Source organism: Hydra vulgaris, chromosome 05, assembly GCF_038396675.1.
Source record: "Hydra vulgaris chromosome 05, alternate assembly HydraT2T_AEP".
NCBI lineage: Eukaryota > Metazoa > Cnidaria > Hydrozoa > Anthoathecata > Hydridae > Hydra > Hydra vulgaris.
The window spans coordinates 12958333-13030421 of NC_088924.1; the positions used below are offsets into that span (position 1 = coordinate 12958333).

General features: G+C 27.6%; 2 protein-coding genes and 1 long non-coding RNA gene across 4 annotated transcripts in view; all 3 read right to left on the reverse strand.

The window, feature by feature from the left end:
• Positions 1-7219: 7219 nt before the first annotated feature.
• Positions 7220-35614, reverse strand: LOC136071869 (zinc metalloproteinase nas-13-like). Its single transcript, XM_065797413.1, has 11 exons — positions 35472-35614; positions 32124-32252; positions 17869-17986; positions 16442-16548; positions 11487-11777; positions 11225-11374; positions 10560-10718; positions 10374-10487; positions 10159-10272; positions 9722-9835; positions 7220-7381 (listed from the first exon to the last, which is right to left on the reverse strand). Exons 1-11 carry the CDS (start codon positions 35545-35547, stop codon positions 7269-7271), a joined length of 1485 nt encoding a protein of 494 aa, XP_065653485.1. The 5' UTR covers positions 35548-35614; the 3' UTR covers positions 7220-7268.
• A 7247-nt stretch (positions 35615-42861) lies between these two features.
• Positions 42862-44638, reverse strand: LOC136080587 (uncharacterized). Its single transcript, XR_010638546.1, has 2 exons — positions 44244-44638; positions 42862-43981 (listed from the first exon to the last, which is right to left on the reverse strand). It is a non-coding gene; the product is annotated as an uncharacterized LOC136080587 (long non-coding RNA).
• A 2823-nt stretch (positions 44639-47461) lies between these two features.
• The window catches only part of LOC136071870 (unconventional myosin-IXa-like), a 77379-nt gene continuing 52751 nt past the window's right edge, over positions 47462-72089 (reverse strand). For both annotated transcript variants that reach the window (XM_065797415.1, XM_065797414.1), the window contains 12 exons: positions 71853-71903; positions 71335-71434; positions 71097-71185; positions 70924-71014; positions 70358-70438; positions 69323-69451; positions 66461-66566; positions 66217-66348; positions 60794-60914; positions 60614-60708; positions 60375-60493; positions 47462-48581 (listed from right to left, as the gene is read on the reverse strand). In XM_065797415.1, the coding sequence (XP_065653487.1) occupies positions 48283-48581; positions 60375-60493; positions 60614-60708; positions 60794-60914; positions 66217-66348; positions 66461-66566; positions 69323-69451; positions 70358-70438; positions 70924-71014; positions 71097-71185; positions 71335-71434; positions 71853-71903 (1413 nt within the window). In that variant the 3' untranslated portion in view covers positions 47462-48282. The remainder of the gene's footprint in view (positions 48582-60374; positions 60494-60613; positions 60709-60793; positions 60915-66216; positions 66349-66460; positions 66567-69322; positions 69452-70357; positions 70439-70923; positions 71015-71096; positions 71186-71334; positions 71435-71852; positions 71904-72089) is intronic.

A 72089-nucleotide genomic window follows, 5' to 3' on the forward strand; every position in this document is an offset into this window, starting at 1 on the left:
AGTGACTCCTCATGCATTAAAGTTTACAACTTTAGCATTCCTCAATCTCTAACATAAATAGTCAACTTTCTAACTTGCTTTCCAGACAATCCGAATCATTTATCTTTTCTACACAACTTGTGTCTTGTTTCTGAGGCTAGTCCTTGCTTAGTTTCTCCAAATTCACCCTTATGTGCTTCTGATTACAATTTAATCTCTCTAAAACTATTATTTCATTCTTCTTAATCATTAGAATCACCTTATCATTGTACCTCTTACAACTACCTTTGATTTGACTTAGACTCTTTCCGTGATTTTCTTCGTGATGGCCTTGGGTAGAAATTTTTTGTCTTCCTGCTGAAAAAGTTGTTTCTTGCGTAACGTCTTGGATTTAGACTGGCATGAAACCTTCTTTTCCCGCTCGACAATTCTAAGTCAAGCCTTACTCTTCTTCATTGTTTTCCTCTCATTGTGCTGCTGCAATTTCCACTCGTAGCCATTACTTTTATATCTATTAGCAAAATAATTCTCCTGAAAACAGATGTCTGTTTACTACTGCTAAAAACCATTGTAAAAAAAAGTTTTGTAGGACGTCAAAGCCCGCTATTTTCTTGTCACGAAACTTCATATTTTATCTCAAAAATTAGGCTCTCATGACTTCTAGAGAATCTTTAACAGTGTTTATAATAAGGGCAAATCTGTTATTCCACCTCTCTTGTATCGTTTTGATTTTTTAACCTCATATAAATTCAAAGCTGAGTTGTCTGCTAAAAAATTCTCACCAATATTATCTTTTGATTCCATTAGTTGCGTTATACCTGGTAAAGCCGATATATCCATTACCTGACATTCGTATCACTTGAGCCTCTGTATCTAAAGTGATTTTCTGCTTAGACTCTTCTACAGCTTGTGATCTGGACAAAATACCTGTTTTAGTCTTGCAGAAGTGTTCTCCGGAGCTGTCGCCAATACTTTGAAAACTAATTTACAAGTGCTTATCAGATTCTTGTTTTCTAGCCTGTTTGAAAGCAGCATCTGTTATCTTTATTTACAAAAATTCTGGAAAAGGATCTCACTTGTCCGACTATTGTCCTATTAGTCTTCTTACTATCAAAAGCAAGATTTTTAAGTATTTAATCTTTTATCTTGAATCTAATAACTTACTTTCTGATTATCAATATGGATTTCGACCTTCTCATTCTACTGCTGATTTGTTAATGGTAATAACTGATATGTTTTATTGTGCATTAGATAGATCTAGTGAGGTTAAGGTTATCGCTCTTCACATTTCTAAAGCCTTTGATAAAGTATGGCATGCTGATCTTCTCCATTAGCTTTTTTCTCACAGTTTATCTGGTAACATCTTTAAGATTATTGAATTATTCCTTGCCAATCGTAGTATAAATGTTGTCCTTGATGGACAGCACTCTTCTTTATATCCTGTAACTTCAAGGGTTTCTCAAGGTTCTATCCTTGGTCCTATACTCTTTTTAATTTACATTAACGATCTCCCAGAAGTTCTCACATCTAAGGTCACATTGTTCGCTAATAATACTATCATTTATTCTTGTCTTGATAAGAAGCCAACACTCTCTGATTGCTTGGAGGGGGCAATTTAGCATTAAAAGGATCTCAATTCTGCTACAGCATGTGGCTCACAGTGGCTGATGTTTTTTAACTCAGATAAGACTCAATTTTTTTCAGCTAATCGTTATTGCAATAATCTAGATTTCTATATTTATGAACGGTAATGTACTCGATGATTCATCTACCCTTAATCTTCTAGGATTAACTGTTACTTCCAATATTTCTCGGAAATATATCAAATCAATTGCAAAAATAGTATCTGCTAAGGTTGCATCTCTTTATCGTGCTTGCTAATTTCTTACTTAAGATTCTATTCTTCATCTCTATAAATCTTAAATCTGTCGTTGTATGGAATACTGTTGTCATATCTGGGGTGGATCTTCCAATGATGCTTTTTTCTTTAGACAAGGTGCAAAAACGCGTTGTAAACAGAGTTAGACCTGCTCTTGCAGCCAACCTCCAACCATTATCAAATTGTCGTAATGTTGCTTCTCTCTCTATTTTCTATAAAGACTTTAATAGCCACTGCTCTAAAAACCTAGCGTCTTTTGTGCCATCTACTAAAATTCATTCTTGTGTTACTCTTCATTCAATTAAGTCTCATCTTTTTACTGTTACTGTAATTAAACGCTCTAAAAAATTTTATTCGTAAAGTTTTTTGCCTCGAACACCCTTCCTTTGAAATTCGCTTTCTTGATCTTGTTTTCCTGATTCGTATAACTTGTAATCTTTTTGTTTGTCTGCTAATCGTTATCTTGCTCTATAAATTGCATCTTTTCTATACTAGTAGCTTCCTACTCTGATAATGGTTGATTGCAGCCTTCATGGAAGTGAAGGTTTTTTAAAAGAAAAAAGGCTATGGCCTATTGTTTATGATTTATATTTAATAAAATTCAATACATGTATAATCAATAAATGGAGGGCTTACTTTAGGCAACAAGACGAATATAAAATAGAGTGCTAAGCTATAGTTACTTTTACGTTGGTGAACTTCATTATGTATCAGTGAGTTAGATATGCATTAAATATCTAATTTATGAATAGAAAAGTCAAGGTATCATCTCTAAAAAGTATAAACAGGTATAAAAAAGTATTTTAGTAACTATAACTAGTGTATTTAAACTGACTGTTTGAATATACTGTAAAGGGTGAAATGGGACATGGAGTGAGATGACATCGCAGTATCTCAGCAGAAAATTTAATAACGCAAATTTTTTCGTATCTGTGATTTACAATAACTACTTATAATATTTGTGTTTTTTGAGTTTCAGAAGTATCTTTTTTTTTAATAATTTGCGAGTATGAAAAGATCTAACGAGTTTCCTGGATTTTAAAGATATCATTAATATTTAATATTTATGAGTTGCTTGTCTAATTTAATTACTGAAAAAATATGATTCGTATGTGGTTAAGAGAACTTTGTAAAATAAAGGTTTCCTAACACCTACTAGTGACTTGAGACAGCAGACATGGGGTAAAATGGGAGGCTGTTCAATTTCATTAATTTTTTAATTTTTAGAATTAATTTTTTCGTAAAAAAGTAGAACAGAAAAATTCTATGTTTATAATAAGAATTCAATGTTTACTTTTATGTGTTTTTTTTATAGAAAAAAATTGATTATATTGTATTTCTTTATCTTGAAATTTTACCCTACAGACATCTTTCGCTGTAAGTTTTGTTTTATTAACAAATATTTTTTTAGTATATTTTAAATTCAGTTCAAATTATTTTTTTTAGGTCTTCAATATAACCTTTTTTAAATTTACATTCATTATAAGTTTTATTTTATTTTCATTGTAATTTCATTTCATTTTCATTAATTTTAATCATAATCTGGATTTTGATCCGATTAAAAAAAGAATAATTTTTTAATAATGGAGATAATATGTAATATGTAGTAATCTTTTTTAGGAGTAATATGTGTAATCTTTTTTATTTTCATCTTTTTCAGATGCCAAGAAAGTACAAAAGTGTGGCAAATCGGTTAAAGCCTGATGCTCATGCAATAAAAGCCGCTGTGATGGCTGTCGAATCTGGGAGCTTATTGCTACTAGCAGCTGCACAAGAGTATAAAATTTTATAATCAAGTTTACATCGGAAAATAAAGGTTAACAAAGACACTTCTTACTAATATTTTGATGAACAACACAAACATATTTTTAATAAAGCACAAGAAGATGAACTTTCAATATATCTTCGTCAAGCATCTAACATGCATTATGGACTTAATAATAGAGAAACAAACCAACTTGTAATATTAACACGTAATTAAAAATTACACTAAAATGCCAGAAAACTGGAAAAATAGTGAAATAGCTGGAGCTGAACGGTTATACTTATTCGTAAATAGTAAAAAATTTTGTCTTCATATGCCAGAAGCTACTGGCCTCAGTCGAACAGCTACTTTTAATCGCATAAATGTATATTCTTTCTTAAAAACCCATGACAGCGTACAGAAACGCTATAAGTTTTTTGCTAATTGCATTTACAATATTGATAAAACCGCTCTTACAACTGTTAATAAACCAGCGAAAGTTATTGCTGGTAAAGGAGTAACGCAAGTAGAACAGGTTACTTCTGTTGAATAGGGAATCCTAGTTACAATAGTGGGTTTTTTAAATTCCCTTGGAAATTCTATTCCACCATTGTTGATATTTTCTCGTGTTTACTTTCGTATCCACAAGCTTAAAGGTTCACCAACAGGTACTAAATGTGATGTTAATCCAAGTGGATGGATAAATATAGAAATTTTTAAAATGTATTTTGATCTTTTATCAAAATACATTAAAAAAAATTTTGATCATACTCATATAAGTCATATATCGATTGAATTGATGGATAAAGCTAAGAAAAGTAATGTTGTGGTCTTGATATTGCCACCCAATTGCAGCCTCAAACTCCAACCGCTTGATAGATCAGTATTTGCGCCATAAAAGAAATTTTATATTTCAGCGTTAACTCGTGGTTAAGGGCACATCCAAATACTCCTATGACAATATTTCTGAATTTTTAGAAATAGCTTATGCGAGGATTTTTACTTCCCAAATGGTTTAAAGCAGCTGACATTTACCCGTACAATTTATATATTTTCAGTGATGTAGACTTTTTATGTTCTTATGTATCTGATCGACCAATTTCAGCAAATGTCTCTACTTTTTGAGCCAGTTTGTCCAGCAGTATTTCTCAATCGGCCCAAAAAACGTTTTCTGTCAGTCTTACTAATGTATCCGATCAGCAGGCCTTGCAAATGAGTTTTACAATTTAAGTAATATATCTAATTGGCAAACACAAACAATCCTCACACCACCATTAATTATATCTAAAGTTGTTAATGATAAGAAACAGCAAACCAACACTTCTGCCTACCATTGGACAGCAGAAGAAATAAGGCTATTTCCAAAAGTATGTGAGAGGGTGGCAAAGAGAAAAAGTGCAAAAAGAAAATATTTTAGGTCTCTGGTATTGACTGACACAACAGCAAGAAATGAACTATATTAATGTTTATCAGGATGTAAAAAAAAAAAAAAGGGAAAAATAAAGATGAGAATCTTATCTTATTTTTCTTAAATATAAATATATTTTCTGTATTGATATGTTATATAAGGAGTAGAATGACAGAATAAAATAATTCTTAAAATTATATGCTTCTAACTTGTCCCATTTCACTCCAACCGTTGTTCCATTTCACCCTAAAACGGTGTGACATGGGACAAACAGTGCCACATTAAAAAACCAATGCCATGAACTTAAACCAATGGTTAAGTGTTGGATTTCGCAATAATTTTTTAAGTCAGTTCAGTGGACTGTAATTTTAACCCAATTTGTAAGGTTTATGTGGAAAATAAAAAGCGGTCTGTTTTTTGAAGTTGGTAAACATCTAATACAAGAAATCAGATATGCCTTATATTAGATACAAATATATAGATATCTAATAATCTATATATTTATATAACCTATTACGAGGCATAACCAAATATTATTATAACGTAATACAAAGTATCAAATTATTATATATTATAATATTATAGGTTATAATTGTACCAGATTATTATAGGTTATGATAACCTGATACAAAGTATCAGTATATTATAAACCTTGATGTTTAAGTTAAGATATTGTAAGTAAAGCCATGACATATAAAATACCCAAGCAAGTATTGTGAATTTCCAAATTGGTACTACAGATGTAATAACTTTCAAAATTGGTGCTACAAGTGTTATGACTTACAAAGCTGTTTAGTTGTATGGCTTTTTATAAAAAATTTATCTTGGCTTTATACTAAGAAGAATGTTCAAGCATTTATTTTTTTGATGACGATGATAGTTTTATTTCTGGAAACCCATTTGCATTTTGATTGTATTTCAATTTCAGAAGTTATTTTTATTCATAATAGTTAATATATTTTTTTAAAAACGGGCTTTATTTATACCATTTCAACATATTTTCATGAAACCTTCATGAAAAAGAGCATATTCAAAATATAAAGATAAGACGATTAATATTTATGATAAATATTATTTGCTATAAAAATACCAATAAATACCTTTCTTAAAGTTATGTTTTTTATTTATTTTGAATAATAATAAGGTGTAGATGTACATAGTAGTTCTATTGGCTTAAGGTTAAGTTATTATATTGGTTTAAGATTAAGTTATTCTGTTAAGCTCAAGGTTTGCAACTTAATCCACTACAAAGTATCTAAAGCTCAGCCGTTCAACAAGCGAAATACAGTGATGTAGATTTATGAATTAGAATTTACAACTTTGTAATTAGTGTAAATAATTGTTTTATACATAAACTATTATTGTGTTGCGTCAGAAGGAACGTTGTGGCTGCGCCATATATTATATTGTATATAACGTTTATAATGTTTATTATACCCTTGGGGACATTTGCAAATGTATAAATATATTGGGTAAAGATATTCACGAAGACAGAGAGAAAAACAAATATAGACTTATTATTTCATGGAAATAGAACATGTATGATAAATTGGTAGAACAATAGTAGTTTTTTTATTTTGTTTTTTTAGGTGTTGGGCGGCTGAACTTGACGACTTACATTCCTGCAAGAAGTTTAAAATTACCTCCAACTACAAGCCAATATTGTAGTTGTAGTCAAACTAATTTAAAATAATTTTTAAAGAAGCACGTTCTAAGCAGAATTTTTCCTTTTTATTTTTATTCCTTTTTATATTTTTTAATTAGATTACTAATATTTCATAATTTCTTTATATTATTTTTAGAGGTTGTTTAATGTTGGTTTTTACCAAATTTTTAGTTGTAAAAATATTTCACATGTAGATTTTAAGTTTTTTAATAATTAATTTTTATTCAGGAGTATAATTATAATTAGAGTGTCAATTTTTTGTAATAATTTTTCTGCAAATATGAGTTTGATATTATGTTATCAATGTGAGAGTATAATCTCAAGATATAATTAAAAAATTGTAGAGGATGATGCATATAGACCTACTATGATCCCATACGCTTGTTTTTTTACATATTAAGTTTAGCGCAAAACGTCTGTACCAATAGAAACCAGTCATTTTTTTGATATGGATTAGTCTATTAAAATTTTATAACTATTTTTACATGGTTTCCACTTTGATTTAGTTTCCACAGATTTTTAGACAAAAATTAACGCCGTGACTGTTTTTGGGTATTAAACTTTTTACTACCATGATAATTATCATAATAATCTATCTACAAACATTGCAAGATTTTCGACAATATATCAACATATAATTTGGATTATTCTTGCATTCTCCGGATGCAGCCCAGGTAGTACACTTCAGCTCATTATCGACACAACCTGCCAAAAGACGGAAAAGTATGACATAAATGATAATATAACTTTAATCTTATAAATAATTATTAAATGACGTAAATGATAATGCGTTTAAATAAATCTGCGTGATATACCGTAAAATCGCCAAAGTTCGGGCACTTAAGCTTTAAACATTAATATCTCAATCATAAATTAATGTTTTATCAATTTTTTTCTAAGTTATACAGACTAATATATCATTAATTTATATTGTAAAAATATTTATATTGTAAAAATAAAACATCAATAAAAACTAGCATTCAATATTTTGTTTCAAATGAAGGACAAATAGTTTACTGAACACCACTTCATAAGTTTACCGAACGTTCAACACCACTTCATAGGTTCGGTCACTATATACATTCCAATCAAAACATTGCAATATTACACATTTAACATCATTTAACAATAACACATCACAGTATCGCAAATTTAATATCCGAATAACACATCGCAAAATTTATCGCAATATCACAAACCTAACATAAAAAATTGTGAAAATAGTTTTCTAATGTTATTTTATAATAAAATTATGAAACAAAATCGTTTGATTCAATTTTGAAAAATATTTTTTTTTTTTTATTAATAACAGATTAAAAAAATTTATTAAAAAGCAAAAATAAAAAATTATTTTTGGCAAACAAATTTATTTAGATGGCTCTTAAATATACTAATGTCAAATTTGATCACTCAGAGATACATTGATACATTTATTGATACATTCAGAGTTTGCTTATTTGAGATTTTAAAAATATGCATGATTTTGTAATATAGTGGAAAAAATAGAAATAACCTCACCATTATTTTTCGTTTTAATTTAACCAAAAAGTGAAACAATTTTTAAATTTACTTTATTTATTTTTACCTTCTACTACAATTAGAAAATTTCGAAATTGGAAAGTTTAATTAGTTACAAATGGAAAAAATAAATAAAAGTATTAAACTTGTGGAGAAAGCAGAATTAGCCTCATGTACGTTACATACAAGAAAATACCAAAAATTATTTGTTTTAATTATAATATATCGCTCCTTTAATATGTAGCATTGCTTTTTGTATTCTTAACGACTTCAAATATGCGACTTGGCTTACTTGTCACAAATTTTGGATAGTTTCTGAAGATATTTCATTCTAAGTTTCTCTGATACGAGTTTTCAGCTCCAATGCGGATTCAAATTGCTACCGTTTTTATATACCTTTCTAGAAAGTACTCTACATAGATTTTCAACTGGGTTTAGATCTGGACTTACATGCGGGCAACTCCATTAAGTGAATATTTTTTCTCTAACCCAAGCTTTTGTAAGCTTTAAATTATGGATAGCAGCATTGTATTGTTACAGATATAAATTTCTAGTAAGTCAATGTAGTCCTGTGAATTCATTTTTATTGAAACCCATCCCAGTGGAAGTTTTCCATCAAAAGAAAAAGCCCCCTAAATCATAACAGTTCTACGGCTAAAGTTACGACTCATTCGAGTTTCTCCTCTTTTCGGAGATAGTACCAGTAGTATTGATTTTCTTCAGGACCATCTAAATTTAACTTTTTTTCATCAAAAAGAGAACTTGATGCCACTCCTTCTACCAACACATGTGTTCTTTTACAAATTGTAATCTAGCTTCTTTATGAAGAACAGTAAGTTTTGGTTTACGCCTTTTCCAAACTACGTTTGGATCTTCATGCAAGATTTGTTGCACATGTTTAACAACTACAGGTAATTGTAAATCAGCACGAATTCGAGATGCAGTCATGTGCTGAGCAGCTGCACGACATATAATAGCTCGTTTTGCACGATTATCAATTTTACGTTCGCCACCACTTCCTTTATAAGCTCCATAATTAACGCCCATCTTGAAGCACTTTTGGAAAACTTTTAATTTCCTTTTTAATTTCTCGATTAGATAAGTTTGCTTATATTACAGCAATTTTTTCATTCGTTAAACGTTTATTTCGTTAAACGTTTATTTCGTTAAACAATTCTTAAGCACTAAGTGTCAAAAAATATTATTGGAGAAAAAAAAGTTTGTAAAAATTGAAATAAGCATGCATTTTTTTAAATTGATTGTTAAATGATGAAATTACCTGTCGACCGAACTTAGGCAATTTGAGGGTATTGTTTGTTCAATTTTATTCAAAAAAGGTTAATTAAATAGCAACATTGCCAGGTTTTGCTATAAATAAACAACTATGTGCGCAAATTATCACGTTCTACTAGTTGGCTATAAGGCTTTTCAGCATTTAGTTATAAATATGGGATCAAGTGAAAAAACTAGATAAAAACTTTAAAAATCTACGTAGTTTAGAACCACAAAGAAAAAAGTTCAACATACTTGCACAAACATTGCATGACTTTTTACACGCTCTTAACATATAATCTGGATTGCTTTTGCATTCACCTGACGAAGCCCAAGTAGCACAATTAAGATCGTTATCTTCGCAGCTACCTTTAAAAATTTAATATCAAACATAAAAAAATAAACATTAAAAAAATTGTCGAACAAATTGAAATTTTTGTTTTTTTAATTTCAATTAAAAATGTTGTAAATGTTAGAAAGAATTATAACATAGCAACAAGAAATTTATTTTGTTTTAATATATAAACAAACAGTAATAATAAAAAATAAAACAGTTAGTTAAAAAACAAAAGCGGTAATAAAAATATAATCAAAAATTTGGAAAAAGTGTTTATCAATAAAATAAAATAAATGTTATCAACAATATTAGGTTCATTAAAAATTTTTAAGTCTTCTAACTTAAAATAAAATACCAGGGCAGGAATTGCAAGATTTTCGACAATATTTTGACATCCATTCAGGATTATTTTTGCATTCTCCTTTTGAAGCCCACGTTGCGCAATTAGTATCAAAATCAGTACATGGTTCTGCATAAAAATAAAAAAAAATTATAAATTATTTTTATTTTTTAGTAAAACTGCTTTAAAAATAAAAGTGTTAGTTATGAAATTTCAAATTTAAACAATACCGGCACAAGCTTGACATGACTTTCGACAGTTTTTTAACATCCAAACAGGATTTTTTTTGCATTCTCCGGTAATAGCCCACTCATCGCAATTTACATCCTGGTCTTCGCATTCACCTATATAAAGCCTATATTATAATATACACGTATACAACTTGTAAAACAATTTTCTTCCATAAACAACATTACCGGCACAAGATTTGCAACATGATCGTAACATCCCTTGAGAATAGTTGGGGTCAGTACAATACCCTTTTTTAGCCCAATCAGGACACTCCTTGTCAAGATCAACTCCAACAGTGCATTGTGGTAAAGCTGACGTAGGTATCGGTTTAGCTGTTGTCAAGCCTAAATTTACATTTTTAAAACTGCTTTAACATGTTTTTTTTAGAGATATTAAAATGCTGTAAAACATATGTAATGTGCATAATTGCCATGGCAAAATACATGGTTCACTTTTTTATACACACAATGTAATTTTTTTTTGCATATAACGCTGACTTTTAAACGCATACGTAAATTGTATTTCGCTAGATATGTCAAATTCAACTCGACTAACTTTACTTTATTTTTATAAATATTTAACACTTTATGTTATTAGTGCCTCCATTATATTTCTAAGAGTAAATACTTTTTGAAGTTTCAATGGTTTTTCTGACTTATTTAAATCAAGTGTACAGATACATGCTTTTAAAACCTAATATTTATAACACACATATTCAATGGGGTTTTTATAGCACAAACATAAGGTCAACAGGTAACAGTTAATCTACTTAACTTTAACTTTATTCATTAGTTTCTATATTGCACACTTTTATTTAAACTTTATGTAATATTTATGTAACAATATTTACTTGCACATGATTTGCAGCATAGCCGATTCACATTTTGCCAAAAATTTCCAGCTGTGCAATAGCCTGATTTAGCCCACTGTGCACAATCGCTATGGATATCAGTTCCTGGACTGCAACGTGGTAGTGGTGTGGGACTAGGGGTAGATGTTCCTAAAAACTACTACGTTACATCAGAAATAAAATTTAAAAACCTAACATTTTGTATTAACTATTATATGTACAATTATTGCATAAATATTGTTAAAAAAAGTTTTAATATTACCTGGACAAGGGTACATTTTATTTAACTGAATTATGTCCCCTTCGCTAAAACCGTTTCTTTGACCAATCACTCTTTGCTTGCTTTTATCTTTTGTGACAATTGTCACCTGACCTCCTCCAAATGCAGTTTGATCATAATGCATCATAGAATCAAAGTCATAAGGCGTTCCCAAACTGTCAATTGTATTAAGAGAATGTTTGTTAAAGTTATACTGCATATCGCTTTGAATGTTTCTCCAAATTATAGTGACATATTCATCACGATCAGGTCTACTTTGTTCATGGTAAAAACCTGAAATAACCGCAAAAGAAATGTTCAGTTATTAGAAAACCAAAAAAACCTTTACAATAAGTGTTTGTTAAGGAGATTTCAAACCACCAAGACATGTTGTGTTCATTTTAAAGATAATGATTTTAAAAAAAACTTTTGGGCTACATTTTTCGATTAAAACAAAAGAATAAATGCATACCAAGAAAAATCAACTTTTTTGTTTTAGCCGAAGCTCCTCTTCTTCGTTTTCTTTTAGACCAAATATTCTTCATAATATATGCTGCAGTCTACAGACATGATAATTTATTCAAGGGCGTTTTATTACTTAGAGTTTTGGTACAAGAAGTTATTAATTTTTTTGTTTGTTAACATAATTGACCTTTTAAACAAACAAAAAATCAAGATGCCATGTACTAAAACTCTATTAAAATATGTTTAAATAAATTATCAGGTTTATAGATTCCAGCATATATTACGAAGATTATTTGGCCTACAACAAAACGAAGAAGGCAAGTTTCAACTAAAACAAAAAAGAAAGTTTTTTTTGGTATGCAATTATTTGTTTGTTTTAATCAAAAAAAATAGCCCAAACATTTTTTTTTAATCATTGTCTTTAATATGAACACAACATGTGGTTTGGGAACCGTTTGGGAATGGTGATTTGGGACCGTTTAATTTACTATTTTTAACAATTTTATTTCTAAAAACTAAAGCACACTATTTTTATGAGCTGTAATGTATAATAAAGCTCTAATGCAGTAGTGGTGTAGTAATAGCACGCTCGCTTCATAAGCAAGAGGCTCCAAGTTCGATCCCCATCACATCCCTGGTAGTACCATGATCAACTTGTTTCTCCACGCAGTGGCCTTGTTCATCAAGGTTCATGTTTTGGAGTAATAGATTTGAGAGAGGGTTATAACCACAATTAAGTAGCCTCCTCGTATGTAGAGGCCTTATCAGCCTTGGGGAGGCTTTTTTTTAACATCTTTGCTTCCAAAAAGGCTGCAAGCAAGCACTATTATAGCTGGAAGTTACTGAAAGAAAGAAAATGAAGATTGTAGAGCAAGATAAAAATTGAAAGAAGACTTAAAAGATTGCAAATTATATAAATCAGGCAAGCAAGACTGTGATGTTCAAGGAAAAATAGAGAAATAAGAGTTTTGGGAGCACTTAGGAACAGTCACAGAAAAAGGATGAGACAATTGAATGACAAGTAAAACAAGAATGAACTTTAGTAAAAAGCACAAGAGATGCTAGCTCTTTAGAGCTGTGCCCGTTATAGTATTTGTAGAAAATAGAAAGAGAAGCAACATTCCGACAATGTGAAAGTAATTAGAGGATGGCTGCATGAGCAGGTTCAACTATGTCTCGAATGCGTTTTTGCACCTTGTCTAAAAGAGAAAGGGCATCATTAGAAGCATCATCATTACGGCATCATTAGAATATCTGGGGCAGATATGGCAACAGTATTCCATACAAGACTGGATTTGAAATTTATAGAGATGAAGAATAGAATCCGGAGGAATAAAGTGTTGAGCATAATAAAGAGATGCAACAATATAGAGATGCAATTTTGCAATGGATTTGATATACGGTTTCTAAGAAAGATCGGAAGTAAGAGTTAGTCCTTGAAGATGAAGGATAGATGATTCATCGAGTATATTACCGTTCATAAATATAGGAAGATCTAAATTATTGCGATAACTATTATATTATCATAATTATAACAATTGGCTGAAAAAAAATCGATTTTTATCTGAATTAAAGTTTACCAGCTACTGTGAGCCCCATGCTGTAGAAGAAGTGAAATCCTTTTCAAGCTCAAATGGCCCCTCCAAGCAATCAAAAAGTGTTTGTTTCTTATCATGGCAAGAATAAATAGTAGTGTCATCAGCGATGACACTATCATTTATTCGTGTCATGATAAGAACAATGCCACCTTGGATGTGACAATGTCTGGAAAATCGTTAATATAAATTAAAAAGATTATAGGACCAAAAGTTGAACCTTGAGGAACTCCTGAAGTTACAGGATATGAAGAAAAGTGCTGTCCATTGAGGACAACTTTTATACTACAATTGGATTCAATAATCTTAAAGATGTTACCAGATACACTATGAGAAGAAAGCTTATGAAGAAGATCAGCTTGCCATACTTTATCAAAAGCTTTAGAAATGTCAAGAGCGATAGCCTTAACCTCTCCACCTTTATCTAATGCATGATAAAACCTATTGGTTACTACTGTTAGCATATCAGCTGTAAGATGAGAAGATCGAAAATGATGATCAGAAAGTAAGTTATTAGGTTGAAGATGAGAGATTAAGTGTTTGCTGATTAATGATTTAAAAACCTTGCTTTTGATACGAAGAAGATTAATGGGACAGTAGTTAGACAAATGAGATCACTCTCCAGAATTTTTGAAAATAAGGATAAGAGATCCCGCATTCCAGCATGCTGGAAAACAAGACTATGATAAGCACTCTGATAAAATTATTGAATAGTTTTGAAAGTATAGACGACAGCTCCGGAGAAACTTCTGCAAGACTATAACAGATATGTTGTCCGAACCGCAAGCTGTAGAAGAGTCTAAGCAGGAAATCACTTGAGATACGGAAGCTGGAGTAATACGAATGTCAAGAAACGGATCAACCTGTTTGACGGCTATATCAGGTAGTACGCAACTAGTGGAATTAAGAGATGATATTTATGAAAAGTTCTTAGCAAACAATTCAACTTTGTCTTTAGGTAAGGTGACAAAGTCTGAACCATACAAAAGAGGTGGAATAACAGATATGCTCTTATTATTAATAATGTTAAAGAATCTCCAGAAGTCACAAGAGCCTAATTTTTGTGATGAAACATGAGATTTTATGACCTGAGAATAGCGGACTTTGGCGTTAGACAAAATCTTTTTAAAATGGTTTTTAGCAAAAATCAGCAGACGTTAAATATGGAAGTAACAGTTTCCATTGGAAATTGCAGCAATACAATGTGAGGAAAACCATGAAGAAGAGTTCGGCTTGACCTGGAATTGTCAAGAGGGAATAAAAGATTACGTGCCAGCCTGAGTTCACAAAGTTATGTAAGAAGCACATTTGTCGACAGGAAGACAAAAGATTTCTACCCAAGGGCCATCACGAAGAAAATCACAGAAAGATTCCCAGTCAGCTTTAAGGTAGTTGTAAGAGGTACGATGATAGTGGGATTGAGATGATGAAGAAGAATAAGATAATAGTTTTAGAGAGATCAAACCGTGATCAGAAGCACCTAAGGGTAAATGCGGAGAAACTGATCACTGATTAGGATCAGAAAGAAGACATAAGTCAAGTAAAGAAGGTAAATGATTCAAGTTGTCTGGAAAGCGAGTTGGAAAAGTTGACTATTTTATTTAGGGATTGAGAAAGGCAAAAGTTGTGGGCTTTAACGCCTGCATAGTCACTAACAGTAGAGCCAAGCCATTCAGTGTGATGAGCATTAAAGTCACCAACAACAACAATATTGGTTGATGGATAAAGAGAGAGGGCTTGGTCAATTTAATCAGAAAAAACTTCAAAAAGAGAGAAGTTTTATATAATTAATTATAAGTGATCAGTGGTAATTCAGAGACCTTCATTTGAACCATAATGAAGGTCTCTAAAAAGTTACTGCCCCATTTATTTGTGCCCTTATCTACTGTAAAAGCCAGATCATAGAGAAGGCAACCCACCATATCTTTCTTTTTATTAAGAAATGACTGATAATTAATTGCACCCTTTACATAGGCCAGTTGGCAGATTAGAGGAGCGCTGGTTCCTAGTAACACATTTAACCGTTGATAATTGAAAAATAGGGTTATTTAAAAATGCTGGCATTTATGGTGTGAATTTGACAAGTTTATAATGTTTGCATTTTCAGATAGTTGGGTCTAATGGCCTTACATGCTGTTAATCTTAGATCAAAACGAGATGTAAAAATAGTTTACAAGCATCTCAAAATGGCTGAAAATTGGTCTTTTTATGGTCGTTTTGCTTTTATATATATTTGAGTTCTGAAATGCAACAAGCTGCCGATATTTTGCCCATTTCAGACAGTAGTAGCTAATCATAAAACTTATCTGTAAAGACTTGTGGATGAATATAAAAATGCTACAGTTTGTTTCATTTTGGCATATATTAGCAATTTTTGGATTTTTTCCAAAGTTGAGAAGGTCATAATTTTTCTCCAATCTAATACAAGTTAATAAAAAACCACTTTTTTAAAGAGAGAGCTATCCAGAAAATAGTTCTAGAAAAAATGAGACACTTGTTGAAAGTGATAAAAAAGTTATACAGTTCTAAAGTAGTCTGTTTTGACTATTTGTAAATCGAGGGGGGTCACTGTTTCATGTTTCTAAGGCTATAATTTCTGAACCAGTGTACTTGGAAGTTTGAAATTTTAAACTTGACCTATCTACATAATGCACATAACAATATGTAAAAATCAGAAAAACCAGAGATGATGACCCACAATGCTTTCTTCAAATTGGTTGAAATATAATTAATATCAATAATTGAGAACTATTGGTTGAATGATAGTTTTTTTACCTCCAATAAAAAAATCAGAATCAATATATATAAAAATCTAAAGTTAAACATAAAACCTATAAAATTTATAACAAACAATCTTACCAGCATATTAATATTATTGCACAACATTGATGAACTTACCTAAACTATGACCTATCTCGTGCATAACAGTTCCAATTATAAAACAACCATTAGCTAAAGATATCTGGTTTACTCGGTATCTTCGAAACCCAACATCGGAAGAGCATCTAAATTATTTTTTTAATATTTTTGAAACAAGAAATTGAAAGGAATAAAAAAAAAATTGTTTATTTTTCCATGATAATAAAAAGTATAACCCTTTCTCATGAATGCTTTGTTTCAAAATAAAATGTGATACAATATTTCATTTTTGAAAAATATTGTTAAAAGCGAGTTTTAAACAGAGAGAGTTTGTTAGGCTTTTAGACCATAAAGGAACACCACAATTATCTTTATTTAAGTAGAAATTTTGGATTGTTCTATTATCCAAGATTGGTATATATTACATTTGAGAACTTTAAAATAATTTATAATATCGTAATGAAGACCAAGAACAGTATTATTAATTTTGAAAGTTCTATCAATTAAACATTTTATAAGACTTACTTTATATGAAATATTGTACACTTTTTATACTTTCTCTAAATAAAAACTAAACTACAAATAAAATCTAAAAAAAATAAAAATCGAAAAAACAAAAGTTTTAAATAAGTATTTAAAATAAAAACGGAAAAACGAACATTTCGTTTTGATTTTAAATAAAATAATATAAAAATGGAAAAACAAACTTTTTATTTTAATTCAAAATAAATTAAAAGTGAAAAAAATTTTTTGTGTAATTTAGAATGAAAATTAATAATTAAAAAATAATAATAATTTATATATAATTTTTATTAATTTAAAGTTTATTTAAAAGAATTAATAATTTGATAAAAGTAAAAAAGCATTTTTTGCATTTAAAAAATACTCGTACTTTTATTGTGAGCACTTAATTTAACTAAAATGGAAAAACTGTCTCAAAGGACAAATTTTTAATTAAAAATAATGATAATAATTACACAACTATTATTAAAAATATGGAAAGAAACTAAAACATTATGTTAGCAACGCACGTACGCGCATTGATAACAAAATGTTTTAGTTTCTTTCCATATTTTTCAAACATAAAACAATCTTATTTGGTATAAAATAATATTCAATAACAAACTTAAAAAACAAAAACAGTAAAATGCTGTGTTTGTTTTTTATAGGTAAATGTTGGCATTTGAATTAGAAAAAGTTAGTAAATTTAAAGCTCGCTTTTTTTGTCAATTTTATGCTAAACATTCGCACATAGGTCATTTTGTCGAGCCTTGTTATTATAATCTATTTTGGCGCTTAAAAAAAGATATGCTGAGGTCATAACATCAAAGTATTTGTTCGATGTAGTTATTTTTCCACAGTCTTGAGACATAAGCAACGGAATAAAATCCAGAGACAAAAATTTTGTTACATAGTGATATTTAAAGAGAGTAGTATTTTTACTATAAAAAAAAAAAGTCACTCACCCCCGTCCATGATAAAAACTTAAGTATTCAACTTGGTTTGTTCTTTGAATGAACTTTATACATGTCTTTTTATGGTAATTTTCAATAGCTTGTAAAACCATTGGTTGGTTTTGCCTATCTGAATAATATAATAATTAATGATTATAATAATTAAAATATAAATTAATTAAACAGTTTAATCATTTAAAAAAATTGAAAATAATTTCATTTTCTAACACCACCTGGAAAAAAAAAACACATTTTTTCATATATTTTAGGAATTATATAGTATTTACAAGATTTAACCATATTTATAGAACACTTTAGTTTTAAATGCATAAAAGATATTTACAATATAATAAGTATTATCAAAATACTTTAAAAAATATTTAAAAAACAAAGTTAAATTATTGTTACTATTTAAAATTAGAAGCAATAGAAATAAAATAAAAAAAGTTTCAGTTGGGTAGTCATGGGAAACTTGTAAAGATAGAATAAGTATTGTGCATGTTTGTGTGTGTGCGTGTGTGTGTGTGTGTGAGTGTGTGTGTGTGTGTGTGTGTGTGTGTGTGTGTGTGTGTGTGTGTGTGTGTGTGTGTGTCATATGCACATGCACGTATGTTAAAAATTTTTTCTTTTTCCTCCTTTTGACATTTAAATTGTATTGATAACTATAAAGTTTCTAGTTGCTTTGAGGTTAATCCTTTTTGCATTACTTTAACAAAAGTTTTTTTTTTCAATTGACTTTTGCAAATCCCATTCCATGTTTAAACATAAACAATATATTTAGATATATGTTGATTTGGTAATAATAATGCATATATATAATGCATTTTCATGGAAAAGTTTATCTTTACAAAATACCACTTTAGTCAGTATTGTCAATAAAGAGAACTTTATGGGTGTTTTTTTATGCATTTCCTATTTTGGCAAATGTTTGATGCTGTTTATAAAAAAAAAAAAAAGGATTTTTAAATATATATAATTGAAGTGAAAATGCATTTAGATTTTTTTGATTTTTGCAACATTTGATAGCTCTGAACACCATATTATGTTTTTGAAGTTATAAGTTGATTGATTTTCCTGATAGAACTAAATAATAGAACAAATTTGTGTCATCTGCAAAAATTTCGAAATATAATTTAAATGAAACTTTAGGGAAGTCCTTATTGTAAGATACATAATTTAGCTACGTTAGACTTTAGCTAAGTTCTTAATATGAAAAAAAGGAACTGTAACTAAAATAAATCTTTTAAAAACACCACATCTGATTTTTAGTATTATTATTACTACTGTGATACATATTGACAAACTGTTGTCTGTTATATATATAGTTTGCTAGCCATTTTGGTGCTCAATTTATTTTTTTTAATCTTATTTTTTTTATGATACTTTTGACAGGTTGATTTAATAATTAGTTCAATTGTATCAATCAATAAAGATTTTAAAACTTTTTTTTATCGAATTCCATTTGATCAAAAAAAACTATTAATAAAAAAAATTTCAATATCAAAAGATTTTTTAAAAAAAGTCTTAAATATTCTGTAACAGAATATATTGGATTTTGTAACAAAAATATTATAATATATAGTAGTATATATATATATATATATATATATATATATATATATATATATATATATATATATATATATATATATATATATATATATATATATATATATATATATGTATATATGTATATATATATATATATATATATATATATATATATATATATATATATATATATATATATATATATATATATATATATATATACACATATTATATTAAAATATTAAATAATATTTTTAATCGTATATTTAACAATTATATTTAATTATAAAAATATATTTAATAATTGAATTAAATAATATAATATATTATAATATATAATATAATATAAATATTATGAGAGCATTACAGAATTAAATACTGTTAATAAATCTACATTATTTAGAATATAAAGCTACTATAATAAAACAAGAATAACAAAACAACTTTTTTATTTTAAGTTTGACTTAAAGAGTAAGCACTGCTACGAAAAAGTTAAAAAAAGTTAACCAAAAAGAAAACCTAATAAAATAACCAAAGAAGGTAACAAAATAAATAAATATACTATTTGAAAATTTAGAAAATTTTGTTCACGTTTAGTCTTTTATATTCAAAAGTTTGATGTTATAAAATCTTTATAGATTATTTTGAATTTAAAAAATTTTAGTTTATAGACTTTTACTAAATTAGAACACATTGTCTTGTTAATTTGTAAAATAACTTTCCTTGGATTGATTTTATGATCTAACAATTAATAAGCTCAAATCAGTTTTTAATGGTGATTAAAGTAGCCTTTGAAAGATTGAACTACTATTGCTGCTTTTACTTTAATTTCCTTCAAGTTATAGGTTATAATTTTCTAAACTTTGAATTGAATGAACTGAAGTTTTTTTCTGCTATTAAATTTATCAACAATTTTAAAATAATCATGATGTTTGTAAATTTGTTTATATATTTTTCAAAATTTTATACGCATCCTGTGTTGCAAAAATGTGTACAGGATTTTGTTTATAAATAATAGTTAAGTGCTAATTGAAGTTTTTAATTAAACATAACCAGGGCCACGGAGAAGAAGGGGCATATGAAGCATATGTGCCCCGGGTGCCAAGATAATAGGGACGCCAGAAGACGATAATGAGTGGATTACTCATTTTGGCTATGAACCAGAATATTTGGCAAAGCGAATAATGATAGCAAAAAGAATCTGGAAATGCAGTCTTTTTCAATAAGTTTCCACAACATAACTTTAAAGTGGATTTAACGTCTTAAACCTTGTGCTTTATTACTTTATTCAACAAATTTAATTTAAAATTGGGATTGTGAAAACTGTTTCTCTAAGATTCTCATTCATCTAATTGAAATATCAAGAACCAATAAAAATTAAAGCTTATGAAAGGGAAGATAACTTTATGGAAGATAAATCTTAGTAGTTTGAAGGAAACTTCATTTTTCATTTCTGGAAACTCCTATACTTTATCAACCTAATATATATTCAAAAGGTCTATAGCCTATTTTCCAATCTATTTGCATTTTTTAATGCAATGTCAGTACCAATTGCAGCAGATAAACGACTATTAAGTAAACTAAAATGAATTTAAAAAATTGATTGTAGGGCCACAAAAGAACAAAAGCGTCTATCAGACACACAAGTTAAGAATGAATTGGATGCAAATCTGTGGTAAGATAACATAATAACAGCAAGATTAACTGCAAAAGTAATAATAATAATAATAGTTTTTGTTAGTAAAAAAGTGAGAAAAGAGTGTTTTTAATATTAACTTCAAAGAATTTGTTTATTAATCCTAATCAGTGAATGTTAAATGTATTGCTTGAGTGTTATTTAATCCAGATGCCGTTAATGAAAATATGGATGCAAAGTAAGGATGTTAAAAATAAAAAACACAGTGATTAACTTGTATATTTGTATATGCTTTAAATTTAAAAATATGCATGCTTATAGGGGCACATAAATGCTGATATGTACTGGGCATCATGAAAGCTCTTAGCAGCCCTGAGTATAACAAATATGTAATAAAATATTTAAATATAATAAATTTTGCACTGTGTTACGGCTTAATAATCTATAAAAACAATGGCTGGTAGTTAAAGAAGTAAAGAACTAACCTAAACCTTTGTACAACGCCTCACCTAGCAGCAAGAATTATTCTTCATCTACTCACAGCAATTATTGATTGCCTATCCATCACAGCTTGTTTAAACCTAACTGAGTTTTCTTTCAAACAATTTTTCCAAAATTTAACACGTAATACTTTAAAGTGTTTAAATTCATTAAAAGTCATTATCGACATGGAGTACCCTCAAGTCCCTAACGCAAGGGGGGGGGGGCATTTAATAATTTTTGGAAAATTTTTATTCCCACCCCCAGCTTATTAAGAACCCCCCCCCCCCCTCCCACACACACACACACACACACAAAATAAAAATTGACCTTAAAAGTTAAAAAATAATTATTTCAGTCACTGATCAAAACAATACTTTTCAGGGTAAACAGGCTTTAAAAATTACCAACCTAGTAAATTTTGGTTTATCGAAAAAGTTTTTAAATGAATAAAAATGTTGAGAAATAAATTAAAAGAAATATTTTTAAATTTATTTCTCACCAAAGTATAAACTTATATCGACATATTAAATCTTATTGAAATTATTATAAAACAGCTGTTAGATAATGGGCATTTGACCGCAAGCCACGCTAGATTTAAATAGTCTTATGTGTGTTTTTTAAAAAGTATTAGTTTGGATTCATAAACTGAAGTTTCTAATAAAAAAATTCTTATTGTAAAATAAGAAAATCCCCGCCTCCTCTTTCCTTTAATTAGATCTGGACTAAAATTTCCCCTCCCACCCAACCCCCTTTTATTCCCACCCTCCCTTGTATTAGGCACTCAAGAGTAACTCATAAGAAACCAACTTATTTTTGTGTTACATACATAAAAATAACACTGCTCAGAACTGAGACAAGAAGAAAAACAATTGCCAAGAAGAATTAAGATAAAAATAAAAGACTAGAATAAGGCACAAAAACTCAAAAATAAGCAAAATAAAGAACAAGATAAAAAGAGAAATGAAAAGTAAACTAAAAGAGATACACTAGCAGCAGAGAAAAAAAAAACAAGAAAACAAACAAAGGTTGATGCAACTTTTTATTTAGAAGCAGAGCATAACCTGAAGTTTTAAATAGTAAATCTTGCTACAAATGCAAAATTTATGATTAGAAGTCAAGTGATTGGCATGTGACGGCTGCAACAATTAGTGTTACTTGAAATATATAGACAGATTGGTAAAATTAAAAACTGAATATTTTTTAGCAAAAAAACGTTAAATTTTGTAAACAATTTTGTGTTTTAACTTTGTTTTATAACTAAATGTATTACTGTAATTAATTAATTTAAAGTAACTAAGCCAGAATCCAAGAAGGAGAAAAAAGGCTGTAAAGAAGGATTCTAATATCTAGAAGAGATGTTTAAAAAAGACCATGGTCAAGACTTTCTGAAAGGACTTGGTCAAACATTTTGCTAAAGAGATGTTGAAGGTAAGGAGTGTATGACAAACTTGGTGAAGAAGATAATAGAAAAAGGGCATCTGAAAGAGAGAACAAGAGCAAACCATGAGGAAAAGAGAGCAATCCATTGAAATAGGAAAACAAAGAAGCTTTAAGAAACTTTAGGCTGGAATTTTCTAGTGGGTGTAATGGAACAGATTCTGATTTACTCTTTGAAACTCCTATAGCAAAGAAAAAAGGTAAATGATATAACCAAGATTTTTCATCAATTTAGTTCGAATGTTTTTGATAAGAAGAATTTATATATGACAAAGTCAATAAGTATATGAATAAAAAAGTTAAGTATATAAGTCAAGTTTTAAAATAAAATAAAAATTAATTTAAATGTAAAAAAGTTAAGAAATAAAAATGGTTTAACTTTTTTAAAGTATCAAGTTAGTGTGAGAGCTAAAACAGAAATGTTGTCTTAGGGCTAGATATTGACATGTTAAACATTTCCAAGTCGCAGAGAGCAAGAATAAACCATGAAATTGTAAAGAATGAAACAAGATTCAACCATGAAATTGTAGAGATTTGATTTTCATGTAGGAGTACTTTAAATAACCTTCATTATGAAATACTGGCGACACAAAGTCTTGTGGAGTGCTGTAACCCAACAGACCAGATCATAACAACTGATTCTAACACTAAAAAATATAAAAGAACAATTAGAAGTATTTCAGTTTATTCTCTACCTACAATAAGAGTTCTTAAGCTATTTGCAGGTATACAGTTTTACTATATAAACTACAGTCAGTGTTTTTATTTTAACTATAGAAGAATTAATAATAAAAAAAAAAGAATAATAAAAAAAATAATAATAAATTTTAGGCTCAGGAAATACATCAAAGGCTACAGGATGCAGCATATATATTATCTTTCACTGTTTGTACTTCATAAATAGCGTAGAGACATATCAAGCGTCAGCTAACAGATCATAACTGATCATGATATATCCACTTTACCCTGGGGTGGACTGCCAAATTTTGAACAACCAGCTCACTTTGCATTTGAGTAAATTGTCTTCATTTATTTTTGTATAGTATAAATTATATAACAAAACATTTATTGCAAAAAATAATGTGGATGATACAATGTGCAGTGTGCCAAAGCTTCATAACTTGTGACTCACTCACAAGCAAGAGCAAGCATTTCATATTTTAGGCACGCACATAATGTGTGTATTGTGCTGCACACATGATATGTGTGCAATGTGCATATTTTGCATAAACACACTATTAAAATGGCTTATTTTTTTGTTTAGGGGTAACTTAACAAGGGGCTTATCAAGTTACAAAAAAAATTTTCATGAACAGTTTCTCATGAACAGCTTTTTTTCAAAAAAAAACAGTTCATGAGAAGCAGACCGAGTCGGCTCCAGCCCACTCCTGGAAGTATTTAATGATTGTTAAAGCTATTAACCTTAGTATTCTCAGAAGTACTTTCACTTCACAGTGTTATATTTGCTTTAGCTGGACATAGCTTAGAGGAGAAAGATAGAAAGGATGTTTTTGTGGAATTGCTGAAATATGATATTCCAGATCTGTTTTCTCCTAAAGTTACCTAAATTCGTCTCTCAAGAGTCCTATATCTTTTTTCTCCATCTTGCTACAACTGAATATGACATTTTTCCATATAAAGAAGAAGACATTTTTTCTTAAGCAAATTAAAAAATTTTACCCATGAAAAAAAAATTTTTTCACAAAAAAATCAGCTTTAAACTTCTGAAAAAAATTTATGAGAGAAAAACCAAGAAAATGTTTTTTGAATAAAATTAAAAATGCTATGTGTTCAAACTTATGCGCAGGGCTAAATAAATTTATAATTAAGCAATGAGCAGCGTTAAATTAATTTATAATTATCACATATAATTAAACATAAAGTAAATAATCATGCTATCGTGTAAGATGCTATATTTATTTGCATTTTATTTTATTATTAATTAATTTAGTTGCACTTATTCTAATGAATAAGTAGTTAGCACAAAAAGAGTAATTATTGTGTTCATTATTATATATGCTATTTATCTTAAAAATATTTAAAAATCTAAAAACAAAAAATCTCTAATACTTATGTACTTATGTGAATTCGTATTAATCAAAAAAGACGAAATATTGTTCAGTAATGCTTTAGGAACATACAACATTCCAAAGGCAACTTTTAACGAATGTGTACGCAACAAAATCACATGGTAGAGATACAGCAATTATGTATAGTGCAGAATTTGATTTTGTTCTTGTTTCAGTACTTATCAGTTTATTCAAAATGGGGTTTGTCAAAACGTTTTTAGATGTCATTGCAGTAGTTGAGGTTATTAGGCATCTACCAATTGAAGTCATCCACCGAACAGTGTACTATTAAAAATGACCAGAATATAAATGGTAGCAATACTTTTAATCATTATTACAGTAAATACAAAAACTAGTGTGCACCACTAACCATTGTATATACAACATCCAAGATGGCTTGTTAGGAAGAGAAACAATTTTTGGAATCACTCACAAAAGTATTTCTAGCAGCAGTTGAATTGAATTCAGGTAATTAGTATGGGCTTCTTAATTTGAAAAGTTAATTAAAATAATTTTTTTAATTATAGTTATTTAAATTTTAGTGACGAATGACATATGTTACTATAGTAACATATGTCATATACATCATGTTACTATAGTAACATTGTGTAATATAACGTATAGTTGAATACAAAACAACCTTGGTACTAAGGTTGTTTTGCATCTGCGCACAGATACGCAATTAAAAAATTCAGATAACAGATTCCATGTAATATAATAAAATAATAAAACAGGGTAATATAAAGGGTAATATAATAAAACTAAAGTTATTGTGTTATTAGGTATTATCTTACCTTATTTCGAAATATATTTGATTTGAAGTATATATATTGTACATACGTCGATCAAATATATATCGAAATAAGTAATAATATTTCAAGGAAATATACAATAGTACAAATTTTTGGAAACCTTCAAACTGTTAAACGTAGCTATTTGCTAACAGAATTTTATGCAGTAACAAATTTTAATAACTTAATAAATAATAACTTTAATGACAATAAACCGAAAGAAGTTTCACTCAATTGCAATCAAAACCTTTTAGCATTGATGACGCATTTACTAAAACAACTGCTGTATTTAAGAACACTGTTTTTTTTAATTTATATTAGCAAATTAAATCAATCAAAATTAAAAATTGCTCAAACATTATAAGTATCATCTCAGTCTGCTTTATCATCCTGATTTCTATCAGAACATGTTAAAGAGATTTTTGCCTAATGATACCTTTGTAAGACAAAAGGCTTTTTAAAGTGCTTCAATTTGAAAATACCGTAACAAATTTACAATATTCTAAATGTTTAACATGAAACTTTTAAGGTTTTCAAAATACTATTAAAGAGAGCTTTTCAATCTGATCGTAATTTTTTTGTTTTATGTTATAAAAGAGGAGGTTATTTAATAAAAACTAAAAAAAAAGGAAATGGTCCGCTTATTGTGGTTAATAATTAACCAAGTAACCAATTCTTTAATTTTTTAACTCGGATAAAACTCTTTTTTTTTTCAGCTAATCGTTATCGCAATAGCCTATATCTTCCTATATTTACGAACGATGAAGGATTGATGTACTCGATGAGTCATCAATCCTTCATCTTCTAGGATTAACTATTACTTTCGATCTTTCTTGGAAACCGTATATCAAATCCATTGCAAAATTAGCATCTGCTAAGGTTGAGCCTCTTTATCGCACTTGCCCTTTTTTACTCAGGATTCTATTCTTTATTTTTATAAATCTCAAATCCGTCCTTGTATGGAATACTCTTTCCATATCTGGGGCGGATCTCCAATGATGCTCTTTCTCTTTTAGACAAGATGTAAAAACGCATTGTAAACATAGTTGGACCTGCTCTTGCAGTCAACCTCCAACCATTATCACATCGTCGTTATGTTCTCTTTCTCTTTTCTACAAACACTATAATGGGCACTAGAAGTATGCGAAACTCGAAGTTTCAAGTTCGAGTTCGAGTTCGAGTTTATTTAATAATCGAACTCGAATCGAATATGTTTAATTAATCGAATATAATTCGAATTTCGAACTTAAAGTTCGATATCTAAAAAGTTGCTGTAAAAGCGTATTTTATTACGCTTCAAAAAGTTGCTGTAAAATTATGGTAAAACGCTTCAAAATGGAGGACGAGAGAATAAGGTGCGTTATGTAGAATTATTTCGATAGGCGTAAAATTAACGATACTATTTTTGGTTTTTGGAAAATTGGAAAATGCAGTCAAAAAATATATTGTCCTACTTCATTTAAAACTGGCTTATTTACTCACCTGAGAAGTTGTCATTAGAAGGAATCAGCAGAGTGTGATAAAAAGGCATAAGAAGTAAAAAGAATGAAAAAGGAAGAAAATAAAGCTGAAAAACAACTACCAGTTAGTGTCACAGATCTGTGGGCTGACAAAACAGCACGGACGTCTGATCACGAAAAAGCTAAAGAAATAACACGAGCTATTGGGCGCATGTTGGCTTCTGATTACCTGCCGTACGATTTCGTAGAAGGACAAGGTTTTCAGGCACCTATGAAATTGGTTGTTCCTCAGTATCATATTTTGAGCAGGACCACTTTTTCTCGTAGTATTGTGCCAACTTGGAATAAAAATTTGAAGCAAGAAATGATTGATCGCATTACTACTGAGCTTATTTTCAAATGTGATCATATATATTGGAGAATAAATAGTTTGTGGCTGTGTCACATACGGGCGAAGCAATATTAGAATCTCTTGAGTCAATTGAAGATTGCTGCCAAGAGCAGTATCAATATAAGTTCTTTGAGACAATGGTAGTAATATGAGAGCAACCATGAACATGTGCCAAAACTTTATGAACTTACCTTGCTTTGTTCATACGCTTCAATTATCAATTAATGATGTAGTATCCAAAATTAAAGGCATGATTAGTATGATAGCGAAATGTAAAAAAGTCGTCTTGCACTACCATCAAAGTATTCAATCATCTCAATTGCTGTATGCACAACAAAGGTAGTTAAAAAGAGATAAACGTGGGCTCATAATGAGTGTATCAACGCGTTGGAATTCCGACTATTACATGATATAACGCCTTATGGAAGAGAAAGCGCCCTTAGCCGAAATTCCATTAACTGGCAAGGTGGAGAATCTCACTACGAACGAATGGAAGCTCGCTGAGGGTTATGTAAAGATTATAACTCCTTTTGAACAGGCTAGTAGAGAGTTGTGTGGTGAAAATTACTCAACGTTATCTTTAAAATTACCAGTTCTGTATGGATTACACCAAAAACTGCAAGGTTTTATTAGTGATATTGCGAATAGAGGCTTAGGAATTTCACTGGCGCGGAGACTTGTGGCACCTTTAGAAAGAAGATTTCCTTCTTTTGACGAGGTAAAATAAATAATTATTTACATACTGAGAATCAGTATATAAGTGTTTATTTTAGAGTTTTATCAATCTTTTTTCGATATTCGCTGTAATTATCAATCACGCACTAGTTTTTAATTACCTATTTGCACATAAAGCTTTCTTTAACTTCAATTGCATTACGGACCATGGTCATACTTATCTAATATATTAGTATCTAATTATCTATGTTCCTTGAACTGTTTAACTTTCCTTAAACTGTTTAAAGTTCCTTGAACTGTTTAAAGTTCCTTGAACTGTTTAAGAGTTTCTGTAATATTTCACTAGGTTCAGCCAGATGCAGTTTGCACACTGGTAGATCCCAGGTACAGGTCACTTTAGTGCAAGCAACCTGAGAAGCTGGTGGCCAACTTATCAAAGCTTCGTGAATTACTCAATGAACTTCCAACACTACCAGGTTCAGGACCAAAACCAGTCAAGTCTCAGCGCTCAGTGACGGAGTCTACACTAGAAACACAATCAACAGGCTTGTGGGAATCCTTCAATAACATAATGACAGCAACTGCAACCAACAACAATGTTGCTGATGTTGATGTGTCAAGTACGAGTGCGCTTGATGATGATGTGAAGACATACTTGAAAGATATGGCGATTGGGCGCAATGGTTGTCCACAGACATGGTGGAGGCAAAATAAAAGTCGATTTTCTTGTCTTGCTAAGCTTTCTCAATCACTTCTGGCAATCCCAGCTACCAGTGTCAATTCTGAGCGTCTGAACTCAACATCTGAGAATATCTTTTCCGTTAAACGTTGCAGTCTTCTATCAGAGCATGTAGAAGAATTTACCTTTCTTCATAAAAATTTGTAGACTTTTAGCTTTAGGATAAGTATGGTTTGTTGTTGATGACATTTTTAAATGAATTGAATGTACACTTTTACTAGTTTTTTTAATAATCTCGAACTCGAACTCGATCGAACTTTTTGTAATCTTGATCGAACTCGATCGAAGATAAAAAACCTAATCTCACACAGCTCTAATGGGCACTTCTCTAAAGAACTAGCATCTATTGTACCATTAACTAAAATTCATTCTTGAGTTACTCGTCATTCAATTAAACTTCATCCTTTTACCGTGATTGTTGCAAAGTGCTCCAAAAATTCTTTTTCGTCTTATTTTTTTCCTAAAATATCAGTTCTTTGAAACTCGCTTCCTTCGTCTTGTTTTCCTGATTCATATAATTTGCAACATTTTAAGTTGTCTGTTAATCGTTATCTTGCTTCTTATACTTTATCTTTTCTCTTCCAGTAACTTCTAACTCTAATAATGGTTGCTTGAAGCCTTGTTGGAAGTGAAAGTGTTAAAAAGTATATACATATATATATACATATATATATATATATATATATATATATATATATATATATATATATATATATATATATATATATATATATATATATATATATATATATATATATATATATATTTGTTTACTTCCGAAACTAGGTTGTTCAATAATTATCAAATAATAATACAAATTCTAATTAAAATTAGATTTTATTGGTTTTAAATAAAACTATTTATTAATTTAATTAGAATATGCAATCAAAAAATTCCTGCAACAAATTTAACTCTCTGGCAAATCAAAAGAAAACAATGCAAGATCTGAAGCAGAAACTTTAATCTTGAAAAACATTTTGTGCAGATTGTGCTTTTGCAAGTGAATTTTTTTCTCATTGAATTTAAATGGTGACCAACATAAGATGGAAAATGTAGAAATTTAGTAAAATATAGCTTCTCAAAAATTTATTTTAAAAAGTAATTATTTGGTGAAACATTTTTTTTTTGCATATTTTTTATAAATGAAACGAGATTTTCTATTGTAAAAAAAACTCTTATGGAAAAATATGTTTTCAATCAAAAATTAATTTTCTCACTGTTAAAAATTCGAGTCGGCTAATATACGCTAGCGTAAGAAATTTTTTATTATATAAAAAAAAACCTAACGTATTTTTTCTTCAAAAAACTGAACTTGAAGCTAAACCAATTATTTTTTTCTCTTCCTAGGAAAGCGATAAATTGTTTTGATGTTTGAAATTATTATAATTGTTTAAAGTTAAATTAACCAATCTAAAATCACTATAAAAAAAGTTAATATCTCTAGCGTTACAATATAATTTAATATATTTAATATAATATAATTTAATGAAGAAATCTTTTTATTATTATATCATCAAATAGTATTATATCTTTTACTCAGCAAGTAGCAAGTATTTACAAGTTGTCATGCATATGTATATTCTATCTGTTTATTTAATTGTTGTGAATTGACTTTTATATCAAATGAACATAAAAATAAAAATCTTTTTTCTGTGTTCAAAAGTTATGGTCGTGTCAAATTTTTAGCCCCTTAAAATAAGAGGGAAGGGGGGGGGGTTCAAGCTTTTTATGGTCATAATTTTTGAACACTAAGGGATTGTCCATTAACTACGTAACACAAACTTTCACAATAAACAACAGAAAGAAGATCAAAAGTTTTCCCTCGCAGAGTCTTGATTTAAATTAAAAATTTAAATAGTTTATTAAGTTTAATAAAAATCGTCGTGTAAAAGAGCTTAATATCTCCTACTTTTGTTTTTTAAATATATTTTGCGTTGCGTAATTTATGGACGATCCCTAAGAGATACTTTTCATAAAAATTTTTTAATTGAAGACATATCGTAGCAATTTAATTTGCATTTACAATTGTAATTGCAACATATCATTAATAAGAGCTCGAAATACTTTTAAAATTGTTGCTGTAATGGTTACTTCTTTATAAACTTCAAAGATTTTTAAAATAGTTACATCAAAGAATGAGGTTTATCCTATGGTTACTTCAAAGAATGCTTTAATGATGTCGCTTTTACTGTAACTTTACTGAGACGTTTTTACGGTTTTTACTATCGTTTTTTATCGCAAAGACAAATTACAAAATTACAAAACACTAAAATCTATTTTATTTTAGGAAATCGGAACTAATACTAATTATGGAACAGTCCATAATTAGTATTGAACTGTAAGTGAGGAAGTATCTACGCAAAATATTTATTAAAGTAAAAAGCATTCAAAGATTCTTTAACTTTGTCTCTTAAAATGATGTATTTTCAAAGGGGTAGTACATAAATAACATCACACTTAAGAAGGAGGGGAAAAGGAGTTAGTGGTTTTGAGACGACTCATACGGAACTTGTTACTTAAGTGTTACAATGTTGTAACGTGGGAGGGGGGGTGAAGGGATGTCTGAAATGGCCAAAAACTGCGTGACGTTATTTGTGGACGACCCCAAAGTTGAAAGTTAAACTATACATAAACTTTTAAAACTAAGTCTTCCGTTATTAAGTTTACGAATTTAAGAGAAAAAAAGCGCATCAAAGCATAATCACTAAAACTTGATGTTGAAAGGTATGTATCTATACATGCATATATGCATGTATGTATGTATGTATGTATGTATGTATGTATGTATGTATGTATGTATGTATGTATGTATGTATGTATGTATGTATGTATGTATGTATGTATGTATGTATGTATGTATGTATGTATGTATGTATGTATGTATGTATGTATGTATGTATGTATGTATATATGTATGTATGTATGTATGTGTTTATGTATGTACAAATGTATATATGTACAAATGTATGTATGTACAAATGTATATTTGTGCATATGTATGTAAGTATGTATTCAAAACAAATATAAATTATTACTTAATCTACTCAGATCGTATGGCACTATATTGTTTGGCCAACGGCCTCCTATAATACTTCCGTAGCCGTTATTTACTGCTTTTCTTTCATCAGGATCTAATCGCATGTCTCCTTCAAAAAGATCTTTGTCTGTAAAAAAAAAAAATGCATTCACTTTATTTGTTTAAATGATTTCATACTGTAGGGTTGTATGTATATATACAGTTAAACAAATAAAGTTTTGTTAAACAAATGAGGTTTTATTAAACAGACCTATTTTTATTATTTATAGAGCAAACTGGGGTAAGAGTAAACGAAAAAAAAAGTGATCAGTTCAGCAATTTTGCTTCTTTTGCATTTATTGAAAGCTAAAACAAAAAAATCTTTAGAAATACGAGACATTTCGTAAAGTTTTTAAAATTTTGGACGAATTGCACTGTAAAGAATTTTGTGCTCTATCTAAAAGTGTAAGAATTGTTTTAAAAAATTTACTTTTGCATATGCAAACTTTAAAATTTTCATCTTAGTAAAAAAAACTTTTCTTCAATATTAACAACTTCATAACTTCAAAAACTAAAACTAAATTTTGCTAAACTAAAAAGTCTGTTTTGTAGAATATTTTATGACGATCAAGGTTCTCTTTTCAAAATTGAGTTTGCTTGTTCAGGAAAAAAGTTATAAGCGAAAAACCAAGATAAATATTTTTTGGTGAAGAGTAAACATGCTAATTGCTAACACTTATGCATTAAGGTGAGCGCGACAAAGTTAATTAATGATTATTAATCAATTAAATTGTAAATAAATATGATAGCCTCTACTATCTAAAAATGACTCGTACTTACTTTCGTAAAACGCAAACAACTAACACTGAAGAGCAATTGCGACTTGCAGTAGAATAAATCAAAAAAAGCGAGGCATACATTATACCAAAGGCAACTCTTCACAAGCGTGTGCACAACAAAGTCCAATCACATGATAGAGGTATAACTACCGTGCTAAGTACCGCGTTTGAATTTGTTGTTGTTTTAGTACTTACCAGTTTCGCCGATTTCGGGATTCGGCAGAATGTTTGGAGATTTTATCGTAATAGTTGAGGGTTATTTGGTTTTTACAAATCAAAGTCACCTTTTTCTACCAAGCAGTATACCAGGAATAGAATGGTATTAAAGTTTCACAAAACGATGGAGTCATAAATTAGGCGCCAGAGTAGCCGGTAATATTTCGTCTCTCAGAGCTTCTTCTTGTACCGACGACAAAATAAAAATTTGTTTCAATACACTTCAAAAACAATTTATTGGAACAAATATCAACAATTACACTTCGTACGATTTAAGGAATTTTGACGAAATTGGATTTTCAGACGATCAAGGTAAACAGCATACAATTTGCAGGCTTGGTGTTAAACGCCCTTTAGAAGTGGTCGGTAAAAAAGAAAAAATTAATTACACAGTAGGTAATTGTGTCAACACTACCGGTACCAATCAGCCACCATTCATAGTTTACAAATCAATATCACGTCTGTACAAAGACTTGTGTTTAGGGGGACCACAAAACAACGTATTTACAATATCCAAGTTGAGTTGGATGAAAGAGAAATTATTTATTTAACGACTCACTAAATATTTATTTTAGCAATCAAATTAGTTCGAGATGATAAGTTTGGTCTATTTAAAATGAGAAGTTTAATCAATCAATTATTTAATCAAATAGTTTTTTCAAATATAAGTATTCACATTTTAGTCTTGGACGGACACGTCACACATGCTACTTACGATGTAGCTCGCATTTGCATTCCCAATAGGTTGATATGTTTACCGGCTTATTCGTCCCACATACTTTAATCGTTAAACGTAGGTGTATATTACGTCAGTTAAGTATAAGGTGTATAAACGTAGGTGTATATTACGTCAAACGAGTTTGGCTTTCAGAATTTGAGATATTTACATACAAATTTTAACAACTTAACAAAAGAAAGTTTCATTCAACTACAAGCAAAACCTTTTAGTTCCTGTGACGCATTTACATGAACACAAATAATCGCTGGATTTCAAAACAATGGTTTGTTTACAGTTGATATTAGCAAAGTTGATTAATCAAAATTACAATTTTCTTAAACATTTCAAGTACCAACTCAGCCTGTTATATTATCTGCCATACCATCATCTTCATCTGAGCCTGCTTCATTATCCTCAAACGTGTTTGCTTCATCATCTTCGTCCTAGCCTATATCATCATCAAACACTAGTCATCATCAAACTCCAATTAGTCCCCAACTTTAAAATTTAATAACAATACCAGTGACTCCTGCTCAAAGGTATCAAATATGCAACACTTCACAGAAAGACTCGAAGGCAATTTGAAATATTTACAGCACCACCGTGTTGACACACAAAAAAACCCAAAAGAGTCAACATACCGAGAGTTGAAGGCCAGTGTTTAAGTATATCTGAGGTGCTCGAGAAACTAAAGCAAGACAATGAGGCCAAAAAGTCAAACCAGTTAAAGAAACGCAAGATTGACTGCTGTGATGCTTCAGATAAAACTTAGCTCGCAACATTCAAAAAAACCGAGACAAAGGCATCAAAAGATGCAAAAAGTGTCGCAGAGTTTGGGAAGAAGCATTGCTAACTCAAAGCAACATGTGGTACCAATGTGAAGCATTTAGTTTCAAGTTTTGGGTTTGTCAATCGTGTTTACCCAAAAATACAAAATAGGAAAAGAGTTTCGTAGCATGAAAAATGCGGCGGACCTGCTTCTGACCCTAAAACAACTCAAATTTATTTAATTAATAGTTTTTTTCGTACATTTGATTAAAATAACTTTTTGTAAACTTAACTTCTAATAAGATTATTTTTAATACTACTTTTAATTAATTTAGCTTGATTTTCTTCATATCTTAATCAATTGTTATTAAAAGTAAACGTTTTTTTTTCTTTATAAAAATAGATTTTTTTAGAAAATCTTCAAAATATTTTTTCTCAAAAATTTATATATTTATAAAATGTAAAAAATTATCTATAAAACAAAGCAAAAAAATCCATAATTTATTCAAATAAGTAATAGAATTTGAAGCTAAACCGTTTACTCCTACCCTAGTTTACTTTATCACATTTGTAAATACCGTTTTTTTATATACACTTTATTCAGGTATTTTAAATCGTCATATTTGTAACTGTATTTATAATGGTACTTATTTAAAATAACTTGTTACTATTTTTAATTAACAAAAAACCAATGGTTAACAAAATTAACAATAATAATATAACAATAATAATAACTCATATTATAACAATAATAATAATTTTTATTTACTTTTATTATATATATATATATATATATATATATACAATATAAATCTTTATATATTACTTTCCATTTCTGGAACCCAATGAGATTCTGCATAACTTGTACAGCAAATGAGTACAATGCTGAAAAACGATATCATTTTAAGTTCAGCCTTGATGATAAAACGTTCTTGATAAAATGGGTCTAATAGGTAATAATCATTTTCTTTAACTAAAAAGCAGTTGTTTAAATATATTACTAGCTAAATAAACAATATATCGAAAAAAATGAATAAATTTAGGTATTTGTAAAAAACTTAATTCAATATTATTATTTTACAATTACAGTGGTGTGTTTGGGAAAAAGGAGTCTTTAGGTTGGTTTGCTTGTTAGGACATTTTTTTAAATGAATATTATAAACTATATTTGCTGAGTATACAAAAGTTTGATTTTGATTAAAGTTAAAAACGCACATTTAAAACTTTATTTGCAAAGGTATGCATACTTAAGTTGCGTTTTTTATTTTTTATTTTTAGAGCCAATCTAATACTTTTTAAAAACATTTAAAAAGTAGATTTAGCATAAGTAATATTATATTGAGTTAGTAATATTATACTAAATATAAGGTAAGTGTGGGTATTAAGGCCCGGCGGGTAATAAGGCCCACTAATCCAAACTTAGGGAAAAATAAATTGTGAAACTTTTTTTCGACATTAAAATATTAGAGTTATCTGGTTTTATCACTGGCAGCAAAAAAAAATCAGCGTTTCTTTACATTTTCATTTTTTTAGGTGGGCCTTAATACCCATACTTACCTTATACATAAGTAATTATTAGAATTAGCTACGTTTGTAATTTTATTTCAGGTCTAAGATTTTTTTTTTCTTGTCCGTATAATTTATTTTTATTTTATTTTTTTATTAGTTAAAAAGTATTTACAATTAATAAATATCTAATTTTAAGATGCAAACAAATTTTGATACTCGCTTTTTATTTACTGAAATAATTTTCACAAACTTAAAAAAATACTTAGCGATGTCTTAGAAAACTATTGTTGTTTAAGTATTTTCAGCAATAATGAAACAAATCATAATAAATGGGTCTTACTGACCTCGGGTTATTAAAGTTATAATCAATTTAAATTTCTTTACGCAATTAAATTATATTTTAGTTTAATCTGGAAAATAATTAACCCAAGTCAAATTTTTATGCAGAAAAACGCCCCAAAAGTTTATATACATATATTTTATATTAGATTACATAGCATTCAAAAAAAAAAGAAATTACAAAGGTTTACTTTGCTATTTGTTTTAACATAAGCATGTTTTGAGCCATCGTAGTGAGGTAGTGATTTTTGCAAAAATTTTATTTCAATTATTGTAAAAGTATGGCTGCAAAAAATAACATATTAGTTTATTTAGGGTTTTACTGAAAATACTTAAAAAGCATAACTTTTTTTTAAATATGGGAAAACCGTTTTTGAGCATAAAAGCAAGCTGGGGACAACATCTAAAGGATGAAAGTTCGAATTGCAGCCGTTATTATTGCTAGTTTTCTTTTAGATAAATGATTTCATTTTTTAAATCTATTATTTCCTTATAATATTTACATTAATACTTTTTGCATAAATAATTAATGGGTTATCTTTTTTTTTAGTCTATCTTTTTGCCGTTTAATATATAACTTTTACAATAAAATCGTATTAATAAAGATATTAGAAATGTTAAATAAATAAAATATGAATAAAAAAGATTCATATCTTAAGATTTTTATCTTATCATAAAATGAATAAAATCAAAACAAAAATAAGTGAATAGTGGTTACTTTTTTCCTGTTTACTAATTTTGTGCGCATTTTTATAAAAAAGTATTTAAAGTCAACTTTTTCCTTAAATTAATAACTCTTCCTTAAATTATTATCTGCCATCACTTTAGTGTTGAAATTCAAAGTCCAATTTATTGGACTGTCAATTATAATTATCTTTCCTAAGTCTTACAGTTCTCTTTAAAACCTAACTAACCTGTTACCCTGTCTAGTAGAGGTAAGTTGAGCAGCTTTGAAAAAAATAAAACTGAACAATCAAAAACAAAGAAACAACTTTGATAAGAAAGAGTTTTGTTGTACATTGTATACATTTTTTTTTAATTAGTAATTTTTAAATTGGAGTTTGTATTAAACTAATAAAATACAAGTTTTTTTCTTAAAACTTTAATTGTTAAGATTTTCAGCAGGTTATTTTACCTTTCTAAAAATGAAAAAGTTATATAAAAAGTTATATAAATTATATTTTGCAAAATTTCTTTACAAGCCCCGCTCTACCCTAAAAAAACTGTTTTGAAGAGGATTTTCTTACTCGATAGATAACTATATGTCGAATTGACAACCACGCTTCATTTTATGTCTAATTGATAAGCATGCTTCATTTTATGTGTAATTAACAAGCATGCTTCATTTTATGTCTAATTGATAAGCATGCTTCATTTTATGTGTAATTGACAACCATGCTTCATTTTATGTGTAATTGACAACCATGTTTCATTTTATGTCTAATTGATAAGCATGCTTCATTTTATGCCTAATTGATAAGCATGCTTCAATTTATGTCTAATTGATAAGCATGCTTCATTTTATGTGTAATTGACAAGCATGCTTCATTTTATGTGTAATTGATAAGCATGCTTCATTTTATGTGTAATTGACAAGCATGCTTCATTTTATGTCTAATTGATAAGCATGCTTCATTTTATGTGTAATTGACAAGCATGCTTCATTTTATGTGTAATTGATAAGCATGCTTCATTTTATGTGTAATTGACAAGCATGCTTCATTTTATGTCTAATTGATAAGCATGCTTCATTTTATGTGTAATTGACAAGCATACATCGTTTTATGTCTAATTGATAAGCTTGCTTCATTTTATGTCTGATTGATAAGCATGCTTTATTTTATGTGTAATTGACAACCATGCTTCATTTTATGTCTAATTGATAAGCATGCTTCATTTTATGCGTAATTGACAAGCATGCCTCATTACTAATACATAATCTTAGTCATTTGTTTAAGTAAAAAATATTCATGGACCAAGTGGACCAAGGATTGATCTTTGATGTACTGCTAACAGAGTGTATTTCAAATTTAATAATTTATTTAACATATATTGTTTTTTTAATAGTAAACTAATTTCAATTAAATAGCAGTCTTCATTAAAGACCTTATAATTCTCCAACTTTTCTAGAAGAATTTAATAATCAATTGCTTTTAAAAAAAAATTCTTGAAGTAAATTTGTTTTTATCAAAGCTATCAGTTATTTGGTTGACTAATTTAATAAAGTGTGTTCAGATCAAAGATGTAGGTCTTAAGACTTAATTCTTGGTCTCAAGACGTCTTGAGACTCATATTTAACTGTTTTTGTCTTGATCTTAAAGTCTTGGTTTTGGTCTTGGTCTTAAAAGCCTGGAGTATTGGTCTTGGTCTCGGTCTTGAATCTTTATTATGTTGTACTTTCTTGATCCTAACAAAAAATATCAACACAATGGATAGTTTAGTAATTATTAATAAATTGTGAATACTAAGATTAACTTTTTAATCAAGTTATGAAATCAAGTGATGAATAGTTATCTGTTTTAATCTTGCATGTGTATGTGGCTAATGTTGTAAAAAAAACAACCTGCATGTCTGCTATATGTGGGCTATTCTTAGTTTTACAATGTGATGATCTTGTCTCGTTTCTTATTGGTTACATTTTGTTTATAACAATAAAAGAAACCGGTTAGTTTTCTCTTATTATAAAATTTTGTATTGTAGACTGCAACAGTTTGCTATACAATGATTATTTATGCATGTGTAGTTACGTGTTATTATGGAGTATGTGTATAAATGGTAAAAAAGATACATCAGCTAAAGGCCTAATAGTATACATATATTTTTGAGCATGAATCCTATTGCGTTGAACTTCTAAGAATCTAAGTCTTGATCTTGATCTCGTGAAAAACTTCCAAAGTCTTGGCATGAGTCTTTGGTTGACTTGATGTCTTGGTATTACTCTTGAAGTCTTAAATATTAACCTTGGTTTTGAGCCCAAGTATCTTGGTTTTAGTTAAGTTCTTCACTTTAACTTTACTGTCTTGAACACATCTCTGTTTCAAGACAGTGAAGTAAAAGTGAAGAACTTAAGTAAATAATGAATAGTATTTCTGAAATTTAAAAAGTTTTGAATAAAAACAAAAATTAAAAAAGATTTTAATAAAAATCTCACGTTCAAAATTTTTGTTCACGTTTAAAAATGCAGAAAGCTCAGATATAGACCTTTAGTTCGAAATGTCCGAGTCATTATACTTGCAAATTAAAAACACTTTTAATATTTGAACATAATCTATGAACACAATTCTATGACTCAACAAAAGTTTTAGCTGACAACATAAATAATTGTTATTGCTTTCGATCCAATTGGTTTTATATATAATAGAAAAAAAGCAAAATCTGCAAAGCAGTGAAAGTATTTTTTCTGCTTTCAAAGTATTTTTTCTGCGATAACCTGCGCACTCCTGTAGGATTGCATAATTTGCAGACGATACCATATACTATAACTACACCTCATGCCCCACTCCCATTCCTCTCTCACAAACACACTGTGTAAACCGTCCTGTCGGCCCTGACTATAGGTCTTTGATAATACTGTTACAGTATCTATCTAAAATTAAATATTTATTTTTACCCACTGACGTCATTAATGACAGTATATTTTTAGACGTATATTAGTTTGTTTGTTATTAGTTTGTTAACTGTCATTTTTTACCCCAGCTATTTTGAAAAAATTTTATTGAAAATACCAATAATAATTGTAATAGTTTTTTTTATATTGTGTAATGTGAATTTTTACTTTTAAGAAAGTTATATATAGTTTTTACTTGTCTTTTGTTTGTGTTTTATTAAACAATGTTTTAAAAAATTTTTATTTGAAGTTTTGAAATAATAAAGCAAACATTGAACAAATTTGCGTCGCCGATAATTTAGCGGAAAAGATTGCAAACGGTTTGAAAATTAGTCCTATTTTTCTAAAACGATCAGTTATGGATGGCTAATATGATTTCATTGTTATTTGGTTTTTTTTTTAAAAATTATAATAACGGGATAATATGATTTTCAAAGTATCTTTTGTCATCAGATTTATTAAATTTTGAAAACATTTTCAGCTAGCGTATTTCAATCATCAAAAAAAAAAAAAAAAAAAAAAGTTATTTCCTAAAGAAAAAAGAAAAAAAAAGCTGAAGTAGCTGGATTTATTTTGCTTCAGGTCACTTTCAGGTATTGTGTAAACTATAATCTCAAGGTACTTCTGTACAATTAAAAAAGGGGAATATCTTAAAAATTTCATTTTTTTTTTATTATAATTGCATTTATCAAAATTTATCACAGAATCTTAATTTGTCATCAAAATTGTAAAAAAAAAAAGGGGAAATCGAGCTTATTTCAATTTATCTCAATGTTGGTATAGATTTTTACTCTTATCAACGCCCTTAGCAACCATGTTATGAAATTATAACACCTCTATTACAATTTATTTCTTATGCAATTCCATCTCAATTTGTTTTCAAGTATTCTTTATGCACTTGGCATTACTGAAAAAAAAATGTATTTTCAGGAATTAAGTTAAGACTCTCGCTAGAATAATGCCTCCATGTCCAAAGCCAAAATATGAATGAGTGTTTAAATGGAATTATTTGGACAGGTTGTACCAAATCTACTTATTGTAGCAGGAAAGTACTTACAATCGGTGTGTCTTCTGCCATCATAAGTTTCATTGATGGTATTTATTGTATTGGAAATGTTTTGATTGTTTTAGTATTCCACGTGAAAGTTTTTTTTGAAAAATATGCATTAAAAAATGGCCATAATAGAGCTTTAATTCATTGTAAATAGTCATCTAGTATTTTAAAAACACAGGGAAAAGTAAAAAATCTAAGAAAAGAGTTTATATTAAAAAAAAGACATTAAAGAATGCGAACCCTATAGTTCTGGATCCCTTGAGTTAGTTCTATTTTGATTTATGTTAATAAATATTATCTGATTTATAAAACTCTTTTTTCACAGATCGTGTTTTTTGTTGTTTTGGTTGTTCCGTTTACATAATATCTTTACTAATGCTTTATGAAACTTCTTTAAATTTTACACAAGTGTTCGTTACTAATATAGCTAGAAAATGATCCTCATTGAAGAGTCTCGCTTATTTAGATTTGTACTTATGAAATTTGAATAGGCGAGTAAAACTGTGAAAATCACTAATTCTTATGAAAATGACTATATTTCTGCAAGTTTTGATAGTTTGAACGTGAGAGTGGCACAGATTGTAGTTTACATTGTTATTTCAAATGCAAATTTCAATGTTTAACAGTTACCTTAAGATAAATAATCGTGTAAACGGTTTTTAGGACCAAAACCTCTTTTTGGGACCAAAACCAACTTTTTATTAGGATTGAAAGAAAAAAAAAACTAATTTATTTCACTGTCTTCATTCGACCTATATTTGTAATTTATGTTAACTATATTTGTAATTAATGAGTTTTAAGAAAAAAGTTGTCTAATTGTATAGAAGTACCTTTTAGTATTTTTATGCTTCTGTTGGATGTTTTGCAAAAACCGCGTTGGTGGGAAGTTGGGAACAAAAAAAAAAAAAAAAAAATTGCTTGCTTCCTCCACCCGTATATGAGGACAAAATACACTTTTTAGGATATTTTACTAAACTTAAATTTATCGACAGGATTTAATTAAATAAATTATAAGCTTTTATATCAATATCATTTATAATATTTATATTTTAAATAAATAATCAACAATCTTTTAATGTTTTAAAATTTTGACCTTATAAAAATTATAAATTCCTGATATCAGGAAAATATTGTTGAGTGAATAAAATCACATTAGCAATGTTTAAAAAGCCAAATATTTGAAATAAAAAGAAATGCCCTAATTGCCATATTATCTCAAGTTCCTCTATAACTAGATTATTATTAATGACACGGGACAGCTGAATAGGATTTATTAGAACAAGTTATTGGTTGACTGGTTTTTCTCTCTCTACTGACAAACATATATGTTATTATAAAAAGCACCAGAGTCTTAGCCTAACGCGAAACGTTATCTAATAAAATCACTTCGTTTTTAATTGAACTTATAAAGAGAAAAGCAAATTCAATATCGAGCACTTATTTCTAATTATTAGAAATAACAGAAAATTATAACATTAAAATGCTGTGTACACGATTATTATCACCACGATAATATGGATTACAGTTGTCTAATAGATTGAACATAAGCTCAAAAGTTAAATTTTAAATTATACAGACCTTAAAAGAGTGACATAACTAAACTTAAAAATTTCTAGGGATTTGCTTTTTTGGTTGTTGTCACTTTTGTTTTGTTGACTTACTGTGCGTCGAGGGTTATATTGTATCCATAAGTTATAACAACAAAAGTTGTTTAAACAGACATCTGAAAACGAACAATTAGAAATATCCAAAATAATTTACAATAATTATGTCAATTACGACGTAAGACTACAGTCTTTAATAATTACAAAATAAAAATAATAAAAAATTCGCGCCTTGATAAAAGTATCAGTTTTTATAAAAAAATATGATACTACATATGAATAAAAATAACGTGTATAATATTACGTCAACATGCCTTTAAATCATGAGGATTAATTTGTCGGGAAAATTACGTAAAACAATTTGAATCGCAATTGAGCGATTTATTAATGAAAGTGCTCCACATTGTTAAAATTTGTTTTCCGAATAATAATTTGCAAAACCTTTAAGAAGCCTTATAAAACCTTAAAGTAGGTCTATGAAAATGAATAAATTACATTAAAAACAATGCAAACGCTCTCTCATATATCATTTCTCTAATATAAAAAATTGTCATAAAATAACTTGTCTCTATGGCTGATAAAACTCGATAAGAGTAAATAGAAATGGTTTCAAACAAAATTAAAATAAAATAAAAAAAAAAGTAATGAAAGCTAGGTAAAAACAAAGAAATATTTGAAGAGCAAAGTTCTTACTCGAATAATAATAACATTAAAATCTTAAAATAATATTTGAGTTCTGGTCATGATCTCAAATAAACTTGCTTCTTTGAAGTTTTAAAACTCTAATGCAAATAAGCATGTAGCAGTTGTAATAGTACACAAGTAAAAATCCAAATACCTTTGTGTCATTTTACATGGACACAAAAGTATCGGTATATACATTTCTGTATAATTTGACAGGAATACAAAAATATAAGAAATAACTTAATCATTTTCAAACACAAAATCGTCTTCTCCTGCTTTCGTAAAGAAATTCTTTTTATTTTTTATACTTGTTTTTTTTTTGTAAGATGGACGTTTTAGTTCGTTTATAGATGAAGATAATCCTTTGTTATTATCGCTTTCACTAGACCTAGTATCGCTAACTCCTCTTTTGTAATCTTTATCACTATATGAATTACGTTTACTGGTCGAAAACACATCGTCAAATGATGAATCATAATCTACGCCACTTATGAATTTAAAACGTAGCATATTGTTCGTTTTCTTTTGATTCGATGAAACTTGGTATAAAAAAGTGAGTAATGTGCAATATATATATATATATATATATATATATATATATATATATATATATATATATATATATATATATATATATATATATATATATATATATATATATATATATATATATATATATATATATATATATATATATGAAGTAAAAGTGAAGAACTTAAGTAAATAATGAATAGTATTTCTGAAATTTAAAAAGTTTTGAATAAAAACAAAAATTAAAAAAGATTTTAATAAAAATCTCACGTTCAAAATTTTTGTTCACGTTTAAAAATGCAGAAAGCTCAGATATAGACCTTTAGTTCGAAATGTCCGAGTCATTATACTTGCAAATTAAAAACACTTTTAATATTTGAACATAATCTATGAACACAATTCTATGACTCAACAAAAGTTTTAGCTGACAACATAAATAATTGTTATTGCTTTCGATCCAATTGGTTTTATATATAATAGAAAAAAAGCAAAATCTGCAAAGCAGTGAAAGTATTTTTTCTGCTTTCAAAGTATTTTTTCTGCGATAACCTGCGCACTCCTGTAGGATTGCATAATTTGCAGACGATACCATATACTATAACTACACCTCATGCCCCACTCCCATTCCTCTCTCACAAACACACTGTGTAAACCGTCCTGTCGGCCCTGACTATAGGTCTTTGATAATACTGTTACAGTATCTATCTAAAATTAAATATTTATTTTTACCCACTGACGTCATTAATGACAGTATATTTTTAGACGTATATTAGTTTGTTTGTTATTAGTTTGTTAACTGTCATTTTTTACCCCAGCTATTTTGAAAAAATTTTATTGAAAATACCAATAATAATTGTAATAGTTTTTTTTATATTGTGTAATGTGAATTTTTACTTTTAAGAAAGTTATATATAGTTTTTACTTGTCTTTTGTTTGTGTTTTATTAAACAATGTTTTAAAAAATTTTTATTTGAAGTTTTGAAATAATAAAGCAAACATTGAACAAATTTGCGTCGCCGATAATTTAGCGGAAAAGATTGCAAACGGTTTGAAAATTAGTCCTATTTTTCTAAAACGATCAGTTATGGATGGCTAATATGATTTCATTGTTATTTGGTTTTTTTTTTAAAAATTATAATAACGGGATAATATGATTTTCAAAGTATCTTTTGTCATCAGATTTATTAAATTTTGAAAACATTTTCAGCTAGCGTATTTCAATCATCAAAAAAAAAAAAAAAAAAAAAAAGTTATTTCCTAAAGAAAAAAGAAAAAAAAAGCTGAAGTAGCTGGATTTATTTTGCTTCAGGTCACTTTCAGGTATTGTGTAAACTATAATCTCAAGGTACTTCTGTACAATTAAAAAAGGGGAATATCTTAAAAATTTCATTTTTTTTTTATTATAATTGCATTTATCAAAATTTATCACAGAATCTTAATTTGTCATCAAAATTGTAAAAAAAAAAAGGGGAAATCGAGCTTATTTCAATTTATCTCAATGTTGGTATAGATTTTTACTCTTATCAACGCCCTTAGCAACCATGTTATGAAATTATAACACCTCTATTACAATTTATTTCTTATGCAATTCCATCTCAATTTGTTTTCAAGTATTCTTTATGCACTTGGCATTACTGAAAAAAAAATGTATTTTCAGGAATTAAGTTAAGACTCTCGCTAGAATAATGCCTCCATGTCCAAAGCCAAAATATGAATGAGTGTTTAAATGGAATTATTTGGACAGGTTGTACCAAATCTACTTATTGTAGCAGGAAAGTACTTACAATCGGTGTGTCTTCTGCCATCATAAGTTTCATTGATGGTATTTATTGTATTGGAAATGTTTTGATTGTTTTAGTATTCCACGTGAAAGTTTTTTTTGAAAAATATGCATTAAAAAATGGCCATAATAGAGCTTTAATTCATTGTAAATAGTCATCTAGTATTTTAAAAACACAGGGAAAAGTAAAAAATCTAAGAAAAGAGTTTATATTAAAAAAAAGACATTAAAGAATGCGAACCCTATAGTTCTGGATCCCTTGAGTTAGTTCTATTTTGATTTATGTTAATAAATATTATCTGATTTATAAAACTCTTTTTTCACAGATCGTGTTTTTTGTTGTTTTGGTTGTTCCGTTTACATAATATCTTTACTAATGCTTTATGAAACTTCTTTAAATTTTACACAAGTGTTCGTTACTAATATAGCTAGAAAATGATCCTCATTGAAGAGTCTCGCTTATTTAGATTTGTACTTATGAAATTTGAATAGGCGAGTAAAACTGTGAAAATCACTAATTCTTATGAAAATGACTATATTTCTGCAAGTTTTGATAGTTTGAACGTGAGAGTGGCACAGATTGTAGTTTACATTGTTATTTCAAATGCAAATTTCAATGTTTAACAGTTACCTTAAGATAAATAATCGTGTAAACGGTTTTTAGGACCAAAACCTCTTTTTGGGACCAAAACCAACTTTTTATTAGGATTGAAAGAAAAAAAAAACTAATTTATTTCACTGTCTTCATTCGACCTATATTTGTAATTTATGTTAACTATATTTGTAATTAATGAGTTTTAAGAAAAAAGTTGTCTAATTGTATAGAAGTACCTTTTAGTATTTTTATGCTTCTGTTGGATGTTTTGCAAAAACCGCGTTGGTGGGAAGTTGGGAACAAAAAAAAAAAAAAAAAAATTGCTTGCTTCCTCCACCCGTATATGAGGACAAAATACACTTTTTAGGATATTTTACTAAACTTAAATTTATCGACAGGATTTAATTAAATAAATTATAAGCTTTTATATCAATATCATTTATAATATTTATATTTTAAATAAATAATCAACAATCTTTTAATGTTTTAAAATTTTGACCTTATAAAAATTATAAATTCCTGATATCAGGAAAATATTGTTGAGTGAATAAAATCACATTAGCAATGTTTAAAAAGCCAAATATTTGAAATAAAAAGAAATGCCCTAATTGCCATATTATCTCAAGTTCCTCTATAACTAGATTATTATTAATGACACGGGACAGCTGAATAGGATTTATTAGAACAAGTTATTGGTTGACTGGTTTTTCTCTCTCTACTGACAAACATATATGTTATTATAAAAAGCACCAGAGTCTTAGCCTAACGCGAAACGTTATCTAATAAAATCACTTCGTTTTTAATTGAACTTATAAAGAGAAAAGCAAATTCAATATCGAGCACTTATTTCTAATTATTAGAAATAACAGAAAATTATAACATTAAAATGCTGTGTACACGATTATTATCACCACGATAATATGGATTACAGTTGTCTAATAGATTGAACATAAGCTCAAAAGTTAAATTTTAAATTATACAGACCTTAAAAGAGTGACATAACTAAACTTAAAAATTTCTAGGGATTTGCTTTTTTGGTTGTTGTCACTTTTGTTTTGTTGACTTACTGTGCGTCGAGGGTTATATTGTATCCATAAGTTATAACAACAAAAGTTGTTTAAACAGACATCTGAAAACGAACAATTAGAAATATCCAAAATAATTTACAATAATTATGTCAATTACGACGTAAGACTACAGTCTTTAATAATTACAAAATAAAAATAATAAAAAATTCGCGCCTTGATAAAAGTATCAGTTTTTATAAAAAAATATGATACTACATATGAATAAAAATAACGTGTATAATATTACGTCAACATGCCTTTAAATCATGAGGATTAATTTGTCGGGAAAATTACGTAAAACAATTTGAATCGCAATTGAGCGATTTATTAATGAAAGTGCTCCACATTGTTAAAATTTGTTTTCCGAATAATAATTTGCAAAACCTTTAAGAAGCCTTATAAAACCTTAAAGTAGGTCTATGAAAATGAATAAATTACATTAAAAACAATGCAAACGCTCTCTCATATATCATTTCTCTAATATAAAAAATTGTCATAAAATAACTTGTCTCTATGGCTGATAAAACTCGATAAGAGTAAATAGAAATGGTTTCAAACAAAATTAAAATAAAATAAAAAAAAAAGTAATGAAAGCTAGGTAAAAACAAAGAAATATTTGAAGAGCAAAGTTCTTACTCGAATAATAATAACATTAAAATCTTAAAATAATATTTGAGTTCTGGTCATGATCTCAAATAAACTTGCTTCTTTGAAGTTTTAAAACTCTAATGCAAATAAGCATGTAGCAGTTGTAATAGTACACAAGTAAAAATCCAAATACCTTTGTGTCATTTTACATGGACACAAAAGTATCGGTATATACATTTCTGTATAATTTGACAGGAATACAAAAATATAAGAAATAACTTAATCATTTTCAAACACAAAATCGTCTTCTCCTGCTTTCGTAAAGAAATTCTTTTTATTTTTTATACTTGTTTTTTTTTTGTAAGATGGACGTTTTAGTTCGTTTATAGATGAAGATAATCCTTTGTTATTATCGCTTTCACTAGACCTAGTATCGCTAACTCCTCTTTTGTAATCTTTATCACTATATGAATTACGTTTACTGGTCGAAAACACATCGTCAAATGATGAATCATAATCTACGCCACTTATGAATTTAAAACGTAGCATATTGTTCGTTTTCTTTTGATTCGATGAAACTTGGTATAAAAAAGTGAGTAATGTGCAATATATATATATATATATATATATATATATATATATATATATATATATATATATATATATATATATATATATATATATATATATATATATATATATATATATATATATATATATTAGGGTGAGGCATAAAACACCCAAGTCATTAAAAAAAATACCTTAATAATTTTTCTGGTTCCTTTTGATGTGTATTAAAAAAATGTTATTTTTTTTTTTTTTATGGGTACCCCTATGGTCGGTCCCAGCAGTCCGAAAATTACAAAAATTTATAATTTTTGTAAATAATAAGGGGGGCAAGGTCACTTACAAATATATTAAAGATATTTTAAGGGTTATTTTTGTAGCCTGATATATCTATTTTTAGATTATGTTTTGTTTTATCGCATAAGATGATGGAAATGGTCAGCCCTACCCATTTAAATACATGATGTTTATATTTTGGAGGTAGGGGGGGAAGAGTTAAGTTAAAAAAGTCGGTAATTTTTAAAATTTTTATCCTAGTGTAAATAAATATAATGTCAACAAGCAATAGTTTTGGAAAAATATCTCATCGTGAAGTTTTTCTTGTTGGAAAAAGAATTGAAACAATACCTAATACACAATTGCCAACTAAAAAAATTGTATTGCAATATTACCATTACAGAGATCTTATGCTAAGAGCTGATTTTCCAAACATTTCCTCAATTAGTATAGCCTCAACTACCAGAAAGGAGCGCGTGTTCAGAAAATGTTGGGTAAAGATAAAATTTCACAAAAATTTGTAAAAAACAAAACAAAAAGAGAAATGAAAATAAAATATCAAAGGACAAAAGAGTCCGTAAGAAAACAGAAAGAGTTGGTTACTGAGAAATATGAAAACACAACAAAAATTTTAAATACTTTAGATGATAACCAAGATGAAGAGTATCTACAGCCTTCTAGAAAAATTAGAAAATCTAATCTTGTTCTTCTTATTGTTCCAAAAAATATAGGAAAAGATTTAGCTCCAACAGCATCACGATATGGAATAAGTTCAACTGCACTGAGTGCAACTCTAGCTTCTCTTACAAATAATAGTTCTGGAACGACAGACGATTTTTCTATTTCTAAACGAAGTATTTTGAGGCAGAAAAATTAAAGTATAAGAAAAACTGCCTTTAATATTAAAGAAAACTTTATTACATTGGCTAAGGGTAAAAATCTTACTGTGCATTTTGACTCAAAAATTATGTTAGAAATGAAAGAACTTGGTAAAGAAAAAGTTGAAAGAGTAGCTGTACTAATCAGTTCACCAGATCTCTCAGAATCCCAACTTTTCGGTATTTTAATTGTGAAAGATGGCACTGCTGAGTCTCTTGGGAAAGCAATCAAAAAAATTTTACAAGACTGGGAGCTATTTGACTATGTTGATTGTCTGTCCTTTGACACCACAGTTACAAATACTGGTTGGCTAAAAGAAGTCTGTACTCTAATAGAGCAGTGGAGAGAAAAAGCTTTAATTTGGATGGCTTGTCGTCATCACGTTTATGAATTACATATAAAGATAAATATTGAAATACTCAAATAATATTTTTATATTTATTTATATATTTAATTATTAATATTTCTTGATGTATTAAATGCTTTATTAATAAAATTTATTTAAATGATTTAAAATAAATATATTTTAGCACTTTTCAAATGTTCTTACTGGTGGTAAAACAAGTGGACCAAAGACTGAGTTATTTGATAGGCTGAAGTGTAATTGGAAATCGATTCTTGAAAAGAAGATAAATTATGATAACCTAAAGAGATTTGACTTAAAAAAAAAAATTCTATCTTTTTTGGAAAAGCAGGTTGGTTTAATTGTCCTATTTAGATTAATGTGCTTAATTATAAATTTTAATAAAAAAGTTTTTTGAAATTTAGGCTTCTGAATCATTAACATTCCTTCAAAATTGCCTAGATAATGATATATTTCCAAGAAATGACTATCAGTATTTTATACAATTAGCAGTTCTTTGGTTAGGTGGCAAAGTAACAAAATTTCATTTTAGATTTCCAATGGCTTCACATCATGCCAGGTTTATGGCACAGGGAGTTTATTATTTAACATATGATCTTCTTCAGCCACAATTCAGTAACTTATGTCCTAACATAATATCATTGCAAGAGGGAAAGCTGATTTATGAAATTGCTTCATTTACAGCACTATTTTATGTTCCATGGTTTATTAAAGCTCCTATCCCTGCCATAGCACCTACTTTAGATCTAAAAGCTATTAACGAAATGATACAATGTTCTGAATTCAGTTTTAAACCAGCAGAAGCCGTACTGAAATGACTTAAAAAGCACAATTGGTATTTAAATGAAAGATTTGTGGTTATGTGTCTTGCTGATAAATGTTTATCTGTAGATCAGCTACAAAAATTAGCTCTTAAATTAGCTCAAACAGCGAAGCCCACCAGTTATAAGATAGGGAAACTGAATTCCGAAATTTTTACTGACAATGAAAAAAAAATAACTAAAAATATTGAAGATTTTATTGGTCCTGAAAGCTGGTTTTTACTTGATTTATTAAAAATGACATTACATGAGACATAATGGCTTAAAATCAGTTCATTAAACTGGGAAAATTTTTCAGGGTTATGTTAGATTTAAAAATTATGTCACTGGTCTTCTTGTTGTAAATGATAGTGCAGAACGTGCTATTAAACTTGGTCAAGACTTCATTGAAACTTTTAAAAACGAAGAAGATAGCCAAGCTAATTTATTAGCTGTTGCAGATCATCGGCTAAAATTTCAGACAACAGAAACAAAATCTTGGTTAAAAACTTTAAAATAATCTTTCCTTAAAAAATAAATGCAAATGTAAAAATATTTTTTATTTAAAATACGTAGGAAAAAAATATATATACGCCCCCCTACCTCCCAAATATAAACATCATGTATTTAAATGGGTAGGGCTGACCATTTCCATCATCTTTTGCAATAAAACAAAACATAATCTAAAAATAGATATATCAGGCTACAAAAATAACCCTTAAGATATCTTTAAAATATTTGTACGTGACCCTGTCCCCCTTATTATTTACAAAAATTATAAATTTTATAATTTTCGGACTGCTGGGACTGACCATAGGGTACCTATAAAAAAAAAATTACATTTTTTTATTACTCATATCAAAAGGAACCAGAAAAATTATTATGGTATTTTTTTAAATGACTTTGGTGTTTTATGCCCCACCCTAATATATATATATATATATATATATATATATATATATATATATATATATATATATATATATATATATATATAAATATACGAGTTATATATACATATATATATACAAGTTATATGTATGTGTGTATATATATATATATATATATATATATATATATATATATATATATATATATATATATATATATATATATATATATATAACTTAAAGTTCTTTCAAGTTCCCCTTGAACCCTCACTAATACTTTCTCATAAAAATCACTCGATAACTCGACTTTGAGCCACTGTGCGGTGAACAGTGGCTCAAAATCCTTATAAAGGGGCAAAAGTAGGAAAAAAATTTAAGTCTTTAGTTTCTAAATAGATATAACTTTTAATAATAGTAAGGCCAGTTGCGTAACAATTTATAACTTTTTTAAACCCATTGCAGGGTTGTGTATTAATTTGAAGTACTTTGTTAATGTATTTTTTATGACGGAAAAAACCCGGAAATGTTCGATAAAATAATTTGTTTTAAAAATTTATTGTATCGAGACATAGTAGTTAAAGTGTTAGTATTTTTTATTAATTTATTTAAATTGTGTCAACTCACAATATAAATGAAAGATTTTTTTCTAAAAATTATTAGGTTTAAGCTTTTACTCAGCATGAAGAATAATATTAGTAAAAAAATTTTTTTTATTAGTAACACACTATTTGTGGGACAAGAACAAAAATGTTCCACATAACTCCATGCTGGCTTTAGTGTTTTTGAGTGTTTACTGTCAGCATATACTATTTAATGGAATAAAATTTACCTGCTCCAATTTGCTCCAATCTAAAATAGACCTTTTATTATTTACTTGCTAAATATTATATTTAGCAAGTATATGATAAAAGATTAGAGTAAATTGGAGCTAGTAAATTTTATTTAATCATTTTAAATATAAACTCTTTTAAAAGAGTATTAGCGTTACTTAATATTTTTAGTATATATATATATATATATATATATATATATATATATATATATATATATATATATATATATATATATATATATATATATATATATATATATATATATATATATATGAAAATGACTTTAATAAATCAGAGCTTACTTACTTAAAGAATAAGTTGTCTGTTTTTAAAGCAAAAGTGTGAGCTAAGTAAAATAAGCATAGTAGAAACTATGACAGATTGATTTTCAAAGAGGGAATTTAGCTGTAGCGAAAGAAACAAAATTATTTGTTAATAATTTTCTTTATGCAATCATTCTATTTATTTAAGTTTCTATTTACAGAAGGAGTTTTTTCCTTATCTTGTTAAAAGAATTAAATTTAAAGAAGGTCCAGGTTGAAAAAATAATGTTTGGGAAAATCTTGGTAAAAGAAGCAAAAAAGCTAAAATTGCTGTTTGGTTTTTTTGATTTTTTTTGTAATTCACCTCCCCAAGGCCAAGAAGGCCACTACAGATGAGGAGGCTACTTGTGGTTATAACCCTCTCCCAACTCTAACTCCGAAAACGAACCTAGACGAACAAGGCCGCTGCACGGAGAAACAAGTTGAGCACGGTACTTCCAGGGACGTGGTGGAAATCAAACTCGGAACCTCTCGCTTATGAAGCGAGCGCTTTACTACTACACCACTGCTGCTGACATTTAGCTGACAACAATCACAAAGCATTAGCCTTAGCTTCTTTAAAAAGAGCAGCAACTGAATCTAACATAGATAGAAACAATTTTATCTTTATAGTAAAAAAGGCTTTGGACCCAGATAAAGCAAATGAAATTAGGAAAAACATGTCTAGGCAAGGACTTGTTAAAATGAAAGTTGAAGATGCTCTCAGCCTAAAAATTCAATGTGATCTGTCCAATGAATAATATCAGATAATCAGAAATAACTCCTTATTACAAAATGCAAATATCTATCCGTCTTTTCATAAAATTTTTAAAATTATCAGATACATTAAAGATACCAATCTACATGGAATTATGCATTTCAAAGGCGGTTTTGATGGAGCGTCTAGCCTGAGTCTGTATAAAGAAAAGTATTCAGATATAACTCTAGATAAAGTTCTAAAAAATGAAGAAACTATTTTCGAAACATCTATTGTGCCTTTTAAGCTGACTTTTAATGATACAGTAATATGGTACAACAAATAAACCATCTAGTACACATTTCTGCAGACAAGCATGTAGAAATGTGAACTAGATGTTTAGTATACAAGAAGAAAACAGATGCTAATTAAAGAAGAAGACGCTAACTCAAACTATTTTCTTGGTTTCTTTTTCGGAGGTTCGAGATATCGGAAGTTCACTGTGTGTATATATATATATATATATATATATATATATATATATATATATATATATATATATATATATATATATATATATATATACATACACATATATATATATATATATATATATATATTTACACACACATATATATATACATATTTATACATATATATATACACATATATACACACATATATAAATATTATAAATCAATAATATGTATGTGTGTGTGTGTATATATATATATAAATATATATATATATATATATATATATATATATATATATATATATATATATATATATATATATATATATATATATATATACACACATATACATATATACATATATATACATATATATAAATATATATATATATATACACACACACACACACACACACACATATATATACATATTTATACATATATATACACACATATATAAATATTATAAATCAATAATATGTATGTGTGTGTATATATATATATATATATATATATACATAATATATATATATATATATATATATATATATATATATATATATATATATATATATATATATATTTATATATGGGAGGGTGTGGCACCATGACACACTATGGGTTTTTGCTTTGTAACAACTTTTTAATACTCCTTTCTTTTAGGCAATTGGTTTTATTTGCAGAATAAATTTATTCCTATAAAATCAATTTACCAAAATATAACAAGTTAAACTTGTGAGACTTAGTAAGTAAAATTAGAAATTTGTATCAAGGCATCCCACCCATAGGGTACCTTGATACAAACTATGAGAATCATTAAAAAAGTAAATAATAAGTATAAAAATTAGAGAAAAGATTTTTACACAAAAGACAAATAAATAATTATAATCCAAATAATGCATTCAATGCTCCATTCAATACTTCGTGGTGTTGTTTTATTTTATACAGTTTATAACCTTAATAACATAAACGCAATTAAAATAAAACAAAGAAAATATTCTAATTGTTCTAATTAATAAACAAAAATATTATCTCATAAAATTTTAAAACTCATACTTGTGCAAACACAAGCTATATCTATAGACCAAACAAATAAGATCAAAGCAAACAAACAAATTGCATTTCCATAAGTTTAAGTATATGCTTAAATTACTTTTTTTGAAAAAAATTTTTTGAACAGAAGCTCACCTCCCTACAACAGTGTTTATGTTTTGAAAAAGTGTACATGCCCAAATTAAATTTTTCTACTAAGGTATGATTATAGTGTACTCAAAAAAGTATTTCACAAAATTTGAAAAGCATGTCCTGAAAAAAAAAAGGTGCTTATTGTGAGAGGAAAAATGTGTGTATTTTTCTCTCATTAATATATACAGAAAAACAACCAGTTTAGAATGAACTTCGCAGAAATATTTATTTAAGGCATACACAAGTAGCTAATAAACTAACCCATACCAACAAATACCATTATTTAAAATAACATTTTATTTCATATCAATAAATCAAAAAATCCTGTCAAAATTAATAAAAATAAATATTTTAGTTTTAACAGTTTGTTTGCAGATGTGGACTGAACATAACAAAGCCTAAAATTCGCTATGCGTTGTATGAAAGAACAACGCTTAATAGACCCTTCTTGTATGTTTCTTTGTGGAAATCACTCGGAAGTTTATATCTGGAAAACTCACTGAATCTTGAGTGAATAGTTTCTCCTGCCTGTTTGCTGTAAACTCCCAGTGCATATCCATTCTTTCTACAAAACTCCTTTACATGGCAAAATAATATATGCAGTTTGGTAGTCTTTGTTTTGATCTCTAAAGTAATAAAAATATCAAGAAAATCATCTATCGCTTTTTCAAAATCTATACCGAGTATCTTACTGAAAGATGAGTAAGCCAAAGTATCAAATGCATCAAAGGCATCACAAAATCCCCTTAGATCTTCAGAAAGAGCATCTCTAAGCTTATTTGTTAATCAAATCAATTTCTTGCACTGGTTTCCTTCAAACTCTCCATAATGAAGTTTTTGTCTGACAAGGGAATTGCTTTCTAGGAGGATTTCCCATTCTTTTTGTCCCTATCTTATTGATAGGTTATTCCACAATAGATTAATTGTTCCTGTATAGAGATGAAGTTCAGGTATATTGCATACTTCCATAACTTCAGTTTCATCATCTCCTGGCAGAAGTGGTTTGTTCTTGCAATTACAAAATTCTTTCAGTGATGATTCAGAATTACATCCTTGTTTCCAAGCAAGATTTTGATGTCTCCTGTAGAGAAGAGGTATTATACACAATCTGTACTCTTATTACAGAAGCAGCAAGGATACTTTGTATGTATGTATTCAAGTATGGTTTTGAAGTCCTTAAATTAAATTAAATAGTTTCAAATCTGTGCAAAGTGTAAATTGAATATTTCCAAAGTCAATACTTTTGAAAAACACAGCACAGTTTTTATAATTCTCCTAAATATTTGGGACTATTCCTAAGAGTAAGGTCTGATCAACGGACATTTCTTTTTTTAGGTTTGGACAAATGCCCTCAGAAAAGTTTGATTTCTTGGTGATATCAGAATTGAAGTAACTTGATACATCAACAATACCAATTCCAAGCTTGAAGAAACCTCCACTGCCATCAACAAATACTTTCACCTGAAAATTAAAAGCGTATTGTTTTCTTTTTTCTATCATTTTCTAGGTGAGTTTCTCCACATCCTTAATAAGAACAACACGTCGCACAGTTAAAGTCTCAGTTTCCAATTTATAGAAACCAAGGTCTACTGCTAAGAAGTACTCTACTAAAGACCCATTGTTATCTACCATGAGTTCTTTAAAACCAGGTGTTATTGATTTTTGTCCGTGCTTAACACGAATCGCTTTTGATATTGCGTCCATATCAGAACCACACAACTTTCTATCAACCTTAATGGTCATCAAACCTTTGTGACTCCATTCTGAAGTAGGCTTATTTGATTATTTTGAAACTGTAAAAGATTGCCTTCCTGTTTGAAAGGATACAATTGCTGATTCTTCAAACTTTACTCTAATTTAATCTGCAGCTAATTTGTCTCCTGCCTCTTGATTCAGGGAGTTTTCAATAATCTGACGAAGGTTTGTCCAAAAACTTTGTCAGATTATTGAAAGGATTAACCAAAAACCTTTGTACACATAAGACCTCGTAATGAATCAATGGATTGAAAGCACTGATTACATATAGTTAAACGCATTCTTTTTTGGTGGTTTCTCCAGAGCTCTTGGTCTACCTCCAGTTTTAGTTCTTTTTGTTCCAGGTTTTGTTGATTTGACTACTTTGCAGATAATACAATCACAGAAATTTTTACTTCTGGTTAGAACGGAGAGAATTACTCCTGATGCTGCAAGTGGATGTATTAGAAGGGAACGAGGAGTAGTTCCCACATAGGGCTTTCCATGCAGTAATAATACTATGTTTCAGGTGTTGCATATTCCAGTTGCAAAGGATGGATAATCATTATTAAAGTTTGGTAAAACCATTATTTTGATAAGTATCAAAGCTGTTACTGAAAGTGTTCTGTCTGCTTTTCGATAGCATATACAGCAGCATTTATGACGAGCATCCAAGTGTGTTGCTGCAAAATTAGGCACTTTATGTCAACTTTATATTTTTTATTTAATTTTTAGCTAGATTATTAAGAAGCATACTTATATAATACATTTATATTACATTTAGTTATATAGTATACAATATATTATGTAATACACAAATATAAATTTACATATATATATATATATATTGTGTAATACACAAATATATTATATAATATAAACATTATCATATAATGCAAAATTATAAAATCTATTTATATGTAATATGATTAAATTATATATATAATTAAATAATATAAGATAATTAAGTTATATAATATAATTAAATTATATAATATATACTGCTATATAATAAAGTACTAATAATTGAAATAACAATTACCCAAAAAATTAACTGTATATTAATTTTTATATATATATATATATATATATATATATATATATATATATATATATATATAAATATATATATATATACTATAGTTAATTTTATAAATTGATAATTTATTTACAATTTAATTATATTTTTTAAAAAAGCTTCTAGTTCTTACCATTATTTATTTTATTTTATGAGTAGCAATAAAAATTAAAAAAAAAAAGAATTATAATTGAATTAAAAATGAAATTTTTACTTTTTTTTTTAAATTACAAAATTATTTAAACTATAATCATACCTTGCTAGAAAAATTTAATTTGGGGCGTGTACACTTTTTTTAAACATAAACACTTTTGTGGGAAGGTGTGGAAGTAGAATAATTATTTTTTTAATTTTTATAATTCAATTTTTGATTTTAAGTTTGAAGTAATCACTAGATTAATGTTTACAATAAAATGTTTCTACTTTTAAAACTATTTTCAAAAAATAAAAAATAATGACGCCTTTACAAAAAATATTTTATTATTAAAAATTTTAATGATTTAAATAAAACTCTCTTTCTCACTTGCACTATCTTCTAAATATGATATTATTGATGTAGCTAGATCTATGTGTGACTTTCAGAAACAATCCGAACTTTCAGAAATCACTCAATGCAATTAAATTGATGCTATTATGGTATTATGGACTCACTGCAATTAAATTGATAATTATTGTTGACGAGTGTTAAAATTCTTTTAAATTATTTAATCATCTTTTTTAAATTTCAAACTTTAATTTCAAGATTATTTTTTCTTGTTCAAATAGATTTCTTTTAATAAAAAATTCCTTGCATGGTTATAGAACATAATTAATCTTGAGAGCGCTTTAAATAAAATTAAAGTATACAAAAAAATGGTATTGCGTTTCTCATATTCTATTCGTGATTTCTTGCTTAAATAATTTTTAATTAGAAGCTTATTTTGGGTTAACAACATAAAATATAAATAGATATAAATAAAATAAGATATAAATAGAAATATTTGTATGCCTAACCTTTGTGAGTTTTTGAGTATATTAAGTAAATTTAATAGTTGAGTAACTTAATTGGATGTTTTGATTTAGATTTTAGGTAAATTTACTGTGATGTACTTTATCCAGTAAGTAATTCAAACAAAATTTAACTTTAAAATAGAAGTAGGATATTATTGGCTTCCACGCAAAGATTTAAAAAAAATTTTTTTTAGCAATATCTAGCAGATTTTAAGGACCCTGACTATTTTTTTGGGGGAGAGAGGGGATCCGTACCACTAGCCACGCTTCTACTCCTGATAAAACACTTAGACAAAAACATTCTATACTATTAAGAATGGTCAAAAAAATGCTAAATTAGAAAAGAAAAAAAATTGCTATAAAAAAAAAGATAAAATAGTTTTTTTAAGAAAAAACTAATCCCAAAGGTGCGAAATGCAATCGTGATTTGCAAAGCGCGGTATGCTTAATTCAAGCCCTGTTGTATCACCCTAAATCAGTTTATACCTAAATATGCTTTTTATCTGTAATAGATATTTAGGTCAAAATATACCATTTAGAAAAAAAATTAATTTTTTAAGTTAAACTTTAAGATCCAAGCATTAAGAAGATTGGTAAGAAGTCATAAGGCATTAAACACTTTTTTTTTGATTGAACAATTGTTTTTGGATTTGAAGATGTTTAATAGGAAAATTAATCATAGAAACATTTTATTTGTCAATCAAAAAAGGACTTACTCAATATTTTTAAATAAATATTAATTTATATAAATCCTATAACTGCAAAGATATAAACATTTTTATATGAAAGTTTATCATACACAAAAAAATGCAAAGTTTTAACTGTTATAAAATTGCCAAAATCATTAAACATAACTTAAGGTGATTAGTTTTATTTGAAATAAAAAAATGTTTTCTTTTTATATTGCAACATTTTTTTTGATATTAATAAGCAATAGAATTTTTAAAATAAATATGTATGCTTATTAAAATGATAGAGGTATTTATTAAAATGATAGAGGTGCGTGTTTATTAAAATGATAGAGATGTGTGTTTATTAAAATGATAGAGGTGCATGTTTATTAAAATGATAGAGGTGCATGTTTATTAAAATGATAGAGGTGTGTATTTATTAAAATGATAGAGGTGTGTGTTTATTAAAATCATAGAGGTGCGTTTTTATTAAAATGATAGAGGTGCGTGTTTATTAAAATGATAGAGATGTGCATTTATTATAAATTAAAAAATTAATCTACACCACTATCAAAAATCTAAATATATATAAAAAGAATGTCTTGCATTGTTAATACATGTTTTCAAACCTGATGAAATATCTTCAGAGCTCTCTCCCAAAACTTCAAAATCAGACAGCTCATCAAGAGAGTTAAGGGATTGGGATTTGCTTGGTTCCATAGTTGAAAGATTGTTAGTTAATCTTCGTCTATGATTATGAAAAAAATCTTATTAAAATATTTGTAATTAAAAAAACATTTGGAAAGATTATTTTTAAGAAAAATTAGGACCAACTTAATTAAAAATAAAAAAATAAAAACTATAAAACCTTTCAGCGTCCATAGAAGATATCTCCAGCTCAAGCATTTGAAGTTCTTCATTGTTTATCTGCATTCTGCCATCAATCGATTCATCATTTAATTGCTAAAGAAAAGTACTTACAAAATAAGATTTTTTTAATTTAAAAATTTTGGAAATTAGTAGAAAAACAATAAGTAAAGAACTTTACATTTTCTTTAATTTCTTCTAATCTCCTTTCTACAGAACTTGCTGCTCGATCTAAAACACTGATGTCCTCTACCATGTCACGCCTTGTGGTAACTTGGACTTGTATTAAAATTTCGATACATCTAAAAATTTAGAATAAAATATAATAATACAAATAATAGTAAATATAATAATACAAATAATAGTTGTGACTCAAATAACTATTACTTGAGTCACAAACTATTATACTATTCATTTCATTATGTTGCATTTTTAAACTTTTGAGTAAACAAGTATATAATTTAGCTCACACACAAACACACACATAACTATATAATATGAAACTTATTGCATTAATATATGTTAATTTAATTAAAATAATAAAATAAAATAGTTTGCCTCATTCGTCTGTGTTTTGATACTAAACTTTTAAACAAACATAAAAAAATATTGCTAAAGGGAACAAAACATGTGATTGAAAATGTTCTTATTGTTTTTAATTAATTAACTTTTGTAATCTTTTTTTTAGCTCTGTGTTGTCGTCATTTTAAAAATTTGCCTGCATAGCAAGTGTTAAAACATGATTTTAAAGTAGTAAATTTTAATGATTTAAAATTTACTTTATTAGTCATTAGCCAACAATTAAGTAGAAACTGGAGAATTCTACACAATAAAGGAAAAAAAAAATTGTTAACTGGTAACATTACAAATCAGTATTTATGCTTAATTCAGTTATTGTTTTATGATGTTTTTGTCCTCATCATTATTAACATGCTGATTACATAATGAAATGTTTTTTTTTTTTAATATACTTAGATGATAATGTTGTATTTCTTTTTAGCATTTTTCAATAAAGAGTGTCGGAATTGTAACACTGTCTGACTATCTCTGTAATGAAGGTTTAATAATGTAACATATTATAATTTTAATAAACATTTATAAGATGTTAGATGTTTGGAGAGTGTGGTGGGTATCTGGTGTATTATTAAGGGAGTTGAATTTTTGAAAAAAATAATATATATGAAAAGAGTATTTTTAACTTTTCAAAAAGGCACTATAATGGCTTTAATTTGCAATTTAAATAAAAAATTCCTATCTCATGCAACAGAAGTTTGTCTTCAATGCTGATTTTTACTAAAAGCCGAGCCATATTATACAAAATAATATTATTGAATGGTGTTATTGAATAATATTATTATTCAATAACACCAACAGTGAATGCTGCACCAGCTACTGCAGTATTAGCTAAAAACTTGTAAATTTATTTGAAGGTTTTCTCCTTTTAAGTTCACATATCATAAATATTTCAATATTATATTTCATTTTAAATAAATTGTATGACATATTTATGCAGTATAAAAGAAGGAAATTGACAATTTGTTAATTTTTCAAGCTATGCTTTGTTAATTTGTAAATCAATTTACTAAAAAGAAATACATCTTGTTCATTTTGTTACATACTTTATTGTCTAACTATTGTTTGTAAATAAATTTTTTTGTAAATATTTATATTTTTAATTTTATTACTATATTATTAATAGCTTCTTAATAGAAAATCTCAATCATTTTAAATTATAATTTAATTAGAAGACTTTAATTAGAAGTTCACTTTATTTCTATTTAAATGTATACTTTGAATTAATAAAAAAATTATTTCCAATTTTTACTGGATATTATTTACAAAATAATTTCTGTTTTTTTAAAACAACCTGAATCATCACTGTATATGATACTGAGGCTCTTAAAAATAAATATAAAGAACAAAAGTTAGACGTGGAACATAGATCAACCATAAACCGCATTATGGGTTCTGACAGCTAGTCATACTTAAGAATACTAGACATACAAAAAAATGATAACTACATAAAATAAAGGTATAGAGAGTATATATAAAGACAAAAAAGAAAAGAAAAAACATTGGAATTTGTTTTCTCAAAACCATAGTTTAGTGACTAAACTAGATAATGCAAGGAAGAAAATCTACTTAACAATGAAGAAGATCTACTTAACAAGGGCATTTTATTACTATAATATTAATAGAGAGGAGCGAATTTTTAACAACAATAAAGTTTATACCTTTTAAACAAACTCCTTAATTCCTTTTATCAAAGAAAAGTTTTAAATATTCAAGTTTTAAACTCCTTTACTTTTCAAAACTCTATTTGATTTTGTAGCTGATATTAACTTTTGATAATATTATTTAACCTATTGTTGATCAAGGAATTTTTGTGGATGTAGTTTTACTTGATTTTAAAAAATACATTTGATACTGTACCACATCAAAGGCTTATCTTAAAACTTGAAGCATATGGTGTTAGTGGCTTAGTAATTCATTGGTTTCATACTCTCTTATCTAATAGAAAGCAGAGAGTTATTATGAGAGACTATGTTTCAACTTGGGCTGATGTGGAGTTCCTCAAAGCTCTGTATTGGGTCCACAACTTTTTATACTTTATATAAATGATCATCCTGAGTCCCTAAAAAATATTTCAAAACTGTATGCTGATGACACAAAAATCATGTCGATTAGTTTTTCTGATGAGTTACATAACAAACTACAATGCGATTTGAACTCTGTGTATGCTTGGACACAAAATTGGTTGCTTAACTTTAATATTGACAAATGTTTAGTTATGCACTATGGCTATAAAAATAAGAGATATCCAATTTATATAAACGGTTGTAAACTCAACATATCAGATTCAGAAAGGGACCTAGGAGTGATTTTTTCAGATAACTTGAGGTGGAAAAATCAAGTCTTATCAAGTGTAAACATAGTAAACTGTATGTTGGGCATAATAAAGAAATCTTTTATTCAATTTGATGCGGAACTACTAAAATCTCTATATCTTTCTTTTGTTCGACCACTTCTAGAGTTTGCTGTACCAGTATGAGCTCCATATCAAAAATGAGATAATGCCATTTTAGAAAAAGTACAGCGTTTTGCCACTAAATTAATACATTCAATCAATAAATTTATTATTATGCTATGAAGATTGACTAGCTAGTCTTAGAATGCCCTCACTAGTTAAAAGAAGACAACACGGTGACATAATTCAACTGTATAAAACTTTTAAAGGTTACAATACAAACAATATTCTAAACAATTTTCTGTACATAGTTATAAAGAAAATATTTTACTAAATTGAGCTGCAAATTTTGGGAATTCATTGGCAGAAAATGTTATTAAAGCTAATTCAGTAAATTCATTTAAAGCCAGACTTGATTGATCAGAGTCAAACCATCACAAGACTCATCTGTCATAGTGTGCCTTAAAATCACATCACTGGTTGCAACACCAGTCACAGCATAAACTAATACTAATACTAATTATTTTGATGACTTATGATTGGCTAAAGTATCAATGAGTTTTCAAAAACTACTTGTGTTTAAAACAGAAAAAAAAATTTATTTTGAATTCAAGTTAATACAACACAATATAAAGGCATTACAGATCCTATTTCTTTGGTCTTAATTTGTGTTTTGTCTCTAAACAATTTTTCTCATTCTGCAGTTTCTAAAGTTTCATTTCTGCACTAGCATAAAAGTATTTTATTTTTCATCAGTTCACTAATTTCATCAAAAAAAACTTAGTGCATATGCAAATTATAATATTATGTAAAAGTATGAATTAAATTTAATTTTTTAATAAAATTTTTTTAGTAATAACGGGTGATGCGGAAGTTAACGGACAAATCCTAATTTCATTATTTGAGCATAATAATTAGTTTATGTGGTTTTATGCGTAGGCATAAACGTTCTATAAAATATAAACTTTATTACTTGAAACACAATTATTTAAAATGAGGTTAAATGCAGCTGAACGAGAATCTTTTCGAAAGCGACTAAAAATGTTTTTTGTAAATAAACCTAATATATAAAGAAAAAATTGTAAATCATTTTGAAAAGGAAGGATTTGCTCGAAGTACAATATATGATAACCTAAAAAGACTTGAAACTGTTCAATCGTTTTCTGATAGAAAGCACCCTGGTCGTCCGACATCCTGGACTAGAGAAAAGAAAGCCAAATTAAAGAGGCTTGTCAACAATCGAAAAGGGGTCAGTCAGAGAAAAATAGGTATTAAATTCGGTGTAAATCAATCAACAATTGGTCGTCAGTTAAAAAAAATGAATATTAAATATAGAAAACGCGAAAAGATTCCAAAATACACTATAGAACAACAAATAAAGGCAAAGAAAAGAAGCAGAAAGCTAGTTAACCAACTCTATAACACAAAATCGCTTCTAGTCATCGATGACGAAAAATACTTTTGTTTTGCAGGGGACAACAAGCCTGGAAATTCTGGATACTACACAAACAACAAAAAGACATGCCCAGAAAGTGTTCGTTTTATAGGAAAAGAGAAATTTCCAAAGAAATTATTAATGTGGATAGCCATATCTGACCGTGGTATGTTCGAGCCATTGTTTCGCACTTCCAAGGCTGTAGCGATCAATTCATCAATCTATATTAATGAATGTTTAGAAAAACTTATTATTATATTATTATATATTATACTATAGAAAAACTAAAAAATTTATTCACAAGTATGATGGAGACTTTAACTATTTATTTTGGCCAGATTTAGCAAGTTCTAATTATTCTAAAGATTTCTAAATTGGATGGACCAATATGTCTATTACGTTGATAAAGAATCCAATCCCCTAAATGTGCCTCAAGCACGATCAATTGAAAATTTTATTTTCAATTGATCGGGGACATTTGGCACAGAAGGTTTACGAGGGAGATTGGCAAGTTTCAACAGAGCAAGTTTTGATTGATGGCATTAAACTTAAACTACAAGAAATTGATTTAAACTTTTTACAGTCGCATATGAAAGGCGTCAGAGCAAAATTGAGATCAATTGCAGATGGTGGTGTTTTTTCATATAAAAAATAATATATTTTTATTAAAAGATAAATGCTTTATTTAAAAAAAATATAAGAGTACTTTGTTTTTTTATTTATAAATAAGTTATTGATGTTTTTATTTTGTCCGATAACTTCCGCATCACCCGTTACCTTTAAGTATTAACTGTTAGTAATAAGGTATTATTGCAACTTATGTAATTAATTTAAACTATATTATATTTGTATATTATTAAAGTTAATAAAGTATTTTATAAACTTTAATTTACTCTTTTATTTTCTTTACTTTCAGTGTCAAAATATTGGCACTTCTCTCCTATGCGCTATTTTAAGACTCCAGTTACTTTTTTTACAGTATTTCCACTATCATTTTTTATCTAGATGTATCTACTTAACAAAGTAAAACTGAGTGTACGTAAGAGGTTCGAGTATGCCAATATTTAAAAAAAAAAAAAAAAATTTTCCACATCAGCTTTTATGCATATAAACAAACTTAATACACCCTTTTTGTATTCTTAATGTATGACTTTAATGATAAAATAGAAAATACAAAAGGTACATATTAGGCAAAAGTTACTTGGTTTGTTTAGAAAGCTGTTGAATTGTTTCAAGAGGATCAGTATCTGATGGAGGGCGCATTAAACACGGAGCCCAAATAATAGCTAACGCGTTTGGTGACATCTTATTGGTATCCTCATACATTGCAACTCTAAATTTAAAAACAAAAATAATCACTTCAGTTTAATTCTAAACAGTGCAATCAAAGTAATGAAAAATAAATAATAAATACTACCTTACTAAAATAAAATAAATAATACTACCTTGACAAGTGTATGATAACTCGTTCTAAAAGCTCTTTGTTAGCTTTAGGAAATCTTTGTATTAATTCATACAATGTTGCCTGAGTATCTTTTGCCTTTTTTAAATCTAGGAGTAAACATACCCTAAAATTATTTAAGTTTAAAATGATTTTGGATTGTATAAAAATAAAAATAAATTATAAAAGTAATTACTAGGTGCATTAAAAATTTCCTAAACAATATACAATCAAAATAGGTGTGTCATGATGATGAAAAATCATCCTAAGTGTAAGAACCTAAGAGTAAAGACCTAAATATGAGGACCTACATGTAAAGCTCTGTAAACTTCAAAGTGTAAAAGAGGGGTCAATAGTAAAAAAACTTAGATTCTTTTTGGACACAAATTATAATTATATATATTTTCTGATATTTTTCATGACTTAAGAAAAATAAGAAATTAGAAATCTGGTTTACAAGTGTACTTACAGGTGTAAACAAAATAATTGTAATAAAGTACAATACAGCCTCATATGGCTTTTTAGCAAAACAAAAATGTTTTTTATATAAAGTTAGAAATTAAAATTTAATACTAAAACAGCTGAACAAAAAAATTAATAATAAAAAAAATTTCTAGAAACTTTTTTACTAATAATTTATCAATAAAACAATAAAGAAAAGAAAAAAAATACAATGTATTTGCAGAAAGAAACTGGGGAAAGAAAAGAAAAAAATACAATGTATTTGCAGAAAGAAACTGGGGAAAGAAAAAAAAAAAATACAATGTATTTGCAGAAAGAAACTGGGGAAAGAAAAGAAAAAAAATACAATGTATTTGCAGAAAGAAACTGGGGAAAGAAAAGAAAAAAAATACAATGTATTTGCAGAAAGAAACTGGGGAAAGAAAAGAAAAAAAATACAATGTATTTGCAGAAAGAAACTGGGGAAAGTAAAGAAAAAAAATACAATGTATTTGCAGAAAGAAACTGGGGAAAGAAAAAAAAAGGAGTAAATAAAAAATTCTGAAGAGAGAAGAAGGAAAGAATGAAAAAGCTTTTTTTAATATATCATAATTTTAGACAAAACAAAGAACCAGAAAAAAATTACTAAATTATGTTAACAACTAAAGTAATTTATTTTATATAGTAATATTGATTTCTATTTAATGTGCAAAAATGCTTTGTTACAAAGTCGTTAATGTCGCAAAAAACCTAACTAATTAACATTAATACAAAATTCATTAAACTAAAAAAATCCATTTTTACTGACAAAAATAATCAATATAAAAATATTCAATATAAATAACCAGAATTAATTTAATTAACAAAACCTGAAACATAATAGCTTGTGTAAACACTTTATGCAATAACTTAATTATTTTTTGTTTAAACAGGCTTAAAGATGTAAAAATGAAAAAAAGAGGGCTTAGTTTTATTTTGTTTTTTTGTTTTGTTTTTTATTACATTTTTTAAACAAATTTGTATTTTTCTTAATTTAAATACTACAATATGTAAAATAAATTAAAAATTTATTTTTGATGATATTTATTGAAAAGTTTTTATTTTAAAGTTTTTTATTTTAAAGTCTTGTTTTTATTCTTCTTTTATATCATTTTATCAGTATTGTTAAATTAAATTACTCAAACGTCCATCAAATTTTTATATCAATTTATCAGTATTGTTATATAAGTTCCTCAAACGTCCATCAAATAATATCAGTCATTTTTCTTCAACTACTTACTACATATAATACTTAAATATAAACCAGATTATCATAAATTATATCAACAGCAAATTTAAAAACAACATAAATTAAAAATATTGTTAGTTTTCAAATTTTGAATTTAAATAAAATACAGCTAGTTCATCATTTTATCAATCAAAAAAATTTATACATACATACATACATACATACATTCATACATTTTGACAGTATGTTTGGGATCATTATCCCGTTGAAAGATGTAGTTGTCCACAAGCCTTAATTGATCAAATGAATCTCAAAAAACTATTATTAACTACATTAATCTAGCCTTGAAGACTTATCTTATTCATCAATAAATTTATCAATAATATCACAAGAAAAACAGCCTAAAACCAAGAAAGACAGCCTAAAACCAAACAACAGAGAATCCACCATATTTTACTGTAGGTTTTATTGAAGTACTTTTATGTGCTTCTCCGCAACATTAGGCATGGCTTTGAGGTTTCTTGTCAAATTTACTTTTTGTGACCAAAAGATACTGTCCAAAATTATTGAGGCTTACTTGCATATTCTCTGGTGAACTTCAGTCGCTAAGTGGCATTATTCTTTGAAAAAAATAGCTTACTAATTTAGCTTTATTAATCACGAATTTAAGTTAGGACTTACCAATTAGTAAATTTAAAACTTTATTCAGCTTGTAATGAAATAAATGATCTTTACTTTGCCTCAGCCACAACTAATTGGACTTGACCAGGTGTTGTCCTTCGTTTTCAGCCACTTTGTGGTAAAAAAAGAGAACCATTCAGGTCTTAGAAATATTTTTGCAAACTTTATTAACACCTTCTCTTGAAATATGGAATAGGTTGGTGATATTTAGCAACAATTCACCGGTTTATTTTTGCTCATAAATAATTATATAATATATATATATATATATATATATATATTTGCTCATAAATAATTATATAATATATATATATATATATATATATATATATATATATATATAAAATATATATATATATATATATATATATATATATATATATATATATATATATATATATATATATATATATATATATATATATATATATATATATATATATATATATATATATATGTTGAAGAAACAAACTGGAATTTTTAAAAAGACATAATCTAAAAAGTACTACATATTACCTGTTGATCGAAGGAAATCTTCGTAAAAGTCTTCACAAACAACTGGCTTCGGTAATTGTCTGAAGAACAGTTTTAAAAGCGAAGCTAACGTATGTGGTTTTTCATCTTCAAAAATTAAGTCTTCAGCATCTTAAAACAAAATTTAAAAATACAATTACTTTAGCTATAGAAATTAACACATCTGTAGTAACATATTATGTTGCTATAGATAATATAATCTGAAAATTATGCTGGTTCAGATAGATAAACACAAAATCCGACACTTTATCTAAATTATCTTTATCTTTTTGTAAAGATCATTGTGGATCTAAATCCAGATCCACAATGATCTTTACAAAAAAAAAGACAAACCCACAATAAACCTAGCAAAAATTATCAGAATGACACACCTCATACAAAATATTCAAATAATTTGAAAAAAAAGAAGATCAGCAATAACGGATCAAGTTTGACATCAAAATATTCCATAATTTTAACCCTACTAAATAGAGTTGATGGTCACTCCAAAATAGATAAAATTATTAGAAAACCAGCATAATTATTAGTTTTGAATATCTAAATGAACAGATTTTGGACGAGTGTACATGCTGGAGTTTTAAACACTCACAATGTTGACATGCTTGAGTAATAAACACCTTGCATCGTTTTAAAAAAACTTGACAAAAAAAGCAAAGAGATTTAAATCACTTTTAAAAAAATTTATCAAAACTAAAAAACAAATAATGTAAATATTTATATGTATTTTTTATGTTTTTATTTTAATTTTTTCATGTCACTGATAACAATATTTATTACCAAAATCTTCAAATTATTCATTCAAATTCAAATGAAAATAAACAAATATAAATAAAAATCAAATAAAACCCTGACATAAATGAATTAGAACTGAATTTAGAAAAAAAAGTTATAAAGATTTGCAATAATTCTAACAATAATCCCAACAAAATCTGAAAATCTGAAAAATAATGAAAAAATTCAAATTCTAAACAAATCTATTTTAAAAAATATCTTTATAAAGTCATTGTTTATATCTACCTTTAGTTGTAAGAACACTTTTTAAATTATTTATAGCAGCTTGAGGTCCTGGTTTTCTGTATAGCCCTTCCACATATAAACCTGAAGAAAAACATAAAACGATGCATTTCTATATAGTCTTTGCACAGGACTTGTAAATTCATACAATTCAATTTAATAAAATTTAATAATACTTGCTCATATCAGCTAAAAAAATATACTTAAAAAAAAATTGGATTTTAATAAAAAAACAAACATTCATATTCATCTTAATTGTTAATAATGAGTTATTTTTCATTCAAAAAGTAGATTAAGTAAGAGTAGATTAAATAATTATAAAATAAAAAGATCATAAAACCTTATTAACTTTATTTATATACAAAATTTTTAAATATTTGTTATGTAATTCATTATCATTTGTATTACTTACTTTTGCATCTCTGATTCATATTTTTAAATATCTGTTATACAATCATTATTTTTGTATTACCTCTATATTCCACTCTGATGCCCTCTCTAAACTATTCAATGCAATCTCTCTTTAATATGGTGGACATTTAATAAACGTAAATAAATAAAAATAAAACCTCTTTTTTCTATTTCTTCAATTAATTTTAAAATGGCTTCTGGTATTGGATTGTTGTTGCTAGTAATTTCAGAGAGATCAGTTCCAAAAAGCTATTAAAAAACATTGATAGCAAAATACTTAAAGATTACTATTAGATAAAATTAGGAAATCGAAATTTAAAATATTTCTTACAGAAGAGGGACCACACACTGAAGGACGCCGCCCTTTGCATGTTTTTGAATATTTTATATAACACTTTTTGTGACATGTAAATGAACAAGCTGAAAAATTAGGCAAAAGCAAAAAAATAAGAATAAAATTTTATAACTTCATAACTAATTTATAATTCATTTAGAATTAGTTACAGAATAATGAAAACATAAATAACCAGAAATATAAAAAACATACAAACAAAACAACAATTAGGTACCTTGACATAGTAAACCTCTTTCATAAATAAATGAGTTACAGAACTCGCAGTAAGTTTGAATATTGAAACTTTGCCATGAATAAAGATGACCATTATGATCCTATAAAAAAATCATCGCTATTTCTTATTTTTTATTAGATTGTTTTTTTTGTTTTTTTGTATGTTTGTTGTATTTTTTATTAAAGAAGATTTGATTATTGCATAATTCACTAAAACTAATTGATTATTCTCCAATGCATTTTAGTCAAACAAACAAATCTTTCTCTTGTCCAAACTATATAGTAAGCGACCGGGGCTATGGCCGGGGCTACGTTTGATAGCACATAGCGGCGACCAGGGCCAGGTTTATGACCAGGGCTGCATAAATATTGATAGATCCTATAAAAATGTTATTTTTAATTAAAATTTATGATATGAGTTATAATTAAAAACAATACTTTTATAGGATCTATTAATATTAATGCAGCCCCAGTCATAAATCTGGCTGGGGCTGCATTAAAATTACAATATTGACTTACAATATATTCAGAAGTTTTTCTTCTATTCCTTTTTATAGGTTTGCGATGTTTCTAAAACAGAAAATTAAAGTTTAAGGTAATAATACTTTACAATATACTATCATAAATACTTTAAATATGAATTTCATCAGTAAGTTGTCAAATCAAGTAGCCTCCCAATGGTCATGGATTCCTAGACAGGTTATTTGAGAGCATCTTAGAATTTTATATTTTAACTTAGAACAGTGTTAGTTTATT

Bases quoted from the DNA above. Each gene is read 5' to 3' on its own strand.
- LOC136071869 (XM_065797413.1), bottom strand. From the start codon at position 35,547: ATGATATCGTTTTTCAGCATTGTACTCATTTGCTGTACAAGTTATGCA. The intron at 10,719-11,224 runs GTAAATATTGTT...ATGTAAATTTAG, and splicing joins ATGCTGCAAATCATGTGCAA to GCTTGACAACAGCTAAACCG. The intron at 9,836-10,158 runs GTATTTTATTTT...AAATTTTTAAAG, and splicing joins ATCTTGCAATTCCTGCCCTG to GTAGCTGCGAAGATAACGAT.